Source organism: Odontesthes bonariensis, chromosome 3 (assembly GCF_027942865.1).
Source record: "Odontesthes bonariensis isolate fOdoBon6 chromosome 3, fOdoBon6.hap1, whole genome shotgun sequence".
NCBI classification, from domain to species: domain Eukaryota; kingdom Metazoa; phylum Chordata; class Actinopteri; order Atheriniformes; family Atherinopsidae; genus Odontesthes; species Odontesthes bonariensis.
The window spans coordinates 5,314,792-5,386,880 of record NC_134508.1 but is presented as its reverse complement, the minus strand read 5'-3'; the positions used below and the strand labels follow the sequence as shown (position 1 = coordinate 5,386,880).

Genomic DNA, 72,089 nt, shown 5'->3' with positions numbered 1-72,089 from the left:
GTAACTCAACCACTGTGCTTGCAATGTTATGCTGAAGGAAAAAGTATTGTCACCGAAACCATCATCCGGCTAAATTATTGAACAATCTGGTCTGTTCAGTCTGCAATGTGCCGCTATCGATTAACGTAATTACGTAGTACGTCAGTACGCAACGTGTCCCTGTTGTAGTGACTGGGAAGCCCCTAGCGCGGAGCTGCCAACGCCCGGTGTAGTGACTCAATAGAGAATACGGTATGGCAAATAATGTATTTTTTTGTGTAATTAGACCGTCAAATTTTCCATTTGGTTTGTTTTAAAGTTCAAACATGATATTTACGGTGTGCATTTTATGGCATTTGGGTTGTAATAGCTTATTTGGATATGATATTTATCATCAGCATCCGCTAAGGCTGGCTGTACCATTTAGCCCGCAAAGCAAATTGGTGAGGACAGTTAGCTAGCAAAGCAAGTAGGCAGGTTCTTCGTAACATTCAGACTTAACTGTGAGCACATCTCCTGCGATGTCTGGCGACTATATTCCATATCAAATTAATCCATTTCTTTAAAACTACGTATTTCTCTTCGAGTTGAAATTAAGCAAGGTAAATTGATACTTAACTAGTTATCTAGCTAACGGGTTAGCTGGTTTGTGGAGCAGATGAATACATAACAAATGCTAGTTTTAATTCCCTTTTTAAAATTAAAGCGGTGTCCTCGATTTTTAGTTACGGAGATGAAATGGCAAAGATAGCAAGAAGAAGCTAAAACAGTGACTTGGGTTGAAATAGTGGTATAATTGTGGTTTATCGTTTTTTATCAGCCGGCAGGAAATAGGCCAGATTGAGGCCGGGGATGTGGCCGACCCGAAGTACAACTGCTGAGGCTATTACCCTCCAGCCATCAGTCATTTCTATCGGTCGCTTCACTCTAATTGAGATGTAGAAATATTTGTTAGATATAAGTTATAATATAAGTAGCGAATCGTCAGGCCATACGTGAACTACAAAGTATTCAAGTTCTATGTGTCCAAGTTGATCTAAATATATATTTAGTTGGTCCATTTCAGTTGAAATCTACGTGTTTTCGAGTCAACGATTTGACTTCTTGTATATGTTACGTCGGGCAAAACATATAGAGAATGAATCAAATCAAATTAAATTTATTTATATAGCACATTTCATGTACAAACAATTCAAAGTGCTTTACATAAAATAAAAGCATTGCAGCAGGGAGTGGAAGAAGCATTAAATATACATAAAATAATCATTGTTTTTAGTTATGTTTAATTGTGTGATTAGTTGTGGGAGTTCAGCCAGATTTTCAGAAGTATTCATTGCGAGAGTAAACAATACATTTCCCATTAGCAGCATTACGTTGTGGGGAATCACTTCTAACTCGGTCTCAGCTTCTTTCACTATTAGTCCATTTAGCTGGCTTGCCCTTAAAGTGCCTGCTGCCCTACAAACACAAATGCGTGGATTAAGTCTCAAAGCGTTATTTCAGCTGCAGCCACCCTCTGTTTGCCCATTGCCGTCAGCTTACTGTGTTGTTTAGCATATATTTGGGGAAAAAAATGTCAAGATTTTCTTCACACAACGCTTCATTAAGTTGTAGGACCGTATAGTACTATATTCTTTATACACTTTAGCACAGATCTTACGGTGATCATCGTGCAGCAAATCTCACTCTTAACAGATAACTTCAGATTGGTCCTGTGAGCACATCCTAAAATGACATGTAAGGCCGCTGATTTAAATGGTGATGTCGATTTAGTTGGCCTGAATTCTGATTTGCGGGTTAGGACATCAGGGTATTGATCTGCTCATGGAAAATTGAGACTGCTGGATCATGCACTAGGCAGTGTCACCAGACCACATGGTGGTCCGCTTTAAAAAAAACAACAAAAACTTCCTATTTGTGACCCCCATTTATTTATTTAAACATATATTTATTAACAGTGAATAACATAGAACAAGAAGGTACATACAAGAAAAAAAAAGATAATAATAGCAATAATAATTATTAAAATAGAATTAATAAATAACTGGAAGAAGAAGGGGAAAAAAAGGGGTACGTTTTTAACCACAAAACAAAATATCATTGCTTGTGTAAGAATCATGGTGGTAGAGAGATAAATAAATGAAAAATGTGAATAAATTAAATGCGTATATCTACATATACACACACATACATTTTATGTAAAGGTCTAAATGTGCATGCTAAATCAAAATAGTATGAAAAGATGGATAAATCTTCAGTTCATGACCCCCCATTTATGAGAATTTCCAGGCTAAATCAGCCCCAATCTTAACAGGATGCAGTCTGTTGCATTGGAGTAAGACCGTATTCCTGATAGCTTCCTGCGGGGAGTTTCAGTAATCTGTAGGAGATGCTATCATATTGACCGACATCACAGTCTGTGATAGTTTTATAATCAGGCTCAAATCTTACTCTTTGTTTCAACTAAATATTCAGTTAAACTAAACGTAATGGTCTGTCTGAAAGGATATCAGCTTCTGAGCCCGTCTCTGTTTTGAGTGCTGTGCAGCTGGCCCTCCACCTGAGCTCCGTTCCCTTGTTAAACTGCCTGCAGTTTTGTCTCTGCTGCTCCTCTCTTTGACACCCCACCCCCACGTAGTGCTGCAGAGCTCTGCAGTGGCTTAGCGCTGACGTTTTGTAACTTGTGGAGGAGAAACGGGATAATATTTTTTGCTAACTTACTATACGATGCGGTCCCAGGAGTCGATCCGCTCGTTTCTGCTGTTGTTGGTTCTCGTCTAGAGTCCAGGTTTGTCCAGGCTGACGGAGACACTTGGGTAGATAGCAGACTTTTTGTCATCGTTATAGACTGTTACATCTATGCTTTGGCCTGTAAAGGTTTCTGCCGGGCATTCTTCTCCTTATTCTGGTAGCTGTGGGGTCAGTAAATGTCTGTTGCTGTTTAAATCTGGTTGAAAATTCTTCCATTAAGCTTTCTTGTTTGTTTTTGGTGCAGACACGTGATTTTATAGTTGTTTTTTTTTTTTTTTTTAATGGTGTGAGAGATAACGATGTAATCAGTTTGCTGAATTCGTCCACCCCTATTGTGCTCATCGATATTATGTGCTCATAAACTAAACGAAACAAAAAGACAGCAGACACGTCTGTGCTCCTGGCATCCTCGTTAGTGTTGCTGCTGTGATGTGGACATTTATTAAAAGAGGCGCAGAGCGTACAGGTCGTGGAAAAAGATCTACATAAGCAAACCGATGAGACAGTGCAGATCTAATCATTCGTTGTATTCAAGCGGTTTTGTATCTCATTTGTTACATTATTGTATTCCTTTATTTGCCCCCCCCCCCTCTGTGATTGGCTGTCCTGTCTGTATAATTGGCTTCAGCTATTGAATAACCCAGCTGACCAGTGATTTCTACTGGGTCTGAACAGTCTCTGAATTAGAAAACTTCATCTGGACAGTTCCACTTCACCCCAGTCAGAGGTCCAGTTATTTATTATCTGCCCATTAACATCTCTTTGTTAAGTAGATGTCGACATTTTTTACTCTGAACTGGATCTCCAGTTTTCCAGTTACACTGAAAATTGCTTCCAACAACTGTTCGTCATTGACATATAATGAAAATGCCATCTGGTGTTTAGTTTTAAAAGCTCACCTGAAAAGTTGGCTAATCCTCAACAAATGCTTTTTCTCCTCTTGTGTGTCTTGCTCGCACTTAATGTTTTATACGCACAATATATAAAATATTTAAAAACACACGTTTAGTAATCCACCAAGATTTAGTGCTGTAATCTATGGGGGGGGAATACCACGTATAATTTGTTATTAAAGCTGTAACTGGATTTGTTTCACCTGTATAATGAAAAGGCAAATGGATGAAGAGGTGAGTCTGAAGGTGAGCTTGATGTTGGAGCCACTTTGCTGAATGAACAGTATAATGACCCCATCTGCGTTTGTGTCGTCGCCGTGTGTTGGCGAACACAAATGCTGAAATCAAAATATATCTGCCAGAGAACACAAATCAGTTCATTTTTCTGTCTTTATTTGTTTTGTTTTTTTAGTTTCTTATTGAATCTAGTGCATTTCCGTGTGTTTTAACAAAGTCGTATTTGTTTGTTCCACCAATAACAAAAGGACGCGTTCCTAACTAATGTTTGCTTTCTGTTTTGTTTTCTGTTCCAGATCTTGAATGAATAGTGAAGACTATAAAACACAGCTATGCAGACCATCAAGTGTGTTGTGGTTGGGGACGGTGCTGTGGGTAAAACCTGCCTGCTCATCTCGTACACTACAAACAAGTTCCCCTCTGAATATGTCCCTACGGTACGTGAGTGACAGACAACATTCAGCCCATGTATATATGTTTTAGGCACAGGAAGAATCTTTTACAATCTTTACTCTGGCTTCCAGTCAGTCACAGAATAGATTTTAAAAGCCTGCTGATGGTTTACAAATCCCAGAACGGTTTAGGCCCAAAATACATCTATGATATGTATGTTCAGAGAATATAAAGCCAGCAGAGCTCTGAGATCCAAGGACTCAGGTCAGCTGGTCCAGTCCAGAGTCCAGACTAAACATGGAGAAGCAGCATTTAGCTGTTATGCTGCAAACAAGTGGATCAAACTGCCAGTGGAGATTAAACTTTCACAAAATGGAGACATTTTTAAATCCAGGTTAAAAACATTTCTGTTCTCATGTGTCTATGCATGAAATCTGCACGATATCTTTGAATTTATCTTTATATTCTTTAATGAATTTTTAATGCTTCTTCCACTCCTTGCTGCAATGCTTTTATTTGATGTAACTTTGAATTGTTTTGTACATGAAATGTGCTATACAAATAAATTTGATTTGATTTGATAAGCTCCCACTTGACAAAAGATGTCCCACTTTTGTAGGTCAGAAACTGTAATAAAGTAACTTTTAGTTTTTTTGTGTCATCTGATTCTGTGTCGGTCTGCTGTATGATTTACAAACACAGAGGATACAACAGAAGACTGTGTGGTAATGTCAGTCGGATTAGCTGGGTGTCTTTAAATCCAGTTCATCATCCAGAGTCCTGGAGCACTGTGGAACAGCAGCAGTGTGTTTTCTGCTCTGCTGCCGACCGTGTGATCAGATTAGATCAGTGTTTCCCAACCTTTTTTGGCCTGAGTACCCCCTCACACATACAACGCGTGCGATGATTCTCCAAAAGTAGAGCAACACAGTGATTATTACATGAAAATCATTTTATTTAATATCCTTAACTTGAACATAAAATTCTCAGGCTTTCTCTCTCTTTTCTTTAACCTCAGTTGAATTCAACATAAGAATAAAAAGCATTTTCTTGAAATATAAATAATTAACCAAAATAGTATAAATACTAAATCAAAGTAATCTTCCTTTATCTAACTTAAACAAGTAACATGTCTCTTTTTTTTAAGAATACATGAACATAACTCATTTCTCTCTCTTTTTAACCCTTTATAACACTTAGAACCTTTTTCAAACTTCATTTGCGAAATTGGCATACCCAACTTGAAAGTAGCAGAGATCCCACATGGTTGTAGATACATGCATGTACTTGGTACCATTGGAAAGGTAACACTTCCAGGTTTATGCCTGAAGTGTCAATTGCATTGTTTTCAGTTGCAAATACCATGGCGTCACGTACAGAGAAGATCACACTACTGTTAGTGCTGTGGAGAGTGTTGTTCTTCGTGGTTGGGCTCAAACGATAGCTGACGGTTTCAGCTTTCAAACGGTATGCGGCATTACAATTATATGTTTGTGTACATGTCGTATGACATCAATTTCGTTAAAAATTTGTAAACAAAATGGCGTCAGCGTCCCGTTCACGGGACAGTGTGTGTTAAGAATACATTAACAGGCCTAACTCATGTAACATTCATCACAAAACTGGAGTCTCCTTCAAAAACAGTCCTCCATAAAAGTGTGACGCCTTAATAAATTAATAAAAAAACTCCCCGTGCGCCACGTACCCCCTGCAGTACCTCCGCGCACCACTAGGGGTACGCGTACCCCCGGTTGGGAAACACTGGTTTAGATGATGTTGAATAAGGCTGATAAACGGTGGATATATGCTTTTTTAAATGCCGTATCTTTCCAAACCCTTTGGAATAAAGCGTGTGTATGCTTCATTGCTGTATGATGAGTAGCTAACCTGGCTTTGCTGTGGGTGTTTCAGGTGTTTGACAACTATGCTGTAACTGTAATGATCGGAGGTGAACCCTACACCTTGGGCTTGTTTGATACAGCAGGTATGTTTTTCCTTTGTCCCTGTGTTTAATGTTGATTTGCGACACTGGTGAACCTGTAAAGTGAAACAGTTATCATCCTCGGATGAAGCATGCTGCCTTTATGAGTTGTCTTATTCGAGATAAGGGTGAATATTGGGTTTGTGTAGGTGTTCCAAACTCAGCTTTTCCTTGTGGCTCTGTGTGATTCTGCTGTCCCGTGTATCAACCTGCTGTTTACTTGTGTGCGAGTTCAACATGTATTTCTTTGGTTCGCTCCAGGTCAGGAAGACTACGACAGGTTACGTCCTCTGAGTTATCCCCAGACAGATGTCTTCCTCGTCTGTTTTTCAGTCGTGTCCCCATCCTCCTTTGAAAACGTCAAAGAAAAGGTACGTTTCATCCCTTTTCTTTTTCGAATTGCTTTTATTCCCAAGCTCTATATTTGGATTCTTGTGTAAAGTTGTTAAAAACAGATAGAATTCCGTTTAACAGTGATATACATATAACTTTTTTCCTAGTTGATTTATCTCTAAATTGATCTGTCTTTATGCTTGGATACAAGTCCTACAGTTAGATACCCAATTAACCAAACCTGAACATGAAACTACAACTGCTCCGGTGGAGGTTGTGCTTCTCAAAAAGGGGAGAAACATTGGCTGTGTTCGAAACCGCATACTACATACTACATACTACATACTACATACTTGCAAACTGCATACTTCCATTCTGCATACGTCATACTGATCGATCAGACAGTATGCAGAGCGTTTACCCACAATGCATTTCGCTCCTGCCCGAGCCGAAATCAGCCGGCCTGAAGCTGATTTCGCTTAAGCTCTAAACTCTGTAAACTTTAGCAACATTTGAAACATTTTCAGGAGAGAAAGTAGTCGTTTAGATCCCCAACGTGTTGAAAACCTGACAAAATACCGGCTGTTTACAATTTTGTTCCCACGAATTCGGCGCTACTAAAGCTAGCCGCAGTGAGCAACGCACTTCCTGTTATTTTCACAAAATAAAATACCCGTTGCCTTTTATCATAGGGAAAGCCATTACGATACAATTGGTGCTTTTGTTTTGAAAACAGGAAGTGAACCTACCCTCGTTGTAGCTAGCTTGAAACTGCCGTTTTGACAGAAAATGACAGGAACAGTAGTAACCTCATGATGCATACCCAACATTTCGGAGAATCTAGTATGCGTTCGGGAACTTCTCGCTTACTCAAACTGGCATACTAACTCAAAAAGTTAGTATGAGTAGTAGGAGAAGTATGCGGTTTCGAACACAGCCATTGTGTCTCTTCTTATGAAACTCTTGTTTCATGTATGTCGATATTGTGTTTGTATTTCCAGTGGGTTCCAGAGATCACCCACCACTGTCCAAAGACGCCCTTCCTTCTAGTCGGGACCCAGATCGACTTGCGGGATGACCCTTCCACTATAGAGAAGCTGGCTAAGAACAAGCAAAAGCCCATCACCCCAGAGACGGCCGAGAAGCTAGCAAGAGACCTCAAGGCTGTGAAATACGTGGAGTGCTCAGCCCTCACACAGGTAACAGATGCATGTAAACACACAGGATTTACACCATCTCATACACACCATCTTGGACTTGTGTGATTGGAAACCTCAGTGGCAAGAACTAAGAAAGTGGAGGAAAGAGGAACAGGTCCACGTTTCCTCTGGCCTTTGCACGTCGCAGCTGATGCATGCAGGTTTTGTTCCCTTCAGAGTGCAAGCTTGTGAGCTTCTGTTTGGTGTTGCTGATTGTAAACGACATCATTTTCATTTGTTATCATGGTTGACGTGAGCAGTCTTCCTATAACTGTATCTTGGCTGTTTAACTGCTGACGTATTTAGCGTTTGAGCCATGAAATGACCCTCCATGGCCAGCACTGCCGGGATGTCTAGCCGCTGGTCGGTGGCGTGAATTTGTTAGTCAAAAAAAAAAAAATCATGCAGATGAACTTGACGTCCACAAAGTTCCCCCAGTTTTGAATGCTGCTGTATCCAGCAGGGCTTAAGAGCTTCAAGCTGAGTTGTAGAAATTTCCTGACTGGACTTTAAAGGGATAGTTCGCCTCTTTTGATATGAAGCTGTATGACATCCCATATCAGCAACATCATTTATGAACATGTTCTTACCCCCTGCTGCGTCCTGTGAGCCGAGTTCCAGCCTCGTTTTGGCGTTGATGAAGGTAGTCCGGCTAGTTGGCTGGGGTCACAAAAATAAAGCGTTTTGCTTCTCAAAACAATATGCGATCAACAGAGTAATACATTTGCATCACAAAATCGTTCATCCAGAAAAAGTCAGACCTCACAATCGCTTGGCCCTATTTTCTCTCCCTTCGTATCACTGCCTGCTGTGTAGACCGAGCAGTAAACACCGTAACAGGTGCGGCTATCAGCAGGTGGCTGAACGCATTAATATGAAGGTAGAGATGCAAATGTTGTACTCTTTTGAACGCATATTGTCAACACTACCTTCGTCAACACCAAAACGAGGCTGGAACTCTGCTCACAGGACGCAGCAGGGGGTAAGAAGATGTTCATAAATGATGTTGCTGATATGGGATGTCATACAGCTTCATGTCAAAAGAGGCGAACTATCCCTTTAAGGTAGGAGTCAGTTTATGTGTTCTTTCCCTCTTACTCATCAGAAACCCTGAGGGGGTTTCTCAGCATAGGGCCATTCACCCTCTCTGTAAATCTGTCTTCCACTCCCAGAGCCAAAGGTTTGCAGATATTTACAGTGCCAGAAAGGGCACAAACACCAAAAGTCTGCCCTCAGTGGCGACTTGATATTCGTGTTCCTCCGTTAGACCGCAGCTGAGGACGGGCTTCACCTCACAGTTCTGCATGAAAATGTCCTCGGTCCTCAGCATGAGAGCCCGTGGAAGCGGCGAGCCGAGTGAACGTGACTCGGTCTCACGTAGACGGAGAACAATAGTGTTGATGAAATTGAGATGTAGCCCCCCACCCACCCCCTCCCTGCTCTGCTCCTTCCTTCCTCCTCTCCCTGGCACAACACTTGCATAGCTGCAGATGTCATTTCCTGTTTCCTGTCGGGGGAACTCGACACGGTGTCCCAGCCTCACTTCCAGCACGCCGTTAAACAGCCGCCTGTTGTCGTTCCCGTGCAGCCCGCCTTGTTACCCCTGCATGTGACTCTTGCTGTGCACATTGCATCTTCACACAGTCCTGTAGCTCACATACCTTTTCTCTGTGTTTCCTCCATGTTCTGCCCTGATTTTCTTGCCCTGTTCCATCTCTCTTTCTCTCTCTCTCTCTCTCATTGCTAATCAAACTGCTGTTCTCTTCCCTCTTCTGTCGTTGTAGCGGGGGCTGAAGAATGTATTTGATGAAGCTATCCTAGCTGCCCTAGAGCCACCTGAGACGCAAAGAAAGAGGAAATGCTGTTTATTTTAATCACTGCTCTTCCTCATCGTTCTCATTTGACATTCCTTTACCCCGTCTCTCCTTGTTTTCCTCCGTATAACTCTTCATACTTGCCAATAATGACATCTCATCAGTTTAATCTCTTGCTGTATCGAGGTGCAGTTGTACTGAAACCTTCTGTGGCCTGATTAACTGACCGAAGGCCTTTCTGTACTTCCACCGGCTGCTTAGCGTTCTTTACATCTTAACCCCGTAACTGTCCGACTCCACCGCTTCCCTCTCAGTCTCGCAGCTTTGGCCCTTTGTTGTAAATGGATGCCATTGTGTGTGTGTGTGTGTGTGTGTGTGTGTGTGTGTGTTGTTTGAGTTGGTCGGTCTTGTTCTGACCGCTTACTTTGGGTGTTTGACAGATCTCAACACTAAACAGAGCTTCCATCTCTGGCACCGATGTATTTTTGTACTTCTACAGTTGATTTAACAGAAGTTGGAGTGTGACTGTGGTAACGTTCAGGACTCAGATCATATATATAAGAGGTGTTTGGCCTTCTGACAGACTAACCACCGGACAGTTTTCCTGTTTCCTGTCTTACTGATCTGCTTTAAACCCAAAGACACACTTGATGTCTGCTTTGATTTATTTGGCCATACTTTGGTCTATATGTGACATTAATGTGATATATGCATATTGTGCATATATTGAAATCCAGATAATAGTAATCAAACAATCTTTAATTGTATCAGGATCACTTGTGAATGAATTAATAAAGAACAAATGAACTTGCTCTCCTCTCTGGCTCCCTTCTTTTTCCAGCTTTTTGAGAGAAGAATGTTGAGTTAGACAACACAGGGCAGCTGTGGTTACTGAGCTCACGGCTCAGTGCCAGATAAAGAGAAGTGGGTCATTTTTTGTTGGGGGGGGGGGGGGGGTTCAGTGTCCTCTTTTTATTTGTAAAATTCACAACCATTGAAGTCGAACAGAAAAACAAGTCTGTGGTGCAGAGTCAGGGGTTGTGTTCCGTTTTTTCCTCCACTTACTTGTTTGACTTGCCTTTGATTTCAGCAGCACTCTAACACGCATGCTGTTTGTGTTTTTGATATTTTACCCTCACTGAGACATCCGCACGGTGTTCTGTTCGGCTTTTTTTTTTTTTTTTCCTATCGCAGTTCCTGAAAAAATGTCTTGCTGGTTTATAGTTTTGTGTCTGTTTCCATCCTCCCCAACAGCTACCGCATCCCCTTTAAACGAAGTCCGATGCAGTTTTTTTTTTCCGCCCTCTGTTAAAGGGATAGTTCGCCTCTTTTGACATGAAGCTGTATGACATCCCATATCAGCAATATCATTTATGAACATCTTCTTACCCCCTGCTGCGTCCTGTGAGCCGAGTTCCAGCCTCGTTTTGGTGTTGACGAAGGTAGTCCGGCTAGTTGGCTGGGGTTTAAAAAATAAAGCGTTTTGCTTCTCACAACAATATGCGTTCAAAAGAGTAATACATTTGCATCACAAAATCGTTCAACAGAAAAAGTCAGACCTCACATCGCTTGGCACTATTTTCTCTCCCTTCATATCACTGCGTTCAGCCACCTAGCGACAGCCGCACCTGTTACGGTGTTTGCTGCTCGGTCTACACAGCAGGCAGTGATACAAAGGTGGAGAAAATAGGGCCAAGCGATTGTGAGATCTGACCTTTTCTGGAGAACGATTTTGTGATGCAAATGTATTACTCTTTTGAACGCATATTGTTCTGAGAAGCAAGACGCTTTATTTTTTAAACCCCAGCCAACTAGCCGGACTACCTTCATCAACGCCAAAACTCAGCTGGAACTCTGCTCACAGGACACAGCAGGGGGTAAGAAGATGTTCATAAATGATGTTGCTGATATGGGATGTCATACAGCTTCATGTCAAAAGAGGCGAACTATCCCTTTAAGCTGCTGCGTTCTATTTGGTTTCACTTTAATTTGACCGGTATGTCTTTGCACTCTTCCCTCATTGTGTTTGTATGTTTGTGTTCACAGAAAGGCCTAAAGAATGTGTTTGATGAGGCGATATTGGCTGCATTGGAGCCCCCAGAGCCCAAGAAGAAACGCAAATGTGTGCTGCTATGAGGGGCTCCTACCTATTCAAAGCACACACACACACACACACACACACTCACTCTCACACACACACACACACACATCTTACGTACAACCATGCCCCCCCCCCCCAATCCTTGCTCTGCTAAGGCTGATTTACAACGTTGTCCTCCACAAGGACGACTAGACAGAAACCAGCCGACCAAGTTTCACATAATTCTCTGCAATAATAAGAAGCTCCGCCCCTCTGTCTGAGTTTGGGACAGAAGATGAACCTAACGTGGCCAACAGGCTGGTGTTGGCGCCGGGTACGGCGGCACGTCCATAAACCGACCTCGCACACCAGTAGAAATCATTCTGTCGAGCTTTGGATAGCTCAGTGTGACTAAAGTCAGTGCTGTGGCCTCATGAAGTGTTAGATGCTCAGCCGTTTAGTTGTTTTCAGCCAATCTTAAAGGGTTTGATGGATAAAAGCCCCGCCCCAGCCCCTTCCCAGCTGCCTAACCGGTGGCTGCTCATGCTGCTGTTCCTGTCGCCTCTGTTGACGAGCGCGTCCATCACCGACCACCTTTTCTTTGTTTTGTTTTTCCCCCCCTCAACACTACTCCTACACATGCTAACAGAGTAGTGTTGTTCTGTTTTGTTTTGCCAACACCCCGTCTCTCTTTTTTTTTTTTCCCCCCCCTCAAACACGAGAAATGTCTGCGATATTTATTCCATGTTCCAAATAGATGCGCTCATAACCACTAAGGACACTGAAGGACACTGTAGGTGTGGCAGTGTGGCCATTTGGGGAAGAAAAAAAACAAAAAAAAAAGAAGCTGTCTCAAGTAAGACACTGAAATTGGTCAATATCGCTTACTCCCCTCAATGCAGACTTCCACAGTGCAGAGTCGCAGTCCATTTGGAACGTGGTGATCACTTGAAGAGCTAAAGGCATCCAGTAGTAACGGGCTGCTAGTCGACCACAGGAATTGGCCTTTTTTTAGAAGCAGGGAACTTAAACAGTGTTAGCAGAACAAGTGGTGTGTTCTTCATGCGTTGTCAGGGACCAAGGGAGGGTAAAGCAGAATACTGTTGTAACATTTCCATCACCTCACACTTAGAGCGGGTACAGCAGAGACATCCCCCGTTGGAGGTCCATTTAATTTTTTTAGGCCAATTTGAAATGATTTTCCCACCAGATTTCTGTGATTTCAGCGCATCGTGTCCAGGCTGCACGTCGGAGCTGCCTGCTGTACCCTTTCAAACTGTCGGGTGGTGTGTGTAGCTGAGCCTCGGTCTCTGATTGAAATGATAGGTTTAACAAATGTAATTATAATGTAAGCTGGCACACAATGTCCACTTAGGCTCCAGGTGTTTTTACCAAAATCTTTTTTTTCTTCATTATTTCTGTTTGTGCTGTTCTTTTTTTATTTTTATTGTTATTATTATTAAATATATATATATATAAATATATAAAAAGGTTTCTTTCACTCCTTTTACATTTAGGGGTCGGAACTCATCTGAACTCTTACCTGCCAGTTTATACCGAGAAAACTCTGATTGGTTAGTTGAATAAAAACCTCCAAATGGCAGAGAGACTGTTTGGTTAGTGATGATTTGTAATTGGTTGTTTTTCTTTGCTGGTGGCTTAGAGTTGGGTTGACATCCAGTCCAAGTCAGTATGATTATTATTATTATTATTATAACCTGTTGTTATTTTGGTGCAGAAACCAAATGCTTTGTCTAAAGTCTTTGTTCTTTGTATATGCATTCTTTTCAAAAATATTAAACTTATACCTTAATTGCCTTTACCACTTTTCCTTGGCCGTTCATTTTCAGTCTACGGGACAGACGTATGATCTTTGGCTGAGTGGAACTGTTTCCTTTGACTTAATTCTTTCTTTTCTTGTTTGGCCTCAATGGATTAAAAACTCCCTCCATCCTGTGGAGGAAAAATAAAGAAATAAAAAGTCTCTTCCAGCACTAATAAGAAGAATCGGCACCAGATCTATTGGTGGACTTTGTTCCATGTGACTTTCATGTCACATGGACCTGTTATTTGTTTTTCTTTCATATGTAATGGAAGTTCAATTGACACAACAACAAATGGCAGCAAGCTGTCTTCAGGTGATGCTTGGGTCACTGGTGGCGTCATAGCTGGGTGAGCCTGTTGTTCTGTGTGCAGCCAGCAGGAGGAGCTGTCCACTCAGACATACATGAAGGTTTTAAATGTTCCCAAATGTGACGCCATTCACCTTCTGCTGTAGCATATTTTACACCTGTTCAAAGATTCTGATTTTTAGTGACTTCACTGACTTTGGAAAATCTAAACAAAGGTTATATTTGATACCATTGGGATCAACGCATGGTTACCATTGTGTTACGTTAACATTATGTTAGTTATTTTTCGGGAGCAAGAGTATAACCTCTGGATTTTCAGTAGCGGCTCAGTGAAGCACACACTGCAGAATGAAGTCTGGCGCCATCCCGCTAAAATGACTGCTTACCCCCTGATGGACATTTCTACGGAAGCCCAGAGCGGACGTGGTACGTTTAAACTTTTTTTTTGATGGTTTTCTCAAGATAACGAGTTAATTTACCGATGGTTTTCGAGGCCACTTTTTCTCCCCAGTCCGCCCCTGTTTATATGTGTTTATATGTATTTCTGGCAAAGGTGTACCCATTTTTACCCCCCTCTCAGTGAAAACTGATGTTATATCCTGCTGATATAGTCAACTTCATCAGTGACCAGGCCGTCTCCATGGTTACGGAATGATGCATGAGAAGTTCCGTTATCGTTATCTCGAGATGACGAGAAACGATAACGGCATGATTGGTGTGTGTTAAACCTGATTCCATTCTTCAAATGATTGTCACACCAGCAGGATTTGCTTTGTGCATTTTCACAATCAGTTTGTTACACAAACGCTCCACGTTCCATGTTTGATTCATAGGCTACTTTATTCAGTTTTCAATGAAAGGGGGGTAAAGATGGGTACATCTTTTGCCAGAAATACATATAAACACATATAAACAGGGGCGGACTGGGGAGAAAAAGTGGCCTCGAAAACCATCGGTAAATTAACTCGTTATCTCGAGAAAACCATAAAAAAAAAAGTTTATACGTACCACGTCCGCTCTGGGCTTCCGTACATTCCCCTGATGGTTTTTAATGTTTCGTTAATATACAACAAGTCACCGATGCCATCACAGACGCTGGACTTTGCACCTTTCTCTGCTAACAGCCTCTGTGTGTAGAACCTGACGTCAGTTTTTTTTATTTCCCAAAAGTAGCTCAAATTCTGAACTCATCTGACTTTTAGTCCACTGTCTTTCTGGGATTTTTTTATGTACGACTGATGTACGGCTTCCTGGTTGAGGTTACATTCCTGGATGAAGCCATGTTGAAGGTAACCCTGAGTCCATGTGGCTGTAGCCACGGTGACCTGGTTTCTCATGCTGGGCCAGTTGAAGGCTGATAAAGTTACATTTATCCAGCAGTGTGGTTTCTGTCCTTGGCCTTTGCATTTATATATATGTAAAAAATATATATATTTGTCTGTAAAAACAGCAGAAATGCGTTGTTATGCGCTTGTGTCTGTGAAATAAAGGTTTAAACTTTTTTTCTTTTTTTTTTTTTAACGACCGATTTAATTTTGTTTTGGTTTCAGAAAAATTTCTGGAAATGAGGTTTTTAGATGGCCTGTTCTGATAACTTTTTTTCAACAGTATGTCACAGATCTGCCTGCAGAATAGCCCAGCACAGTTGGATCCACTGTTCTCTATATGCAGCGAGTGATCTGTGGCACCCACGTGACGACTACATCTCCCCCACGTTTATCAAAGTTTCTCAGAAGTTGCATGTGGTTGTGCAGCTGATGCTCGATGCCGCAGCCAGAGGGATGCAGCTGGGAAAGGACACTTCGGCGGTTCTCACGTGATGCTGGGACCGTGTTGTGCACTTCACGCAGCTTCCACAGATGTTCCGAAATTCCTCAAATGACAGCGAATGAGGATATATGGAAGCCCGTTTCCGCCACTTAATAAAAATAAATTTAGAAATACTATCTCGTAATTTCAACTTAGTATCTCGTAATTTAAAAAAAAATTCTTCAAAAATAATTCCTTCGTTAATATTTGGTCACACAGAACTTTATTGTATTAATATTCACATCTTCAAATGTCTTTACCTCTACAAAATACTATGCCATACTACATTTTGTATCTCTTTCTCCCCCTGACCCGGTCTTTCTGCTTGAGCAGCACTGGTTGAAGCCTGAAAATATTGTAAACAAATTAATAACATAGCTAATTACACTGTTCAGCTGTTTCAGACTGTTACCTCTGGTTCAGGCTGGTCCTCATCCTCAACACGCACGTCTCTTTTTCAATCGCGGAAAATATTTTTTAATACTCATCTGGATTGAAGCAGCAAACATTCAGTGTAAGAGTTTTAAAAAACTACTTTATTTGATTCACAGCTGCTAGTGTTTTGACCTCGACAAACCCAACTACATTTTTTTTTTTTTTTTTTTTACGGCAAACTTGCGACTAGTTAACTTTATAAAGAAGGCGTAATGTAATCGCTTGTTTGCTATGGGTCGGGACGGGTCGGGACAACATTGTATTCAAAATATAAAATATTTTTATAGGACTTTTTAATGTGTGATTTTATAAAGGTGCACGTGATACCAACCTTTCGTGAATTTCGCCAGCCGTCTTCTCTGCACTAAGGCACAGCTTCCACGCTTCCAGGGATGATCTCGCTGATGGAGACACACGGGGTGTGCACGGAGGGGAGGGGCTGTGTGTGTGCGTGTGTGTGTAGGCTATGTGAGAGAGACAGAGGGAGAGCAGGGAAAGGAAATGCAGCTTAACGAGTACGATGCGTATTTTTTAAAAGGCGTTAAAAAAAATAATAATAACAAAATGCAATATGAGGCGGCCGATGTTGAATCTGTGGCGCACTGCCACGAATTAGTCTATGTGTGGGAAACACTGGTATCTCATAATTTCGACTTAGTATCTCATAATTATGCAATAGTTTCTCGTAATTTCGACCTAGTATCTCATAATTTTAACTTAGCATCTCATAATTATGAGACTAGTATCTTATAATTTCGACTTAGTATTTCTACATTTATTTTCATTAAGTGGCGGAAACGGGCTTCCATAGAGTGATGCCCCAGCTTTTCGCAGACGGCTGGAGGGATGTTGCGCTTCCACCCCCGCCCCCTTGGCTCCCTCATCCACCCCTGTGAGGCGTTCACGCATTCCCCGCGTTTCTGGAGTGCCGTCTGTCAGCGCCTTCTTCCGCAAAAGAGCCGCTGACAGCCATTAATTATCCCACAGACTGAACCCAGGGCATTCCTCTGCTGAAATATTGGGGCGTTTATACACACACACCCAGATGCTCCTCAGCCCTTTCCATCCGCACCCCGACGCAGAGAGACACCACCTGGCCTCCATTGGTCTCCATCACGTCTGACAAATGAGTCTAAATGTTTTGTCCTTTGCGATCCGTCCAATCACAGTCGAGCCTGAGACGAGCAGGCCGAGGTGAGAACGCGCGCTTCACCCTTATTTATAAGACGATTTTATGATGATCTGCACGGATACTGACTAGTGATGAAAAGCACGCTGAGGATTTTAACATGTTATCAGTGCTCAGCAGTAACTCATGGTTCAGACATCTCAGCTGTGCGCAATGTGAGGGCAGGGTCAGCTACGTGTGTGTGTGAGTGCGCACCCGTGGAAATAAATCTCCTCCGCTGGCTGAAGCCACAGGACACAGCCCGCTTAGCTGTGCCGGTTCTCAACCTTTTTTACAGTTTTTTGTTTTTCCAGCGTGCAAAGCTGCTGCCAACACACAGAACACAATGTGGTTTTCATGTGGATGTTGGCCGTGGTGTAGAGGAGCAGGTTGGGTCCGATCCGCCCGGTCTGACTGCGCTCCAGCAGGTGGGAGAGAGACGGGGGGGTGAGGGGGGCCATCTTTGTTTGTAGCTCTCAGCGCTTATAAATTCTGCTAGTGGAAGTGTCAGTATAATATGAGAGGGGTCTTGTCTGATCTCCGTCTAACTTTAAATCATAAAGTTAGAAGGAATGGACAAGACAGATGTTTTTGTTGTGTAAAAAGCTTATTGTTTGATGCGGAGCGAACTGGACCAAAGCCCAAATTGCTTCTCTGGCAGCGACTCTTGGCACTACCTGCATAAGGTATAAAAAAATTGAGCCTGCCTCAGTTTTGGGTAAAATGTTAGAGCAGGACATGATATTAAAGCATCTCTCTGAGATCCACTGCATTAGTCACTCTCTCTTTGCTTTGACCTCTGACTACTTTCGGTGCTTCCCAGAGTGGAGACAAGGTCTGCGGTCATCTGAAATGGAAAGTACGCCATATTTTAACTAATAGGTTTTATGGATTAGAAATAGAGCTGGGCAAGTTAACTCGTTATTACCGTGTTAACGTATTGATTATTTAACACCGATCAATATTTTATCGTGGATTAACGCATGTTATATATATTAAAGTATTTTTTGGGGCTTTTTTTATGCCTTTAATGTTAGGACAGTTCGAGAGAGACAGGAAGCAGGGGGCAGAGAGAGGGGAAAGACACGCAGCACAGGGCCGCTCGGTGCGGGAGTCGAACCGGGGCCAGCTGCAGCGAGGACTGTAGCCTCTGTACATGGGGCGGCTGCTCAACCCACTACGCCACCGACCACCCCAACGCATGTTATATTTAAATTGAATTTTTTCAAATTTTCTGGGGGGCTTTTTTTGCCTTTAATGGATAGGGAAGTTCAGAGAGACAGGAAGCAGGGGGCTGAGAGAGGGGGAACAACATGCAGCACAGGGCCGTCCGATGCGGGACTCGAACCGGGGCCAGCTGCAGCGAGGACCCACTACACCATAGACCACCCCTATTTTAGTATTTATTTTATTACTGTAAAAGTCTGTTGCTCAGAAGCTTTTATTTTGTAAAAATCTGTTGCTCACAGGCTTTTATTTTGTAAAAGTCTGTTGCTGTCTGCTGCGGAACAGGAAAAGAAAGTAATCGGTGGATCCATCAAACATGGAGAAGGGTACGGAACTTTTACTCGGCCATTTTCATTTTAAAGTTCTTCCAGACGGCGGAGTCAACAGAACCAAAGTCATCTGTAAACTCTGCCAAGTTGAATTGTCTTCTCAGCGTAGTAGTTCCAGTCTAAAATATCACTTAAAGGCAAAACACACAACTGATAGCAGCAAGTCATTCAAGGAAACAGACAGTGGAGCGAGGCTTCTACATAAAAACTACAGAAAGATGCTGATGTTAAAAGTGTGTTTGCACAACAAATGTTATGGCACTTTCATTCATATGGCAGCACATTTAAAATAAAGCTAAATGCTAAAAGCTATACGCTACTTTTGGATTAATTTTTGGATTCTGCGTACCAAATTAATTAATCGTGATTAATCAGGGAAATCATGTGATTAATTAGATTAAACATTTTAATCGCTGCCCAGTCCTTATTAGAACATACTAAAAAGTCATCTCGCTCTTACCATGAATACAATACAAATGTCCTTGATTAACTGATCATCAGTAAGTGTGAGCACGTCTATAAAAGCAGAAGTTTTGTCAGTTTGCTGCTCTGGAGCATTCAGGTGTGTTTCAACACAATGCCAAGGAGGAAAGACATCAGCAATGATCTTAGAGAAGCAGCTGTTGCTGCCCATCAGTCTGGGAAGAGTTTTAAGGCCGTTTCCAAACTATCTGGAGTCCATCATTCTACAGAGAGCAAGATTTTTCACAAGTGGAAAACATTCAAGACAGCTTTCAGTCTTCCCAGGAGCAGATTTTTCCAGCAAGGTCACCCCAAGGTCAGACTGTGCAATGCTCAGAGAAGCTGAAAATACCCAAGAGCCACATCTCAGACTCTACAGGCCTCAGTCAGCATGTTAAATGTCAAAGTCTCCTCCAATTCTTTCAAAAAAGAACATGGCAGCACAGCTTAGGTTTGTGAAGTTACATACTGAAAAACAACACAAGACTTCTGGAACAGCCGCTGGTTACGCTTCCCATTGACCTTGTTATATACAGATTCAAATTAACCTTCAATTAGTGCAGAGATACTCATTGCGCGGCTCCTCAAGCTCTAATTGGTGGCTCGCACTCACATAGTAGCTTATAACAATATGGTAACAATAACAATACATTTTTTTCAAATAACATACAGCGAATACTGCACAGTATTATGTAATTTTATTAAGTATTAATTAAGGCTTAATGGTGTTTCCTAAAGGGGGAACTGTTAAACCTGGCAACGCAGCCCGCTTAAACCACCTCACACTGACCGCAGTGCACGCTAGCTCCTTTAGCCAGCGCGAGATGCAGGCACAATGGATCGGTTTTTAATTAAAAAAGGGCAAAAAGCAGCACAAAAACCATGCTCATCCTGAATGTCTCACTATGATTACAACAACAAACTACAAATACACCAAACACCAAAACTAGGCTGGAACTCGGCTCACAGGACGCAGCAGGGGGTAAGAAAATGTTCATAAATGATGTTGCTGATATGGGATGTCATACAGCTTCATGTCAAAAGAGGCGAACTATTCCTTTAACTGACTGCTTTGAGTGAATTATTACAAAGAACATATTTTCTCTCTTTTAGTGACATACAACTTGTTTTTAGGTGCCATGGTTTTTCTGAGATTTCAGCTTCCACCTCAGTACGCAGAAGAGAACTCACGGGAATGCTGTTGTTGCAGACCTGCAAATGTGTGTTCAGGACTGTTAAATATATCTGTATCTCAGTCCGTGAGTGAGGGTTTGAAAGAATTTGTCAGAGTGTCTTTAGGTTTGCCTCCATATAAGGTGAATTGGCTTTTTGGAGCGCAGAGCATGAAACAGGGACTTAGAAACTACGTTTGTGGAAGAAAGTAGGTCCAATGAAAACTTCGACAGTACAGCACATTGTGCAAATTACTGAATGAAACTTTTTCAGAAAAAAACAGATTTGCTGTCAGGGTATTAAACTAAATTTCTGACACTGCAAGGAGCAGAAGAAATATTCCATTTATCTCCACTGTGCGTAGTTATGACAGGAAGCATTCAACTGGCAAACCTGAGGAGGCTGTGACAGCTTAGCAGCCAATATCTGAGGCTAACACTGGTCACTGCAAGGATTGTTTTGACACGGCAAGCTGCTGTTCGCTAAGTGATACATGTAACACACACACCATAACCTCTTTCACCTGCCTGAACAGAAAGCTGTCCAGGTGTTAAGGGAAAGTTCTGTCAGTACAGCTGAAATATGTACGAGTGCAGAGAGGTATGCTCGCAGTGATCCTCCATACCAGCATCAGAGATGAAGCCGTGGAAGCTACAGCCCCCATCAACACGCCGATCTTCCATCTGTGTTGGTGTGAATAAATGAGAGGTTTGCCCCTTTCTCCTCTCCAGAATGTTCCTCCTTCCCTCTCGCTGATCCATTCTTATCTGATCTGTCTATGCTTGGATAAACCTGGCCTGGAGGGTGTGCTTAGAATTCAATACACTAAATTTACACTAAAGGCAGACCAGCGTTGTGTTCAAATTGTCCTCATCTTCTCTATATAGTCCACTATGTGGTGGATCAGCTACACTGAAAGAGGCGTACGGAAGCTGATCAGTAGAGTTATCTATATAGTGAATACTTAATAATAATGGAGTTCATGACAATTTGAGAGCCCATTGTTCATTTATTCAAATTTTAATATAAATAACCATTTCTTTAAAGGGACATTATGTAAATTCTTCCTCCATCTAGTGGTGCAATTTTATTTTGCAAAGTCAAATGAATTTGTTCTCTAGCGCCTCGCGTTTTCAAATGTGCGTTGCAACTTCTTGAACTACGGCAGGCGGTATGTGTCAAGATTCAAGAAGCTATAGCTTCAGACTCAAGGTCCATACAAACAAAAAGACATCAAGACACACAGTACAAAGGATTACATAACACACACACAATAACACTATAAATACAGATGACAGATAACATAAGTTGACATAGCCTTTGGTGTGTAAACAATGCAATTAGTCATATTCCGGGAGTTACCGGAAGTGACGTTGACGCAGCGTTAGCGTTAGCAGCAGTGTGTAGTTGCTATCTGGAAAGTGTTCTTTTAAATAAACTCCCGGTAAACTTACAAACTTTCTAATGCCTCGTTTTGTGAGTTAAGAGCCTATGTGTACTACGGCAGAAGTTTGGTAACAATCAATGCATTATTAGTGGGATAATGCGAAGTAACGCGATTCAAAGTGCTTTTTGTCCCTCTCGGCACTTTGTTGGTTTTTCATAGAGCGGAAGGACATGGCAGCCTGCATAGAGCTTGCCCGCTCTATGTAGATACAGATAAGTTATTCTTCACTCAGGAGGATAAGGGAGATTTTTGACAGAGATCATTTTACACCAATGAGGACTAATTTATGAATGAATATGTTGATTTGAGCTAATAAATTACTTAATTTATTACATAGTGTCCCTTTAAAGTTTTTAACAATAGAAATCATCATAATTTTTAAGAGCAACGTCAATACTCTTGTTTATATGGGCAAACCATCCATGCTGGTAGATTTTTCTTTTTTTTCTTCTTTGAACCAGTGCAGCCTTTATGTGTTTGACTCACATAGTGTTTCCTTCATGCTAGAGGAGTACCCACTCCCAGGTAGTCAGCAGTTCTCCAATGCTAAAAAAACAAAGGGTGGGGATTTCCTCTGATAATTTCTAAGAACCACAAACAAGGTTCAGCAGTCTGAAAGCACTTATAGAAAAGCTGAATCTGTTGCAGAATATGTGATGGAGCCTCCATCAGTCTATCTCCGCCCACCCCCTCACGCGTCCGTGTGCGTAGCCAGCTGATTCTCCGCTGGAGGTGAGTTAAGGTTTTGTGATGATCCTGTTTGCCGTTAAGTTTTTCATTTGTCCATCTTTAAGTGTAATTTTATGGATGACATTACTATTTCTTGCTCGTATGGTAATACATAATTATAATATTTTGAAGTGTTTTTGTTACTACTTGGATAAGTTACATTGCAGTTGTGTTCTTTTATTTTTATCTAGTGCTAGGCAGTTAGCTAACAACTAGGCAGTTAGCGCTGTGTTGTTAGCTGTTAAAGACCTCTGTGCAGACTAGGTTCGTTTGCTGCTCGTTTATATGATATAAACTCTAAATTAATACCCGCCAAATGCGGGTGAAAGTTATTTTTGGCGTGTATTAAAAAAAACTCACTAGCCGGCTTGGCCGATGATAAATGAGGAACTTTACCATCTATTTCGCGGGACGCGCGAGCGCAGTTTCTATGGGAACGCATCCGCCGAGGCTGCCGTACTAGGGGAGTGGGTCACTCTTGGTTTGGAAATACGATAGACGCCGGTGTTCAGCCGATTTCTCCAACTTGTCGAGAATTACTACTTTGTGCATGCGCCAAGCCGATTGTCTAAGTTTCGTTTTCACGCCCATAATGTTTTGCTACCCTGCGTCTGATTATTTTCTTTTTTGGAAGACATGCAAAGTAATAAAACACTTAATCGTATTAACAAGCAGTTAGCTTTACATGCACAAATGGGGTGTCATTCACCCTTAGATTTTTGTATTTGGGACACTTCTGTCTTTATTTAGTTGACTCTGCTCCATCATTGTGAATGAATGCATTGAGAAGGGGGAGCATTATTTGACAGCGTGTTATTGGTTTTATGATTATTATTAATTAATTGAATTCCAATTGGCTTGAATTGGACTTTACAATCTAAGTGCCTTGAGATGACATTTGTTGTATTTGGCGCTATATAAATAAAAATGAATTGAATTGAATTGGTACAAATACAGACGCAAACACTAACAAAATGTGGCGATGGTTGGGACAGCCGGCCGTGAAGAGAAAAGATATGCCTGCCAAAGGAGGGGAGGAGGATGATATTTTGAATATATTGAATCTGGCATGGTGACACTTTGTGAGAAAAGGGAAAAAATGGAACTGATTTAGATGGATCCGAAGACAGTTCAGAGAGCTCGGACGATGTTTAAGCATTTCACAGTATCCATAATTCCATAATTAGTCTCTGCACATAGTTTTGTGTTTAATTTTGTGCATTATCTGCACTAAAACATGGTTAGAAAGTTGTTAAATATTTCCATTTTTGTAGATTCAGGGTTCACATGAATATAGATCAGTTTTAAAGTTATTTTTTTATGTACAAAGAATGTGACCCTGAATAGTCAATAATGTGTGAGGGTTGAGGAGTCATGAAATGTTAGAATAAGTTTTGTATGTACATAAGTTTAATTATTGTAATTATTTTAATTGGATATACATTCCCAATTTCACTGTAAAATGAATTTAAAGCTTTAGTTAATAAATTGATCAAATGAATTCAGTGGGTCTCATCTGTCTGTGGCTAGTGGATATAAATGATATCGCCCCATTTTCAAAACGCAATCAAAATACCCATTCACATGTCTTGTGGCATGCCTGAACTGTCCACAAAAAAAATACATTACACCCACTGGCCAGAACTAGCTTAGTTAGCTTAGCATAGCAACTGCCATTCACTTACATTGTAAGTGACGTACTTTCAACGTAGGCCCACTACCACAGTCTCACAGTGAGCCAAACATGTCTGTGCTATAAGAATCCTGTGTAGTTTTAATAAAAAATTTGTTTAATTGCAATTTGGTGTCCATTGAATGCTTAATAAGTATATATAAAAGTATTGTAAATGCATATACAATCGTAGTCACTTCATATCATATGTTAAATCATTGTTTTAATTTATGGCCTTGGTGCCGTGGCTTTTGGCCTTTGTGCCCTTAAAAAATTGACAACTCAAAAGGCCAAGTGGCCTTGCCCCTAAAATGACGAAATTCCAGGCCTGGACGGAGGGATAAGGGGAGTTCTCTGAAGGGCACGGGAGGCAGGACGTGATGCAAAATGTATGCAGTGGAAATTGTGTTTTGTTCACTGCATTTAGAAAATGGTAATCGAAGCTACCGCACGTATTTCAACACGTCCACAATAGCAGAGAGTAAGTGGTAAACATCAATCAGGAAAAAGAGCAACAAGCAGCAACACTTAGCAGCATGTACTTTTGCAATAAATGCTCTGGAAGAATAGGTGCAATGCAGACAAAGTCTTACTTTGTGATTTTCTGGGGATTTTACTGAGGAAAGTGAAAGTGGTTTAATGGATTTTAGATTAAAAAAAAGTCAAATAAATGCATTCATATAAGATTATAACAATAGCATGATCTTACATTTCTGTGACATAATTTTCTAAGTTAACCTAGCCTTTTTAAATCATTCCCCTGGGCCTTCTATGCCTCTACTAGACAGGACAGTGTAGAGAGACAGGAAGCAGGGGGCAGAGAGAGAGGGGGAACAACACGCAGCAAAGGGCCAGACCGGGGCCTCTTGCACATGGGGCGCCCGCTGTACCCACCACGCCACAGACCACCCCTTCATTTCATAATCTTGACAATAAATTGTAACATGACTCTAAATATTGAGTAAGTTTTGACTCATTTTAGAGCTTTGTGGACTCTCTGACTGAAATAAAATTCAAGATCTGTTGCATGGTGAAAACTAGACCTAATTTATCGACTTTAGTTCAGTTTGGAGGTGTCGCATCTCTTCTACTACTGGAAATAACAATGAAGTCAGAGAAATCTAATATTTCAAGACACCAGTCAAGTAGAAATTCCACAGTGATATCAAAGGCAATTTGATAAAGTCCCGGTAAGAAAGGATTGGAGTTTTAATGAAAATGTCTCATAGTGAACAGATCTGACCTCAGAGAGACAGAGGAGTCTAACGTAAGTTTGCTGAGCTGTTTATGAAATATGGCAACGCTGTTGAGAAAGCAACACTCCAATATATTTTTCGTATTTTTATCTGTGAGAGTGGATTTTTACAAACATTTTATCAATGAAAAGTATGAAGAACTTCCAGCTAAGCCTTGCGAATCCATCCAATCTCCAAACTGGCAGCAAAACCTCCAAACTTCCCATCACCTCCATCCTGAATGAAGTGCTGCATCCCGCATAAGATAAACAGTGACAACATCATCTGAACCTCGTCCACATTAAACCTTGGCTGTGTTCGAAACCGCATACTACATACTACATACTACATACTACATACTACATACTACATACTTCCATACTGCATACTGCATACTTCCATACTGCATACTACATACTTCCATACTGCATACTCATCGATCAGACAGTATGCAGAGCGTTTACCCACAATGCATTTCGCTCCTGCCCGAGCCAAAATCAGCCGGCCTGAAGCTGATTAAACTTAAGCTCTAAACTCTGTAAACTTTAGCAACATTTCATACATTTGCATCACAAAATCGTTCACCAAAAAAAGTCTAACCTCACAATCGCTTGGCGCTATTTTCTCTCTACCTTCGTATCACTGCCTGCTGTGTAAACCGCGCAGACCGAAGTGCAGCAAACACCGTAACAGGTGCGGCTGTCGGCAGGCGGCAGCAGGCAGTGATACGAAGGGAGAGAAAATAGGGCCAAGCGATTGTGAGGTCTGACTTTTTTTGGTGAACGATTTTGTGATGCAAATCTATTACTCTTTTGAACGCATATTGTTTTGAGAAGCAAGACGCTTTATTTTTTTAGCCCCAGCCAACTAGCCGGACTACCTTCATCAACACCAAAACGAGGCTGGAACTCTGCTCACAGGACGCAGCAGGGGGTAAGAAGATGTTCAGAAATGATGTTGCTGATATGGGATGTCATACAGCTCATGTCAAAAGAGGCGAACTATCCCTTTAAGGCAAGGGGCGTAATGATTTGCCAGAGTTCAGGTAAACCAGTCGCAGGTAGAGTGCCACCAATATGGCTTTCCTGCCCTAATGGTTTAACTCAAATATTAAAGCAGCACAATATGGCTTTTGTGATATTATGTGATTTGAATTATTCCAAAAGATGATGCAAAACTACCCCAACAATAATTAGTTTTTTAATATGCAACAAGACCTCCTCCCTGCACCCCCGTACATTCTGCTTTTCCTCCTGTAAAGAAAACTCCAGAAGGGAGCCCACTATGTAAATGTTGTCCTGCAAAAGCTTGTGTACCTGGCAATTTGTTCTAATGATGCAGACTTTCTTAGAAAATTCTGAGTGGCCCAGTGAGCTGATTCTCCTTTGGCTAAAACTTCAGAACTGATCTGTAGTTTGTACAGTGGAGAAAGGGAAGGACAAATGTAATTTATGTGGACAAAGACTTGTTGTCCAGTGTGATATTACAGCATAAGGCAAGGAAAGGCAGAACAATTCGAATATATGTGCCATTGTATGTGCATGGTCATTACACAATGCAGTGGTAGGCATGTTCGAAGTAGGCTGAGACGCCCCAAAACCTGTTTGTGCGTTCACACGGATACACTGAGGATGGAGTTATAAAAAGAAATCATCACTTTGGAAAACGTTTTCCAAAAATCTCAGCTTTTCAAATAAAAATGGCCATTTGCACGTGGATGAGTGGTGCGAACGCAGATGCTTTGTCAAAATGTCTGTTAGTGTGAAGATTTATTTCCCAGCTCTTTTTCTTTCTATGTCCTATTTTTGAATAAAGTAGTTTAGCTGTCTTACTTACTCAATCAGGCTGGTGCTGTTGCTGTGTGTCACACAGTTTGCTGGTTAAATAGGAAAACCAAACCTGTCCATAAAGTTTTGCCAGTGCAAGGTGGTCATCATCCACCTCTCCTCTGGGCTTATGGTTTGTGTTACACCTCATTGCTACATAAAAGGTTCGGAATTCTGCCTGTAACTAGGATTATGCTCTGTTGTGTTTAGTCTATGGAAATGCATTCTTTTTCTTTTTTTTTCTTTGGATAGATGAACTTTACTTCAGCAATGCGAGAGGCTAATGTCTGTAGTATTCCTATTCAGTTTAGAATATGTGCAAAGAATTACTGTTACAGAGCAACACGTAATAATAGTATGATAATAATAATGACAATAATACTAATAATGATAATAATATTAACAATAATAATGATAATGATACAAGAGAAGCGGTAAGTTAGAAGAGGTTGATCTAACTGGTAGTACATTTTCAGTTAAAGACTTTGTAGAGACATATGAACCATTATGCATGCAGTCTACAGATTCCATTATTTCAATACTAATGCTGGCTGGCAATGTGTTGAAAATGTAGCGATCAGTTTGACCGCAACGCTCGTAGTTTGTCAGCCTGTTCTGTTCTTCGTTGATCCAACTTCTGGCACACTGTGTGGTCTCTCGCCGAACTCCACTTGGAAAGTTGAAATATTCCAATGTACTCCAGGCAAATTCTGGAGGGGAACAACAGAAGGCAGTTTGGCACATCTGTCAGAGCCAACAGGGACTCTGAGTGGACAGAAGGGATTTCAGGATGAGTCCCATGCAAACCCATGTATGTGGACACACGGTGTCACCATTCACCTCAGCAATTTCTGAATTAGTCACCATTAATTATCCTCACCCGCTTACCTAGTCTTTTTGATCTGACATTTCCTTATGTGTCACAAAACATTTTTTACTTCCTATTTGTTGGGTTCAGATGCTGCTAATCTGTGTTTGGCTGTGCTTTTTTATTTGTTGTGACATTTATCTCAAAAGTTACAGGTCTGGAGGTTAATAATTCTTGGTCACTAAATATTTAGTAATGCATGGGATTAAAGGTGAAGGTTCCAAAACGTAACTGAAGGTCCATGTTTATCCACTATTTGATTGAATTGATTTGCCCTTATGGGAATTTAGGATATTGAAATATCAATAATAATATAATAAGTATCCATAGCCTCGTCATGTGTGTCTCTTTGCCAACTAGTCTGAATCTAATGCCCTTTCTGTATGTGTTGCACAACATGGCAAAAAAAAAAAAGAGTAAAGACACCAGAGGGAAGAAGAGAGGGAAGATAAGGGGAGGAGGGCTGGAGGAGAAAGAATTGCAACTGTCATCACAAACAAGAACCATCTGTCTCATTTGTGTAACTTGTTTTCTTTTAATATGAGAAGTATGCTGAAGAGATCTGGGAGTTTGAGAGAGGGCTGGGAGGGCTGGGCCTTGGGCTAAAGCCAGCCTTCTACTGGGTTTTCTTAGCAAGTGGCATTAATATCCAGCTATCTTACGCCTTTAACCCTTCAGACTCACATATAAACACTGACGGAAACCTTCTAACCAAAGCTATGCACACTTACATAAGGTGGAATTTACGTGCATATCTGAATCAGAAACTATAAGGGAAACGCATGCATCGGGGTGACATCACAGTATTTTTGACACATTACATCTCAGAACTTTTGGAGGCATTCACTGTATTCCATATCTTGATGCTGTCTCATGATAAGCTTTATGTGTTTGGGAGACAGCCACCTCCATGATCACCGCTTACATTGCTGTTATTACATGTCACGTTGATCTAATGAGTGAATTCATCTGGAAAATTGGTCTCTAATTTTGAGGCCCAGGATGCCTGTCCAACACTCTAAAACTACGCAGGCTCCCATAGTTTTGCATTATCCTGAGTTGTTCAGAGAACAACTGTTATAGCTGCAGGGTGCTAAAGCAAAGCCAGAAATCCAACACGTTCATCTAATTTAAGATCCCATTCGTTCAACCTTGGGACAGAACTTTACTCAGAGAATTCTTTTTTTTTTTTTTTAATTGTCAATTGAAATGTCAACATTTGATCAACATCTAAATGTGGTACAGCGTCTTTTAAAATAACTGTTAAACGATTGATTTTCTGTCTATAAGGCGTATTTTTTTTATGTTTACTATGTTTGCTTGTAGTAATTATGTGGGGGTTCCTTTCTGTCCTTGATGTGTTTTTCATTTGCGGTGTAGATGTATTTTCACAGCTACTGTGAAAATACACCTTTATGATGTATTGTAATAAAGGGACAAAGCTGCTATCTCACTCTACGATAAAAAAAAAATCCCTGGACCCACCTGCTAGCTTGCCACCCACCCAAATGAAGCAGCAGAAGCATCACATGTACGAAAGTCAGTCTTGGGCACAGTTAGCCCCAGCAGAGACTCGTACAAAGGGCCATCACCGACAAGACAACAAGGTTTATGTGCAAAAATCTGTGGTCCATCCGTGTTGTTTTAGAAGACGGGTTTCAAGAACTTATCATGGAACTGGAGCTGCAATATATTAATGTCCGGTGTAGTGAGAAGCTGACAGAAAACCAGACACGGACCACTGATTGTGTGAGGTTAAGAGCATTGTGTGTGTGTGTGGAGGGGTTGACATTAGCATACATTCAAAAGTTGCATGTTTGTTTTAAATTCGTTTGAAAAAATGAATTCAACTGCCCTTAAAGACTTAAAAAAAGAAGAAGAAACTCCATGAAATGAAGCTAGCCTTTTCCTGTACCTTTGCATTGTTGCATCTTGATTGCTAACTGAGCTAGGCTAGGCTAAACTCAATGTTAAACATAACAAGTAACTGTAGGTGTATGTATTAAACAAGGGAGAATACACCCCCCCCCCCCCCCCCCAATTATCAGCTGTGATTAGTTCAAAGCCAAACATGTTTGTCTTAGCACTGATAAACCTAGTTTTTTTTTTGCATCTTGACTTTGACAGACATTAATACACCCACAGACACTGTGAAAACATACTGTCGGTCTTGTGTCTTGGCAGGAAACCACAAGAAGCATTAGAGTTTTCTGACTGGCTGTCTGGCAGACTGAGTGCACACACAAACGCACAAGCCAGCAGACATTCCCAATCAATGTGGCCACCACCAGCAGCCACATCATCTAGGTCATCACAGTGGCTTAATGAAGGACAGATCCCTGCTATCGTGGACCAAGAGTGGTTAGAGTTGCACAGGGGGTCTGCGGAGGGGGGACTGACTGGAATCAGTGCAAGTCAAAGATATTGGAGTAGAAAGAGCTAGAAGGCCAGTGTGGGAAGGTTTTGCGGGGGGGGTTGAGGGGGCAGTTTGATATTAATAGACACAGAAGGAGGAAAAAAGTTTGTGCCATGTGGTCTGCATTTCGCTGTAATCCCTGTTAGCCCGGTGTTCCTGCGCCTGCTCCATCTTCAGCCCAAACCCAATCGGACGATCTTTGAAACCCAAGCGGCCACTTTAGTTCTTCCCACAGCCAGACAACCAGGTTCTCAATGTAGGGGGAAATACACCCATTTATCTTCTGTGATATACTGTATGCGCAGATAAATGGCACGTAAATTATGTTTATAGGTGTCAAGGGTGCAGGAATGGACCTCAGGGTGTATTACACCGCATACACACACACACAAACACACACAAAATGCTGCACAGCACAAACTGTGGCCACATAATAATGCAGCCGAAGACACGGGAAATGGATGATTTTATTGAAATATGTGAATGTCTGTCAGCAGGGCTGTGCGTGTGTGTGTGCATGTCAGGTTTTGGTGGTGAAATAGGACCTGTACTCTTTGACTTGCCATCTTTTTCAGTCCTCTCATGTTCCCTTTTTTTTTCTTTTTGGTAGTTGTTATTCTTTCTCTTTCACTCTCTCTCTCTCTCTCTCTCACACACACACACACCATATAGTTTCTTACAAAATAAGTGACAACACTTCTTTTTGACATTTTTGACACAGCATATATTCAGTATTAACATACATTCATAGGCATTATAGTCTTCTTCAGTGTACAAGTACAGATCTACAGTATGTTTCTAGAATGATAGCGTGTATTACAGGAAAGCTTGGTTTTATGGTGGTACGACGCAACAAGTCCTGACAGTGGCATTGGAAGCTTTATGTCTGCGGTGTGTGTGTGTGTGTGTGTGTGTGTGTGTGTGTGTGTGTGAGAGAGAGCGATATGAATGGGGAACACTGGTTATGTGGTTGGGCGTTTGTTGCTGTGGGGCGAGGGCTCTATGTGCGCTTGGAGGGAAAGTGCTTGAGTCATCTTGCATGACGAACATGCTCGGCGACCTTCTGGGAGACCCCTTTGTGTGTGAATGCGTGTTTACATTGTATGAGTTTGCATGTCACCGTGTGTCTATTTTTGTTTTTATTAAGCAAACTAACATTTGGCAGATGGCGACTACAATCAACATCAATCCAAAAGAGCACACAATTTTTCGCAGTAATAACGTTCTGAAAAATAATAAATCGTATTATCATTATGATCTGGTAACTGTGTTTACAGGAGGTTTCCGATTTTCTGTTGAACATAGCAGCTGTGGCTGAATACATGTGTTTACTGGGTATTTATTTGTGTGTTGTTCGCCTGATGTCCATCACCTGTCAGCGATATGGGCCCACAGAGAAGACAAGAAGGAGCTGACAGTGGCTTTTACCTGTCCATCATCATCCTACCTTTGAGAGGAAGAAAGTGAGCGTGTATGAGGGGAGCGGCGTCAGCGCATTGCAGGGGGCAAAGTAAAGGATTCAGGGTTTAGCTGAACCTCAGCGCCGCCCTGCCATGGTCTGTCCATCAAGGACAGAGGGCGAATAACCCTTCCTCCTCACCCCAACCCCACCGACATCTGCCAAGCCATAGGTCCAGTTTAGTCCATTATTATCTCCACTTGTGTAACCCATCCTTTTATGATCCTCCCAGGCAATCTTCTCAATCTCAACAAATAAGTTAAACATTTTAAAAATAAGAAGCATCAATGACAAACCAAACATTAGCATGAGGCCGACAGGAAGTGGAGGATGTTCTCTGCTTGAGAAGAAACAAACAGCCTGTAGCTTTTCTCCGATGCTACTAATCTACTGAGATTCGTTGCGCTGGCATGAAATGAATAGGATGGATTTTGACCTCTCAGTTACTCGGCCTGTTTTGGTTGACCTGTAGCAGTAGGGTGGGGGTGGTTTTAAGTGGAAGAAGAGGGAGCTTCACAAGTCCTCCTTGTTTTCTCTCGTCTTTAATTGTAGGAGGAGTCCGGGGCTTTCTTTTGTCCTTCAGAAGTGCCCTCAGTGTCCCCACCTGCATCATCGGCAGGTGTGAATCTCCACCATTTTGCGGCACTGTTTGCATTTCACGTAACAGCACCAGTGGAACTTACAGCTACACCTGTCCACCACCTCCACTTCCTGCGTCTGGAAGCCACGGCCGCAGCACATCAGTTCACAGCCATCAATGGCCTTTGAGGTTCTGTTACACTGGCGACCCACCGTGCCCAGCATACCCGGCGTGCGTGGATCATAGTCACAGAAGTCCGGACTCGGGTCCAGGTAGACGAGATCTTCATCCGTGTGAGGTTTGAACTGGGAATTTCGAGGCACCAGAACTTTGGTTGAGCCCACTTTGCGTTGCTCCACCTCAGTGGCACCGTCAAACTTCTCCTTGATGACGTTGCCCACTTTGCGGAATGGCGGCATGGCTTTCCAGCAGGTTTTCACCTCACAGGATCCTGACACGCCGTGACATTTGCATTCCACGCGCATGTGGGACAGGATGGCCTGCAGAGAACATTATGTAAGCTGATGGAAATTTAGAGACAGGGATTACATAAAAAACAAAACTGGTCACTAACTGATGTATCTAAAACTGTGCTGACGCATACCAACTAAAACCAAAGCCTCGTTTCCACTATGCAGGACGGTACGGGTCGGGTCACTTTGGGGTCAGCTTGCGTTCCCACTGTACAAAGGGGACCCAAAGGGCTGGGCGGAGTGCGTGCCGAAGCGTAAATAACAAATAACAAATAACATCCATAATTTCGGACCACCTCCAAGCTTCTTCAGCTTAATGCAACACCGGCTCGCGGTCCGGTTGAAACCACCTCTGCCATTTTTGAGGCAATCAGCTGGAAAACTTTTTGGTTTGGCACAGCGCCATCGAGCTCCCGCTGCACAGCCTCCTCACCAACACCGGAGAGCAGAGCCTGGAACCGGTCCTGTGTGCTCGGTACCCCAAGCAGAAGGGTTACAAAAATGCTAACGGTACGGATCGGTACGCTTTCGTGGTAGTGGAAACACTGAAATAAGCGAACCGTTCCGACCCGACCCGTACCGGACTGCATAGTGGAAACACGCCATAAATGTCTGGAGAAGAAGTTTGGTCCTAAATCACAAAAATCTGAGTTTGGATCTTAATTTTGACTGAAATTCTGTGAAACATAACATACTGAAGTGGTTGAAGATTTTACTTGTGACTTTGAAAGTAGCCACAGTCGAAGCCGTCAATTGCCTTGAAAGGCCTAATTCACATTAACATAAAATCACCATTAACATAAACAAATAATTTTCAGTCGGTTATTTGGCTTAAATCTGACAGATGGCTTGATTTGGATTTTCCCTTGAATGTTTCGACTCGAATTCAAATGACTTTAACCCCAGAACACTAATGTCGGGGGAACGCTATTATAGTAATGTATATGACATGTTCCCAGCTGCATGATTATTATCTTTTTTATGAATTCTCTAATTTTTCACTCATTTTAGAGCCTTTTTATAGGGGCCCCTCATGGTACCTTTTTTTTTGTTTTATGAGGCATTGAATAGTACTTCAGTTTGTGTATTGTTGTGTTTTAATATATTTTGATGAAAATTTTATTGGGCTGTATATTATATCGGGTAAAATACGCCCAATGTTTGTGATGGTGTTACAAAAATGTCCCACAGTGTTCTAGGGTTAAACCTAATTTTGACGTATTTTATGACCAAAAGACCCAACTGGATTTTCTAACTTGGTTCAGAATGGAAACTTGTTTTGAACTTTTCTGGAATGATTTCAAAGTGGATTTGTCTTGATACGCTTGAGGCTGGTCTCGGACATTTCTCGAATGATCTGACACTTTGCTCAGATTATTTTTCCTACGTAAGTAGGGTTATGATTTGGACTATGTCGGGTTATCTAGGATGACTTGAGGCCTGACTTGGATTGGTCTCAAATGACCTAGAATTGACTGTATCAGATAGCTCTGACTGTATAGAACTCTACAAATAGTAAAACTCACATTTTACGTCTTTCCCTTGAGTTGGACACTTGATAGACTTTTCTCATGTAACTTCAGACTTGACCTGGACTTGCCTCAAATTAAGTAAAACCTAACTGTCTCAAATAACCTGAAATTTGATGATAATCTACATCAGGGATGGGCAACTGGCGGCCCGGGGGCCGCACACGGCCCTTGTCCTCACTCAGTACGGCCCGCAAATAGATCAATAATAATTTAATAATTAAAAAAAAAAAAGAAAAATGTAATTATACTGTTGACCAATAGAGGGCGCGCCATACGCAAACAATAGCGGGGCCCGGGCCGCTTTCCGCAACAGCGAATAGGAAAGTCAAGAGCCATGGCCACTAGCAGTGGCAAAAAGAGAAAACTTGACCGAGAAAATCGCATTTTTCAGCCAAAATGGGAAGAAGAGTACCTCTTCAGCGAATTCAAAGGAAAACCAATGAAAAACAGATATAAATTCATATAAAATGTGTTCTTATTTAGAATCATTTGTAGCTTCTTCCATATCCAATCATTCGAAGTGCGTGGTCATGTGGCCCTCCAATGGTAGTGCTGAAAAAATGTTGGCCCTCTTTATCATGGAAGTTGCCCATCCCTGATCCTCTTCACAATGTGTTGGTCAGCCACAGAAGCACCTTCAGCCAGAGACTGATTGCACCACGCTGCACCACAGAGGGCCACAGGAAGTCATTCCTGCCTGTGGCCATCAAACTGTACAATTCCAGTGTCTGACATCACTTCACCATGTGCAATAACCCGGTCATGTGCAATAACAATAATAATTAGCTACTGAGTAGCATTGTAAATTCTGTTTACTGTTTATTGTATTTTTGTACATATTGAGATTTTTTATTTATTATTTTTTCCCTATGTTATTCTTATTCATCTTTTCTTTTTTTTCTGTAATGAGAGCACTGCAACAAAGGAATTTCCCGCAAGGGATTAATAAAGTAATTCTGATTCTGATTCTGAGTTACCTTCCTTCCAGCCTCATTGTTGTGCAGGTTCATGAGAGCCCGACTAGAGGACTGGCCTTTACTCCTCTCCCTCACATCCACAAAGGACTGAGAGAAGGCCACTCCATACGCAATGTTATCACTGCAGCCTGACCACTGGAACCCTAGGAGATATCAAGATAGTGGTTGACAGAAAGTGGTTGACTGAATTGATTTCAAATTTCACAAGAGTATTATTTTTTTGCAATGAAATGTTCTACTTTGGTTGGCCTCTCTGTTTCTTTTCCATGTGTGTAAGTTTGTGTGAAAGAGAGAGGGAAACCTACCCTCCGGGCTGACTCCATGTACATTGTGGTCGCAGCCACATTTTTCCAGCTCTCCACTGCTGCAGGCCCTTGTGACCGCAAATGCCACACTGGCTGCTGAGATGGCATACACAAAGGCCGCCTCACGGGTGCCTAACGCACGTACACAAACACAGACATACACAGTCATATTGCTTTATTGTGTCAATGAAAGAGCTTCTCAGTCTGTATTGTAAGTAAGAAAAGAAGAAAGAAAAATTTTAGGCCGAAGAAAGGTGGTCAGACCTTAGAATGGAGGAGCCAATACAAATGGAAACAAGCTCAAAACCGTCACAGTAAATCAGAAGTGATATCAAAGTTATTTAGGTCTCAGTACTGTTTATCCATGAAGGTAGAAACACTGAGAACTTCACCTCTCTAAGCATTATGAAGCATTTCTGTGTAATCTTACCCTGTGTGACCACTTTGCCGAACACAGGCATGGTCTCCAGAGTGGAGCAGTTCCATCGACGATTTCGAAACTGGAACTGACACTCGTCTATGGCCAGCTGAGCTCCGCGACGCACCGCATCCATCACCTCTACGCTGCGCTTACAGATCTGCACCTGAAACATACACGCAGGTGCTGTCATCTCCAAATACACTGGAGAAAATGACCCTCCAAAAATAAGTAAAAAAACAACAAATACGAGACGTTTTTGCTTGAAATAAGCAAAAACAATCTGCCAATGGAACTAGTGAAAATCGGCTTGTCAAGATTTCTTGAAATAAAATGTGATATTTAGGACTTTTGAGTTAAAAGTGATCTTGAAATTAGCTTAAAAATCTCTTCAAATGAAATAAAAAGCTCGTTTCATGTGAAATATGACTCAAAAGGCAAAAGGCATAGGGAACAGCCAGCCTGGCTTTGTTGAGCATGAATGTTGACCAGTAAGACACAACATTCACATAATTAAGTTGGATTAGGAGAAAGGTACACGAAGACACAGTCAGCTGCAGGAACTGGCACAATTCCCAAAAGGCCTTTCCGTCAAGGTTTCTAAGTTTGATGCTATTGTACCACTGCAAAGACCAAAACTACATTTTATTAAGAAATACTTCCAGCATGTACATTTTTTTTAAACCTTTCTGTATAAATACAAACTGAATAAATAATGTTTGGAGTGGTAAATGAAATTTAGAGGAGTTGTTATGGAGGAGTTTAAACTTTTAAACTTCATCTCAGTGTGTAGCAAATTGTAATTACTACGTCAGTACTCTCATTAGTTTGAGTTGTGTACCTGTCTCTGGATGAGGCCTCGTAACCTTTCGCATGTCTCCTCATCCCTGATGCTCCCCACCGACGACAGCTTGGCGAGGTACCTGACAGAAGAACAGAACAAGATTTCTTTAGTATGTCATCCATGAAAAAACACCGAGTGGAAGAAACGCCAACGGCTCAATTTGATTATTAAGAAGTAATAAGTAGTATGAATGACAATTACTTCCTTGTAATATCACCAATTAGGCTACACCCCCTTTTCCTTGTTAGTCAGTCTTCTTAAAATCTAAAATGCTTGAATTTTAGTCATCATTAATTCCTCTAGTCAGTTGATGTGTGAAGGTTAGCTCCTGTGATGTTGTGGGAATGCTTTGGACAGAGGTCTGGCTGTGATGACAGTATGAGGAGGTAAAGTGGCTTATCACTCAAGCCACCTCCGGGCCAGACAGGTCAGGGAGATATACTGCATACACACACACACACACACACACACACACACACACACACACACACACACAAAGAATCTAGGATGTGTGAGAAAATGGCATCAGTCAGAATACCCTGACCCTGGCACTTCCACCTCAGTCTCGTATCTCAAGTCCCAGCTGCGCCTTACAGAAATAGGCTTTCTCATAACCCTCTGATCGTGTGGTGTCTTTAAGGCTCGCCCTCCTAAGACAGCATTTAAACGCATGTTGAGTCTAAAAGTGATAGTTTTTCTCAAGCAGAGTTATGATCATTCCAAATTTGCATTGCAGTTTTGACTGAGGCAGTCATTTTTCTCGAGGAAAAATATCTCCGTCTCCAAACAACCCTCTTCAAAAGAGTTGGTTTAAGCGAATGTGAAAAATTCTAATATAACGGTTCACTTTCTTTTCGAGAGAGGGTATCCTCAAATCTGGATGTGTAACATAGTTTGTCTTAGCCTAGCTTAAACACCAGAGGCATAGGGAACAGCCAGTCTGGCTTTGTTGAGCATGAATGTTGACCAGTAAGACAAAACATTCACATAATTAAGTTGGATTAGGAGAAAGGTACACGAAGACACAGTCAGCTGCAGGAACTGGCACAATTCCCAAAAAGGCCTTTCCGTCAAGGTTTCTAAGTTTGATGCTATTGTACCACTGCAAAGACCAAAACTACATTTTATTAAGAAATACTTCCAGCATGTACATATTTTTTAAAATCTTTCTGTATAAATACAAACTGAATAAACAATGTTTGGTGTGGTAAATGAAATTTAGAGGAGTTGTTATGGAGGAGTTTAAACTTTTGACTGAGCCAAAGCTAGCTCTTTTCACCCTTGCTTTCTAGTCATCACGCTAAGCTTGGCTAGCTGTGGTTTGGCCACAGCTCAAAATACACAATCGTGTTTATCTCCACAGTGCAAATAAGTCTCAATATGTTGAACTTTCAGAGACATTTAGGGACAAATTTAATGAATATGTTATAACCTGAACTGTTTCACTATGAAGAAAATACATTCACAGCATATTGCAAATCCTCGAATCTTAGTTTTAGACTTTTGTTCTTTTCAAGTAGACGTGTATTGACTTAAAGTTTGTCAAGCTTCTCTGGGTTATGAATTCCTCTAACCGTACGTACCACTGTAAAGCCCTGTTTGTCCATCTCAGTCAAGCCATGGAACACAGCCAGACTGCAGAGAGCTCTGCTGTCAGACTACTGGCAAAGCTTTAACACAAACCAAAGTTTTTCTACTTCTATTTATTCTGTGATGACAGAATAAGTGTTTTAAAAGGGTTCGTGACATTGTGGTTATTTATAGATTAGGATTTAAGTACTAAAGTTTGGTATAATGTTTGATACAATTCCTCACTGTGGTGTTATCATTAGGATATCCTCCTTCTGAAGGTCAAACAGCTCCTCCTCTACTTTCACCCTCTCATTGCCCCCTCTCAACAATTCAGATAATCTTTCCCTTTCTTTCTTTGCCTCTTTGATGGACTTCTTTTTCTCTTCCCATCCAGACAAAGTCACTATTAAACACTCATCGCTGTGATAACCCTGCTCTCTGCCACTCTCCCACATCTCAGCCACATCCTTTCACATCTTACAGTACTTACAGCTGACTTTCTCTGGAAGTTTGAACACCACCGTTACCATAACGATCCCCCTTCATGGATCTGGAATGTGTTTGTGTTATTAACACCCAGTATATTCTGCCAAATTGCACTGATAATCAACGCCCCTAAATTTCAACGGCAAGTTTCAAGTGAATCAATTTGGTAAAATTTGAATGTTTTGTTACTATGGCTAAGATTACTGAACAAGTCAACAGATAAAACAGCAGACAAGCTTGCGTATTAGTGAAGTAATACATTTACATTGACAGTTTATGTTGGATGTGATCATTGTCCTCACATTTGTGTCGAACCATTTCTAACACCTCAACACATTTCACAATGATTGCATCATTCCTATGATGCTGCTATTGTCTCCAAAAGTACAAATGAAACAGCCCTATAGACAGTATTATACAACTTCCACCATGTTTTACTCAAAGTACACTGGAAAAAGTGACTTTTTGGTGAAGTAAACTCTATTAGAGTAACTGTCATAATTACTACCTCGTATTTTTAAGATTCAGTAAGAACTAGAGCTTCTTAAGTAAAATTAAACATTTTATTAACGTAATACATGAATTATGGGGGAAGAGTAAGTTTTACTTAGGTTTCCTCATACAATTTAAATGTTTAATAGTTGTATGTACGTAAACCTAGAAATACTACATAAACTTTACTCTGAAAGTGTATCGTTAAAATCTACTAAGTTACTTCATAACAGCAAATACTACAGATATATAAAATTTACTTAAAAGTTTGAGTAAAATGATGTTCTGCCTATGAAAAACAAGTAGGCTTTACTTCATTTGTTTAAATAAATATAACTTAAAACTTAGATGTAATTAAGTAAATGTTACTTAATATCTTCAAAACTGTTATGTTTTATGGTCAGTAAAATTTACTTGATACTGGCAAGTGAGTGTTACTTGATAATGCAGCATTAAATATTACTTAAATATTACTTCAATCATTTTAGTGCAAATACTTATAAAGAAAAAACTATATTTTCTTTGCCCACAAAAATATTCAGTCCATTCTCAAAAAGCTCTGCTCTGGCTTTCTTTTTTCGAAAAAGCATTACCTCTGTAAAAAAAACAGTTTCCTAAGTTAGTTTTTGCAAAACATTATTGCTGTGACCATGGTTGGGCTGTACTGGGTTCCATGTACAGCTTGTAGTCTTAAAACTACCACTTCAGATTTCTCCAAGTCAGCCCAGAGCACTTTACACTGGAAAAAATCAAAGTCTTACCAAGTATATTTGTCTCATTTCTAGTCAAAATATCTCAGTACACTTAATATCAGACACAACTGCCTAACAAGCACTATTTCAGCCAGATATAGGGACTTGTTTGAAGACAATACATCTGGAATATCTTGTTAAATGAAAAAGTCTGAAAACAAATTGTTTTGAGTCGCATATCATATGAAACAAGCTTTTTTTGACATTTGAAGAGGTTTTTAAGCTAATTTCAAGATCACTTTTAACTCAAAAGTCCTAAATATCACATCTTATTTCAAGAAATCTTGACAAGCCGATTTTCACCAGTTCCATTGGCAGATTTTTTTTGCTTATTTCAAGCAAAAACGTCTTGTATTTGTTGTTTTTTTACTTATTTTTGGAGGGGCATTTTTTCCAGTGTAAATGTTTTTGCACCAGTCAGCATGATCCTTTGCAAACTTGTATTGTTGAGTTCCATTTTAAAACCATGTTGTGGAAGCATCTTAAATAGTGTTATGACTGTAAAACTTCTTGATAGCACGAGAAACGATTGAAACAACTTTTTAAGCAGTTATTGGTGATTGCCTTTTGACTTTAAGTCTCAAATATTGGAATGAATCCATGGTAGATCTCTGGGAAATCTACCTAAACCAAATCCACATCTTTTCAAAAAGTGCAGTCAGACATTTAACATGGAACAGCTCGACCTGCTCTAAAGTACGCCGAAAAGCACCTGCTGTGAAAAATAGCAGTAAGCAAAACTAATCAAAATTTGAAAAGATTTAATATATTTGATGACACAGCAACTCTCTCTTTCCTCAGGGTATGTGTTGGAACAACAACTTTATTATAATTGTTATTGTTTCTGGACTTATTATTATTATTCTTATATAATCAGACAAATAACTGCATGCATATTCAAGAACAAAATCATATTGGACTGTGCCATTATTCATTTTGTCAAAAACAAAGAAAAAATCTTGTAGCAGTGTGTTAAAAAACATTTGACTTAAGAGTACTTTGGTATCCAGAGGAGTTCATGGTGGACTCAATGACTGCAGGGTGCCCAGGTCCTGTGGCTGCAGAACTAGCCCAGATCATCAGCCCTCCACCACCGTGCTTGACAGCTGGTGTGAGGTGTTTGTGCTGATATGCTGTGTTTGGTTTCCTCCAAACGTGCTGCTGTGCATTATGAGCAAACATCTCCACTTTGCTCTCATCTGTTCCAGAAGTCTTGTGGTTTTTTCAGATGCAGCTTTGCAAACCTGAGCTGTGCTGCCGTGTTCCTTTTAGAGAGAAGAGGCTTTCTCCTGCAGCCCTTCCAAACAAGCCATACTTGTTCCGACTTTTTCTAACTGTGCTGTCATAAACGTTGGCATTTAACTGAGGCCTTTAGAGTTTGAGATGTTGCTCATGTTTTTTTTTTACAGAATCTGCTCTTGGGATAAACTTTAATAATGACACAGTGTGATATTTAATGTGTTCTTGTTCATCTGAGGTTGTGTTTACCTGTTTTTTATCCAGTAAGGAGAAGATTTATTTTCATTTGGTCATACATTATAAATGAATGGGACTGAAAGTGTGAGTGTACTTTCTTCTTTACGTGACTGTGCAGCTGCTGAAGGTATCATCTCATCATCATGACTTGGATTAATACTCTTTTTGTGACCAGTTTAAGGAAAAATACATGTAACGAGTAATTGTGAGAAATTTCAATCCTCAGGGTTGATTACAAACTTAACTTAAAGGGATAATCCGGAGTAAAACGCACTTTAGATCAATTTACGGGATGTTGGGAGAACATACGTTGAGTTGACATCAAAATCATGTCATTCGGATGTGTTTTGAGAATTTCCATTTGACCGTTTTTAGCCAAAAGTCGTTAGCCTGGAAGTGACCGGGGCATATCATTTCGCCGGTACAAAACGCTATTTTTATACCTCTTCTACAGCTCCAAACAACATAACACTTACTTGGTAGTGAGTAGAGGGTCCCTAAAGCCAAACCGAAGTGTCCCGAGGTCTTCATGTGGTCGGATATAGAGTCCAGAATGAATTTAATCAAGCCAGTACCTTTCCGGAAATGTTGCTGCTGCAGCTGCCGCTAAGACCGTGGTGAAGTTGGTTTGATATTGGATTGAAAAAAAAGACACCTTATTTCCTTATTGTGAATATCTGTCGAATATCCAATATCAAACCAACTTCACCATGGTCTTAAGTGGCAGCTGCAGCAACAACATTTCCGGAAAGGTACTGGCTTGATTATATCTCTTGATTATAGAGCTGTAGAAGAGGTATAAAAATAGCGTTTTGTAGCGGTGACATGATTTGCCCCGGTCACTTCCAGGCTAACGACTTTTGGCTAAAAACGGTCAAATCGAAATTCTCAAAACACATCCGAATGACATGATTTTGATGTCAACTCAACGTATGTACTCCCAACATCCCGTAAATTGATCTAAAGTGCATTTTACTCCGGATTATCCCTTTTAACATGCAGCCAATCAACTTAAACAATATGGAAATTAGATAAACACTGCGCTCATGAAAGTGCTTTCTGTTGTCTTCTGTGAATTTTGTTGCAGAAAACGTAAACTGTTTAGGGTAAGTATTGACCCCTGCCGCCTGTCCTTCAGCTGTCTGTGAGGTTATTTCTCTCCCACTCCAGTGTGGATCCAATCCAGATCAACTCTTGCCGGCTCTCATTTGCTCCACTGCAGTTGCAAGGCTTTCATCAAAGCCATGTGCGGCGTTTGATCCCTCTTTGTTCTTTAGCGCAGCCTTGGGCAAGTGCGCTACGTTTGGGTCAAGCCATCCAGCTGGGAGACCATCAGACAGCGATTTAAAAAAAAAAAAACCCAAAGAGAAAACACAAGACGGCAAAAATCTGCTCCTCTGATGGGCAGCACCACACACGCAAGGACACAAACAGCTGGATGCCAGCCCACTGGCCTGACATTCACCCTGGAAACATTTAATAAACATCGGATAAGCAGTTTTCCAGGTAATTTTCTGGAGATGTGTGCCTGTGTGCATGTGTGAATGGATGCATGGGAAAAGTTCAGTGCTGGCCTTGGGCAAGTGTCTCACTTTATCTTTTCATTCTGTTGTGTATACCCTTCGTTTCCCAGAGATGAGGTTAACAAAACACCTCTACAGATGAGTCAACCCATAGAAAGACACACACACACACACACACACACAATGGCGCCACATCTTATCCTCACTCCCCTCTCCCTCGTTCTATCTATCTGGCCTCTGGTGGTTGCGTGCTCAAATCCTAGGGGCCTAAGCCCAATGGAGCCAGTGGTGTTGTGAAGGCTGTGACGAATAATGCAACACAAACACACAGCAGCCTGCGAATGCACCGCAAAAACCAGGTGGAATGCCTCATACCTCATCCGGCCCCCCCCCCCCTGCCACCACAGTCTGATGGGAGGCTCAACACTATAGATAATTCTAATCAGAATACACACTGATGATGACACAGGTTGTCTATATATGGTTAATACCATGCAAAGATCAGCGCATACTCTAAAAAAAGATGTTATTGGAATAAATAGACAGTATTCTTGCTTACAAAAATTATGGAATGCATGTACATCACAGTCATAAAAGTTTTTTAATAGAAGTACACTGCAAAAAGTGAAATCTAAGTAAGAAGAAATATCTCAGATCAAAGGGATATATGCTTATTTTTTGTCCGATAAGATAGTTCTTCTTAGTAAGCAGTTTTTATGTTAGACTGTTTCACTTGTTTTAAGTGTTTCTGTCCTTAATTATCTAAATAAGATATTCCAGCTTGTTACTGAGATTTTAGGACCTGCTTTGAGTAAGTACATGCTTGAAGCTAGAATATCAACAGTTTCCAAGCTGGTTTCAAGAAACATAAGGCCTAGTGCATACCACTATGTCAAGATAATGGCTCTGGCATTTACTTAATTCAAGAATATTTTTCAATATATTGAGAAAATAGGCCACGTGTATTTAATTAGAATCAAGAAAAATGTACTTGTTATTAGTTAAAACACACTAATGCTAAGGTATTTGTGGGTTAATTGAGATTAGATATTTTTACTTGTTTTGAAAAATCTTGACAAGCCACATTTTCTTGTTCCATTGGCAGATAATTTTCTTTTTTTAAGCAAAATATACCTAATTTTTGTACTTTTTTTCTTGTTTTTGAAAGCTGGCTTTTTGCAGTGTACATTTTCATCACTTGTATATTCTTGTTTACGGTGATGTAATGACTTAATCATGAAATGCCATCTCATTGTTAAGACTTTTAATATCGACTTTTGGAAAGTGTAAAATGACTATATTTCTGAATGAGCTGGACTGAGACGTTGGCTGTGTTTTCGCGTTCCTTATTGGTTGGTTACTTTCATTTCACTTGGCTCAATACGTAAAAATGTTCACGACAGGGCTACTTTACAACCTGCCACATTTTCCATACTATAAACAAAGTAATATATAGAGACTGGAATGGATTTTATTATTAGCTTGAAGAATAATGTCATCATTATTTCAGCTAGGATGTGTCAATTAAATCAATACATTTGCCATAAAATATGGTGAAAGAGGACCAGATCCTGACATGAGTGGTCAGGTGTTTCTAGGTGAGTGAGTTCATGGCCTAACATGCAACATGAAGCCTGGTGTTTATGCAATGAATAAGATCTGCGTGCATACGAATCCTTGATTGCATATTATTATGTTCATGTCATGAAATGAAGTCTTCTGACACGGGTTCATAGTTTAGCATTTTGATCAACAAGGTGAGCACTGCAGAGACTTTCCTGTCCTTGGATCATGTGGGACCCCGGTTTGTCCTTTTTACTGGCCTGAATCCATAATCTACCATCTTTTTTCGGTGTTTGGTTCAGTTCACTGCCTTGTCATCTCTGCTGGGAGCTTGGCTCTGCCAAACAAACCTTGTTAAGTATCGTTTTCTGCCCCCTTGTTGATGATGTTGCAGAGAAAGATTAAGTGGATCAAGTAAAACAAAATGATGGAAATTGATCTCAATCAGACGGCGTCATGTTCTTCAGTTTCACTGGAAATGACTCTATAATCAGAAATCAAATCAGAAGGTAGCATCTGTTTTCAACACACGAGTTAAACATGAGCCCTATTTACACCGGTCAAAAACTCACTTAGACATCTGGCTTTTGAGCGTAATCCCAGAGCATTCAATTGGTTCTCAATCCAATTAAACACTTAACTGACAGCAGCAACTCACCGACAAAAAGCTTGCTGTGAACAGTAAGACAGCGGGCAGCTCACTCTCACTTCCATGTGCGCCGACTACTACTGTCCAATCAAAAGTGACCACTGTTCGAGAGTGCAACACCATTCCCTCAAGTTGTCGAGGCTTAAATGAGTTTCCTCTGGAAAGTAGTTTGAGTTACTGAGTCCAGTTCTGTTTATTGTAGCTGTAGCTGACTGAGGTGCATGAGGTAAACATGGTATTCCTGGCAGTGGGAAAGATTGAATCTGTCCCTTTAGATGGTATTTCAGTATTTAAAAAAAGCCATATACAAGATATTTTTGGTATAAAAACATTACTCTGAACCTAAATATTTTCGTACTTTTACCCAAGGCATTGGATTATTGCAATGCAGCAGCATATCTTAAAGTTTTGCCAAGTAGATTTGGTTCCAAACCAAGAAGATGTTCAACTTAAACCATCCATCCATCCATCCATTTTCTTTACCCGTTTAATCCGTCGGTCGGGTCGCAGGGGAGCTGGAGCCTATCCCAGCGGTCATCGTGCGAGAGGCGGGGTACACTCTGTACAGGCCAACAGTCCATCGCAGGGCCACACAGAGACAAACGAGGCGAACAACTACTCACACTCACTCCTAGGGACAATTTAGAGACACCAATTAACCTAACATGCATGTTTTTGGACAGTGGGAGGAAGCCGGAGTACCCGGAGAGAACCCACGCAGACTCCGTACAGAAAGGTCCCAGCTGGGAGTCGAACCTGGAACTCTCTTGCTATGAGGCGACAGTGCTAACCACCACACCACCAACCTAAACCTTGCAAAAATAAACAAATAAATAAATAAATAAATTTAAATAAATAAATAAAAAATAATAAGAAAAATATTTTTAAACTTTGTCAATTTTATACAAATATTTAGGTTGTTTGTTCATACTTACAGGATGACCCATAATGTAATTCTTAAAAGAACCCCCTTTATAAGTAGAAGGAGGGAAATATGGCCCATGTCGCCATGTTGGAACTGACATTCAACATCAAGTCTTTGAATTAAGAAGCCACTGAATCCTCTAAAGGAGGACGGAGGCGGGTTAATGACGCAGTTACAGGTAGAGCTTTGACTCATCCATCTTTGTGTGACGTGACATCGAGTCCAACATATGAGAGCTGTGACAACACTTTACCAAAACGCTTTTTTTGTGGCTTAATCGTGGCTACAGCTCAAATGCATTCTTTTTACAACACTACCAGCAGAATGCTGTTGTGTTATAAACTCAACAGCTTTGTCACTTCCTAGTTAAAGCAACAACATCACGGGTAGGGCTTGAAAACAAAGCAGTCTTTTTACACAACCATCACCCTCGTGGACACCATTTTTGACTCTTCACATGCAGTTGCTCTCGCCACCTCTAGAGGTTGCATATTCTTCATTACTAATTATTACAGGTTGTTTCTGCCTGCATGTATGAATGAGAGTGGGTTAATGAATGGGTGAATTTGCACTTTCAACCACTTTGAGGGGTCAGCAGGACTTTAAATGTGACTATTTACCGCAGAGATACTCATTGCGCGGCTCCTCAAGCTCTAATTGGCGGCTCGCACTTGCATAGTAGCTTATAACAATATGGTAACAATAACAATATTATTTTTCAAATAACATACAGCGAATACTGCACAGTTTTAAGTATTTTTATTAAGTTTGCGTTTTTGTAGTATTAAGTATTTTTATTAAGTATTAATTAAGGCTTAAAGCTATGGTAGGTAATCCTAGAGAGCTAGCAAGAGAGCTAGCAAGATTCGAAAGTGTCCCCTCCTCTAAGCTCCACCCCCCCCTCCCCATTCCGTCAGTGCGTCATCCAAAGCCGGTAGAACCGCATGCGCACACGGAGCAGGGAGCCGGCAGAGGGGGGCGTAGGCAGAAAGCAGAGGCATCTGATTGGTTTTTGTAGGCGCTCCAATCCGAGATCAGCGTCCCGCTGATCTCGGATTGGTCAGCTTTTTCTCAGTCCTGCAGCTGCCACAGAGGTCTGATTATTTTCGTCCCTTTTTCTAAATACATCTTGTATAGATTTCTCTCTGGACAGACGGACCATTTCACCCAGTATTACAAAATGTGTTTCTGAACAGGATTACCAACCATGCCTTTAATGGTGTTTCCTAAAGGGGGCTCTGTTAAACCTGGTAACGCAGCCCGCTTAAACCACCTCACACTGACCGCAGTGTACGCTAGCTCCTTTAGCCAGCGCGAGATGCAGGCACAATGGATCGGTTTTTAATTTAAAAAAAGACAAAAACCAGCACAAAAACCATGCTCATCCTGAATGTCTCACTATGATTACAACAACAAACTACAAATACAACATGAAGAAAGTCAAGGACATGCACGCCAGCTTCTGCTCATCCTAGTATTAAGGTAAATGTGGTGTTAATTGAAAATGAATTGGCTGTGTTGTTCCTTTTTTTGTGGGATGTTTTATATGTAGAAATGCATATTTGCAAAAGGGGACTTTAGTATGTTGTCGTAAAAGTGGCTCTTCCCTTGATTTTGCTCTGCCAATGTGGCTCTTGTGAAAAAAATAGTGAGAATCACTGATATACCATTTACTATGTTTTAGCAGGTTCAGTTCCAGATCACTTGAAATTGTACTTTTTAATAATTTTAAAGGGGTAAAAATACAGTTTGAAAAAATTCCATGTATACACTCAGTCACCTGAAATGAGGCCTAAAAGGAGGACAAATCAGAGAGAGAAAAGAGAGGTGGTGTATTAGGCAGCAGACGCACACCATACAGGATCATGCCTGCTTGATAATGCTGTGCTTCTGTAAATCTTTTCACACAAAACAACAAAAACAGTCCCAAACTGCAACACACCCTGTGTCTCCATCAGTTCTGATTCGCACTCATGAGAAAACATCCACGTTTGCTTTTCCAGCACAGAGCAAACAGCGGAGGTACACAGCAACAGATAAATATAGCATGGATGGCAAACGGAAGGAGGAGAGACTCCAAGAAAGGGTTCTTTTCTGCTGAGGCACAGTGTGCAGATCTTCAAACAGCCAAAGCAACACCGTCACAAGTGAGGGTTTCGATTTTCACCCACTGAAATATTTCATGAAAGCCTTTTTCACGAGGCACTGCTGGCAGACTGCAGATTTTAAGTGTCAAGTGTGACAAATGACCTGAGCTAACCCTCACTGTCGCCTCAACAGTGGACGCACACAGTGTATGCAGAACAGACAGTGACCTGTAGAGGGCACTATTCACTCAATTTGCATTTATGCAACTTTCTACATTCAGAGATGGCAAATAACTGCTGATCCTGGTTTTACGAATGACTTTATAATCAAATGGCTCCAAGCAGCCAGTGTCCTGCCTACCTGTCTGTTCAAAGTGGTGTAAAAGCTTGAAATTTGAGAATAGCTTTGTGATGTTTTGATGTAAAGTGTAAGTGAAATTCTTTTTTTTTTTAAATGATAAATATTTGCTGATCTAGTTATCTTTTTCAAAGATTTTTACTCCAGATTTTGACTGCAGATCAAGACCAGTTTTAAAAAACTTTTGACCTAATTCTTTCAAGCCTGCCTCAAGGAATCTGTGTCTTTAATTCTCCTGGCATTACCTTATATATACGTATATGTATATACGCATTACGTGTAATCTACTCGTCCCCAAATGACCTTCACATGACAGATTCTTCTCTTTTTCTTTTTAACCAAAAGCAAAAAGACGTGTTGCTTTAAATTGTGACAACAATGGTGAGGACAACAAAAACTATTTATATTCTAAATTGATTAACAATGTGTTTTTTCAAGTTAAACAACCACAAAAAAAAAAAAAACAGTCGCACCTATTTGGATATCAACTCAGTGCAGTGTCAGAGCAGTTCTTCCAAATGTAGCATTGAGCACCTTCATGTACCACAGAACCAGCTGCAAACAGGGACAGAGCCACAGATTTCTCACACAAAAAAAATAAAAAATACACAAAGCTGCACAAAGAAAGCATGCAGGATAAAAGCAACACAGCTGTTGCAGTCAAATCCGAGAAGAAAATGGAATAAAGCTGCAGGACACATGTATTATAAGTTACCAAGGTTTATTAACCATAGCATACTGTATATGCTATACCTTTTAACCTTCTAAGACCCATACTTTAATTTGGTATGCATTTATAATTTCTCTTGGCTATTTGTGATAAGTATAGCCTGATAAGTGTAAAACCTACGCATAGCCTTTAGTAGTTTTTGAGAAAAAAAAAATGTCTTTGTGTGAGGATGCAGGATTAAAGCTGAAGTTTCCTCTCTGACCTTAAATCCTGCTTTGTAGCGCAGTGCTGTGCTCTCTCTGTCATTGTTGTGACTGCGGAGCATCTGTAAGATCAAAAGTTTCTCCTCCCACTGCACTCCTTAAATCTTGGAGGGCTGCAGTCCTCAGACGGGGAGGCTGAATGGATGAGACACTTTTGCGCTGATGATGAATGAGCGGAGAAGATAAGCCAACACACAGTCTGTGGATGACCACATGTCGTTCAGTGGAGCGACAAATCACTGTTGATTGAGTGGAACTGTATCGAGAAGAATGTAAACAACTACTACAAGCTGTGCAGTCTTTTTTTCTTTTTTCCCCCCAAATTTTGCTGATTTGTGCATTACAGGGCTGCACAGTGGTGTGGCGGTTAGCACCGTCACCTCACAGCAAGAAGGTTCCAGGTTCAACTCCCAGCTGGGGCCTTTCTGTATGGAGTTTGCATGTTCTCCCCGTGTATGTGTGGGTTCTCTCTGGGTACTCCGGCTTCCTCCCACTGTCCAAAAACATGCATGTTAGGTTAATTGGTGTCTCTAAAATTGTCCCAAGAAGTGAGTGTGCATGGTTGTATTTCTCGTTTGTCTCTGTGTGGCCCTGTGATGGACTGGCGACCTGTCCAGCGTGTTTCCTGCCTCTTGCCCAATGAGAGCTGGGATAGGATCCCCGCGACCCTAAATTGGATGAAGCGGGTATAGAAAATGGATAGATGTGCATTACATTATATCTCTTTGTGATGCTAAGTGATGCATGATCCACCACTGCTGCACGCCATGCTTAAATTTAGGCAAATACAACCCAAGATAAACAACCAGTCATAATTTGTTACATCACTCTATATTGATTTAACATCAATGATGCCTAAATGCACAAGCAATGTGTCAAAAAGGTTAAGTAGCATCCAGGTGCTGCTGATCAAATAGACTTGATTAACTGATCATCAGTAAGTGTGAGCACGTCTATAAAAGCAGAAGTTTTGTCAGTTTGCTGCTCTGGAGCATTCAGGTGTGTGTTAACACAATGCCAAGGAGGAAAGACATCAGCAGTGATTAACATTAACATTAACATTAACATTAACGCACTCTTCTTACAAATACTTTGTACATATTTTTTATTTTTTTTACATTTATTACTTTATTCTATTATTATTATATTTTTTGTTCTTATGGCACCAAACAGACCAGGCCAAATTCCTCGTGATGTAAAAATTACTTTTCTGATTCTGATTCTGATTCTGATCTTAGAGAAGCAACTGTTGCTGCCCATCAATCTGGGAAGGTATGGAAGGAACAAGTATGGCTTGTTTGGAAGGGCTGCAGGAGAAAGCCTCTTCTCTCTAAATAGAACATGGCAGCACAGCTTAGGTTTGCAAAGTTACATCTGAACAAACAACAAGACTTCTGGAACAGATGAGACCAAAGTGGAGATGTTTGCTCATAATGCACAGCAGCACGTTTGGAGGAAACCAAACACAGCATATCAGCACAAACACCTCACACCAGCTGTCAAGCACGGTGGTGGAGGGCTGATGATCTGGGCTGGTTCTGCAGCTACAGGACCTGGGCACCTCGCAGCCATTGAGTCCACCATGAACTCCTCTGTGTACCAAAGTGTTCTAGAGTCAGATGTGAGGCCGTCTGTCTGACAGATAAAGCTGGGCTGAAACTGGCTCATCAACAGGACAAAGATCCCAAACACAGCAGCAGATCTACAGCAGAATGTCTGAGAAAGAAAAGAATCAAGGTGTTGCAACGGTCCAGTCAGAGTCCAGACCTCAATCTGACTGAAATGCTGTGAGAGCTGTGCATAAAGGAATGCTGCAAACCTCAATGAAGCAACATTGTAAAGAAGAGTGGACCAAAATACCTCCACAAAGATGTGAGAGACTGATAACATCATAGAGAAAATTACAACTTCAGGTTATTGCTGCTAAAGGTGCTTCTACAAACTACTGAATCAGAAGGTTACTTAGCTGTTCACAGACTGCTTCTGCATTTTCTCTTTGTTTTAGTTCAATAAATAATGACAATTGTATAGTTAAATACAATATAAGGTTGTATTCAACCAATTTTATGACCTGGTAAGGACCAAATTATTTTTTTTTATTAGTTTTGTTACATAAAACATTATTTACATCATGTGAGCACTGGCTGTGGTTTGATGCCATCATCCTTTTATACTGTGTTTTATTTGCAGCCTAAACTTGATTAACTGATTTATTTTTTTTAAAAAGCCTTAAAAACTATGTGTTGAAATGTTAAAAGCACAACAGTCGAGAATGACATTTTCTCAGATGAAATACCAAAAACACTCACTCAACAGTAAATGAATAAAACTCCTGACAGAAACAAAAGATCCAGAGGAAGAAAGGAAGCACCGCTGACATACAGTAGCTGCTTTAAGAGCTTATGGGTCGTAACACAGGGTGGACGTGTGGCTTATTGTGTTACTGAAGAAGGTGGGTCAAATTTTGAGTCATAATACTCAAAATGTCCTTGTGAGTCAAAAATAAACGCGGCAGGGAGGCAGCGCGTTCAGCATACGGAGGAAAGATAAGAGGCAGGGAAGGATGTGAAGTAAACAAACTGAGAAGTAAGAAGTGAAGGCAAAGAAGTGGAAGTGAAGCAGGGAGATGGTGAAAAAAAGCGGGTAAAGTGTTGGAAGGGGGAGAGAAGAAACAATCTGATGAGTTCAATTAACATGGTTTCTGCACAGCCCTCTGTGCAGCTGCGTGTGTGTGTTTTATGTGTCCATGCGTGTGTCTGGGTGTATTTATATGCTGCTGGCTCCACTAGAGCTCATTTCCCCCTAAAAATAACATGCACTGCCAACACCACAACCCTCACACACTCATACTTACACACAAAAACACACTTTCACACACATTTGGGGAAAGAGGCAGTAAAAGCCATGAAATTAACCTCCTGCCTGGTGTGAGTGCCGTGGCCCCAAACGGCTAAGAGCCAACCAGTAGCTATGTGTGTGTGTGTGTGTGTGTGTGCCTGTATAATGCTCAGATCTGTGGCACCTGGTAAACAATAGCTGTGAACAGCTGATTATTTCTAAATGCAGGACTTGGCCGAAGATTCCTGTGCTTCGTGTATCTGTGGCCATTTCTGTGATAAGGTAAAGTCAGCTTTTTAGCTGGAACAACTGTTACAAAATGTGTCATCATCATAGTGGTTTGATGACTTTTGTGCGGTGGGGCTCGGTCACATAAAGATGATAAGCATGCATGATCATTTCCGCGTGTGAACTAACAAGTCTCTATATGTCTGTAAAGCATATTCAGTTCAAAGGAATGCAGCGTTAATGTCAAGTTTCTTTTGAAAATTCTCGGAAAAAGCAGAATCGTTTGTGCTGTGAAATAAGAATGCACGATGTTCTAGATGGTAAACCGGAAAAATCTTGTCATTTTAGCTCTTTAAAGTAGAGTGTTTAGCCACGCTAGCAGTTGTTATTACCACAGTGTTCTGTGCTACATGCTAAAAGGTTGTTTCTTTATAAAAAAAACAACCCATAAATCTCACTTGAGGATGATGGGAGTGTCCTCGGTTTCTTGTGGGGTTTTGTGGCCACCAGTTTAGCTCAGCTGGTAGAGGTGATGTGGTGCTGGAACAGATACACCAGTCAAGATCACAAATGTCAACCTCATGATCTTGGCATCACCGCCCAAAAGCACATATGCTAATTCATTCAGCTCCCATTCATCTCAAGGACTTAATCAACAGGTGTAGGCCAAATAGCTCTGGACACAACTGCATGGGTCTCCAGCCAATCAGAGCGATGAATAGGTGGCGTAGTGCTGAGAGACCGAAAATCTATGACAGCATCACACCAGGAAAGTTCTGTTCTGACAATATTTACTATTTATGAGAAAGAGAAAACCCGAGCATACAGATTAATGTTCAGCTACCTTGTGGTACTGAGAAAAAAAACAAAGGAATCACCACAGGTCAGGGGGATTCATCCTCAGCAGACAGAGTAGCCAAACTCATTAAAAGTATGGCTGGACTACGATTCCAGAATATAAATTCATCTGACGAAACAAGGACACAAAAATCTAGGAAATAAAGATAGATAAACCCGATGACAATATACCATTTCTAGTTTTCTATTGATATCACAACCATATAGTTATTGCGATATTTTCGGACATTCACAATGCTAAACGTGTAATGAAAATCAGATATCAAGACAGCATGATTTTAGTAATAATACCACAAATATAAAAAATGTTTCATCTTTGGCAGAACCAGCCGTGTGCCTTTGGTCAGTGTTTTGCTACATGACCCGCTTCCCCTGGAAGTTCAGTTCAGAGAAGTTCTGACTTTTCCTGCTCTGGTATGTTATTTCATTTAATACAACACCAAAAGAATGTTTCGTCCATATTTTTGCATTCGTAATGAGTTTCTGCACAGCATTGAGGCACACTCATGGTTGTTTTTTTTTCACACTCAGCTTGGAGAGATAAGAGGATAAGCCTGCTCGTAAAATTGGAATCATTCATGAGCAGCAGGCAGGTTTGGACATGAACCATTTACTGGTCCTGCTTACTGTTTACACAGTTAGTGTGTGTGTGTGTGTGTGTGTGTGTGTTTTATAATACATGTATGAAGAACTTTCTGTTCATGAAAAAGAATGCTACAATATATCTACAGCAAAGTTTCACTTAGTTATCACCACATAACAACGTCAGAGACGTTTTACACTATTTAAACGCTTTAAGTTTTTTATTTAGAAAATGAAATCATATACGTATGAATTAATTTACTCTGATGGAAAAACAAAACAAAACATTTAGCTACAGACCAAACTCAAACATTCACTGATGTCTTAACTATCCTAAATGTATGTTATGCTCCCAAGTATGCCCATTCAATTATATGTGACACTTTGAGGCACTATTAGGGATGCATTAGGTCTCAAAGCAATGGGAAATCACAAATGAGCATACTTTGAGTGTCATGGCAGCATTAAATGTAAATGCTTCTTACACTCCCTGCTGCAATGCTTTTATTTTATGTAAAGCACTTTAAATTGTTTTGTACATGAAATGTGCTATATAAATAAATTTGATTTGATTTTGATTTGATTTTGATTTGATATTACATCCCAACATAACCAACATGCTCTTGTAGCACTGACCACACAAATTTTGGTCCCTGTTACATTGACTCAGTATATGCTTGATGCTAGAAGTGAAATTTCCTCTTTTTCTTTGTGTGATGTGAGCAAACTAAAGAAATTTGCACTGAACTGCCTTGCACTACAGTTATATCTAATCCTTAACCTGCCTACTCTGATATTGCACTATTGCACAATTCTCACCCTCTTCAACTGTATCAATGGTATTATTGCATTTTGCTTGTACCTGTGGAGGTGTCCATGGTACACTGACAGGGACAACAAGAAGGCGGACATTCCCAGCCGCACACCCCTCTGGACAATTGCACTCCCACCCATAGTGTCTATTTATTGCAAATGTACACACTGTATTTATTATTCTCATACACAGCCCTATTTACCACCCATACCCAATTCCATTCTTACTGTTCTGTATTTCTAATTTTTATTCTTTTATGTTATTGTTGAGTGTTGTACTTTGCGAGTGAAGTTTTACCGGAGTCAAATTCCTTGTTTGTTTAGTCAAACCTGGCCAATAAAGCTGATTCTAATTCTGATTTGAGGGGGTGCTATAGCAATGTTAGGATTATTTATGGTATATTTTAGCTCCTACCTGGTGTCATCAATAAATTTAATTTTTTTAGAGCTCGTATACACCAAACCAACACGAAAGAACCAGCAGGTCTGCATATTATTTAGGTCATTTTAAACCTTTATAACAAAAATAACAATTCCAGACCTGTTGAATTTACCCACTTGTAACCTAACACAAGCCGTGATGTGAATTCTGAAACCTCAAAGGTTCTGTTAAAAAAAAAGTTCTGTGTACTCCTCTGTAGATTTGCCAGATCTATCTTTCACATCTAAGCAGGCCCGGTGTTTCCTTGTCAGCTGTCCTGGCAGTAACCTGGTCATCCTGATCGAATCCTCGCAGCTCCGATGGTGCCACGATAAACGTACACGTGGTGGTGACAGGAGGGCTCGAAATAACATGCTACAGCTTCGGCACATTCATGTATGTATATGTGTGTGTGTGTGAGAGAGAGAGAGAGAGGCAGAGAGGCAGAGAGGCAGAGAGTGTGTATGTGTGAGGAAAGTGTGTGGCGCCAGCATGTACCACAATGCCAAGGTCTCTGCTTTCTCTGATTACCCATCAGCTGCCATCTGTGTGGCACTTCACCATGATTATCCAGAACATACGCGTACATGTTCACACATAAACAAACAGAAAATCAAAGGTGGCATCTGCAGTACACACTAAAGAAGTATCAGTGACATGTTTGATGTATTTTCAGCAGCTAGACTCGGAAAATCATAAATATTCTGAGCGAATCATAGTATGTGACGTCACGTAATGTGATACTCCAACTGTATTAATTTCTGTATCTATAGCCTGCTTTGCTTTGCTTTCTTGCATCATGTTGACAGAAGCATGTGGCATCTAAAGTTAAACCTACTGTTTCCCACAAGTGTTTCAAAAGCAAACACTCAACTTTATGAGGTTTTGAAGAGGACATGCTTCCTTGATCCAGTAAATAAAGATTATAATCCTTTCACCTGTTGAGATTCATAACAGATTAGCTAAACAGTGGTGACAATAATTATTAGCCCTTAGGTCAGCGTTTCAGGTGATTTACATCACAAGCAACTTCAGAAAACATTTTAAAGAGGGTGTTGTTTAAAAACATAAAAAATCTAAAACATGTCCCTGATAACAAAACATTACAGAAAAGCTGAACTAGTTTGCACCTAGCTTTTTAGCATTTAACTGTAACGTCTCCTGCTAGCATGCAAATGGGGAGATTCAAAGCTGAAAAGTATCTCCAATTCAGAATGAGCTAAATCCTCCTGGAAATATCATCAAAAATAACAGCATATAGCTATGGAGTGAGAATCCTGCCAAAAAACAAAAAACAATTCTACAACTGTGAAAAACTATCACATAACTTTTGGCATAATCTTACTGCTGTCACGTGACTTTAGGCACGATCTTACCACTGTCACGAGACTTTTGGCAGTAACATTCCGCTTTGCTGATTCGTAATCATAGGCAAACTGATCCGTGCACAAATGCCTGTAATTTGCAGTCCACAACAACAGGTGGTGCAGTTGATTAAATATAAGGCCGCCAGGAGATCGTAAATCGGGGCCGATCACAGGGTTTCAGACTTGATCGAAATCGCACGTTTCATCCCAATCAGGGATCGGATCTGTAGCCTATAGGTATAACTATTCTCATTCTTTTTTCTTATGAGAACTATAATATTTCAAAACAAATGGGAAAAAATAACAGCTTAGTATTTACCGTTATGTGGTGGTACAGAGTCAGACTGTCTCAACTATAGACATAATATACGTAGACGCCTCAGACTGACGCTGCCTATTGGAGCTGACATATCAGCACGGCCGCCATTTTGCTGCCGTAAAGCGAAGCAGAACACGGCAGCAGCTTGATGCTGGGGGCCGAATGTCCGCGGTGTGGAGGTATTTTAAAGTGGAGGACAAAAACGTTGCGATTGCAAACTGTGAGATATGCAAACTTGGGATTTCAAGAGGTGGCGAGGACATCGCTAACATCCTTGATGAGAACAGGAACAGGCTCAAACCTGACAAGGTAGAGATGTTGGTTTTCATCAAGAAAAGTGCAGTTCCTGAAAGCACATTACTGGCCTTACTTTATAACACTGTGGCACTTTTATTTGCTTATTTGTTGACATGCCTGCAGGTATTTCAAGTTGAGCTGCAGCTCGTTTTTTATATTAAACATTGTTGCACTCAACTACAATGTGAAGAATTTGTTTATTACTTCATTACTTTTTTTGTTCAAGCTACCTCACAGAAGTGCTCTGTTTATAAGTGTTAAATGATAAAATAAGTGAATAAAATAAAAAAATCAGAGACATCCTGGATCTGTTTCTTCGCCGTTCTTCATTTTTTTAAATGTACTATAGAAGTATCGGACCAGGACTCGGTATCGGCAGATACTCAAAATGAAATGACTCAAAAAAACCTGATCGGGACATCCCTATCTGACATAGACTGAAAAGCAGCCCAGTAAGTCTATATGTTAACCCTCAGTTGTCTTCAAGACATTTTCACTCCATACTGTCACCCACCAGACAAGCAACATCACTCTAGTAATATGTAAGGTGGCCCTGAAGTGTAAAACACAACGGCAAATCAGAAATGACAACGACATTTACCAAAGCGGAAAAGGTAGGTACCCTCGGTACATTTGAACCATGTCCTTCCAATTCAAAGGACAGACCACCACCAGTCCAATCAGCTACGATTCATGACACCGAGGGTACCTACCTTTTCCAGTTGTCGTTTCTGTCTTGCCGTTGTGTTTTTTTATTTGCTGTTGTAATTTGCACTTCAGGGCCACCGTAGATATGTTACCATGTCACAATTTACTTCCAATAATTATGACACTACCACGTTTTGAACAAATAGACAAATACAAGTATTGTGTGTTTTGGAATGGGACTGTTCTGATTAAAAATACCTAAAGCATCATTGGGCAAAATCAATATCTGCATAAGTTAAAAAGAATGGCCATGCTGTGATTTTGGTTGTATTTACGTGCACAGGAGTCACTCAGACAGAAAGTTAGAAACAACATAGAGTATCTCTTATTTTTTTCTGTGACCTAGTGCACTGCTCTCAAAGGAACAAACCATAAAGACAGCACTGCGTACTTCCAAACAGCTGCTGCTGCTGCCTTTCTAAGCCCCAGACTATGAAGAGGGGAAGCAGAGTAGAGGTGCTCCTGTCATGGAGTAGTACTGGCAACTGTTGGTTAGAAGAGTTACTAATGTGTAATTATGTGCTCGTTTGGAAGAAAAAAAAGAAAGTCACTTAAAGAGAAAAAAAAGGCTAAATCTAGACGCAAAAGTCACTAATTTGGCAGTGATTTGTGTTACCTTGACCTGAGTCAGCCTTGTTGAGTCACAATCTTTCCACAAACGCCCAGAATAAACAAACCTGACACTGGTTCCAGAGCCGGCCTTTTATGTTTTTCATGTCTTTGGTGGCCACTGCAGTTTCACCGGGACACTTGGTATAGTTATATAGGGGGGTATTCAGTTGGTTTCAAACCGCACCTGCCACTGGCTATAACTTAAAGGTGGGGTAGGGGTTCTTTTTCTGGAGCATTATTTTACATATTGCTTGAAATACTCTTCACACCCCCATTGCAACCAATTAATTAAAAGTTTTGACACAAATATGAAAAGTTTTAGTGGCCTCTAGAACGTATAATCTAGGAAAAACAGTATCCAATCATACTGAACGGACCGTTAACGATGATTGGATTCTGATGCCGTCTATCAAACTGCAATCTGCTCCTCCCTCCCCCTCCTCCCCCCTGTGCGCGTACCCTGCTCCGTGAACGAATTACGCGTCCAGAAGCTTGGCAGGAAGCTAAACTAGAGCCAGCTTGGCTAGCACCTAGCATTATTAAACGTATAGTTAGCATATACTAAATACTAAATACGGCAACGATCGATGCTTGCTGTCAGAACAGTGCTCGTGCACCTTCGTGCTCGTGAACAAGCATTGCGCGTTCATGTACTCTAGAGGTGTGGCTTCGGGGGAAAAGTCTGAAGAAAGGGGTTGGGACTTTTAACCTGTATATTTTCAAAATGCAGCTTCGCTGGACTCAAAATCCAGGATCTCCTACCCCACCTTTAACCCTACAAACTGCTTCTTTAACGTGTTAACTCTCACAGTTGAGGTTATCATTCCAGTAGTTCATAATGAGCTTACTTCGGGCTGATGGCGATGTTAAAGTTGTATAGGTATCTCGAATATTTGATGGTCCTTGATGAAAAGGTTGTAAACCAAATATTCACCCTTAAGACATCTATAATGTGATCTCCTTGCAATCATCTAATCCATCCTTGAGGGACATCTCCCTCAAACAATAAATGCCAATAACCAGGTGGTGCCATTGGAGAAGTTGTCCCCAAAGCCATTAAGACTCATCCTCTGGGTATCAAAGATTCCTGTATCAAATTATAAGGCAATCTGTCTAATTTCAATCAAGATATGTCTTGTAAATATCAACCTCATAGTTGTGCTTGAGAAAAATATCAATGGAAACTACAATCTTTGATAATCTTTGAGGAATGTCCAACAAAACAAATATTTCAAAAATTTCTGCGCCAAAATGGTCAGAATAATGGATCTAATCTCAATTTTCTACAATGCAGTATTATTCAGTATAGTCTCACTTTATCGCACACAACTGGCCACCCTAGATCAACAGATATGTATTGTTAGTCACAAGAGATTAAAACTGAGGGAAATTGAACTGTAACAGAACTTGAGATAGCTTCTGTTTTACTGGTGGAGCAGATGTGTACGTCTACACTACACTTTATTTGCCCTACAGCCATTGGTTTGCTCAGCACATTGGTTTAGAGAGAAATATCTTAACAGCTACTGGATAAATAGTTATTGAAATTTGTACTGACATTTATGGTTCCCAGAGGATACATTTTACAAGCTGTAGTGATCCCCAAGTAATCCAACATCCACATAAGATGGACATTTGGTTTTAAATTTCACGACAATCCATCTTATGGCTGTCGAAGCATTTCGCCATGGACATATTATCATGTTAGGATTGATTTTAATCACCTTGATGATCTTGCACTAACAACACCATCAGGCCATATTACGATTTTTTTTTCCGAGGATTTTTGCCTTTTTGGACAAAGGTCCTTGCATTTACTCTGGTTTATGACCATACATCTGAAAAACTGGGAACAACAAAATCACAACTTCGTGCTTAGCACGAATTAGTGAATCTGAACATATTAGATGGTGACAATGCCAGTCAAATCTTTGCATGTTAGCATTACCACTGTTAGCATGCTATATAGAACAAACTGCCAGTGGAGATTAAACTTTCACCAAATGGAGACATTTTTAAATCCAGGTTAAAAACATTTCTGTTCTCATGTGTCTATGCATGAAATCTGCACGATATCTTTGAACTTATCTGGACTGTTGCTTGTTTTTAAATTAATTTTTAATTATTTTATTTGTTTCTCTTTATATTCTTTTATGTATTTTTAATGCTTCTTCCACTCCCTGCTGCAATGCTTTCATTTTATGTAAAGCACTTTGTATTGTTTTGTACATGTTCTATATAAATAAATTTTATTTGATTTGATATAGTTGATATTTTATGTTATATGCCTGAGCAACTATAACATCAGCATTTTTCTTTTTAGACTGAGAGCATATGTGATAAAAGAGAGCAGCAGAATGGCATGCAGCAAAGGGACTCAACTGCAGTTCAGCCCGTACCTGTGGCTTTTATCAGGCTAGTTTGACTTTGTATTTACACCTGCTGAGATCTAATCACAAAGTGATCCTGACCCACTCTGGATGTAGAGTGGCAGACACACACAGTCACAGAGACACACTCAGAGAACCCAGAGCAACATGCACCAGCACCCTGAGTCAGTGCTGGATACAAGGAAGAAGACGGGTAGGAGCGGGAGAAGGGTGATTGCATACAAACTAATTCAATGCACCTAAATTCCCAAAAAAAGCGTGTAAAATGCAAATAAAAAAACAATGCAATGATTTTCAAATTTCATGAGCCAATATTATATTCCCAATAGAAGACAGAAAACATATCAACTGTTGAGAAAGAGACTTCAAGGTGTTTCCTGAAAAACACGAGCAGATACCGAATTTGATAGCAGCAACACAGGGGCGTAATTACCACTGTGACACAACAAACTGTGTTCACAGACAATGATTTTTATGGGAGTGTGTTTGAGGCTATGCTGAAATTTAAGATCTTCAGAATCATGTCTTTTTTAACGCAATACTCAAAGATTATGTTCTTTGAAAATTTAATTTCTTGCGCGTTCCTTGCGCACAGACATGTCTCCAGATTCTCTGTACCTTTTGACCATTTTATGTACTGGAATATTCAACGTCCATGCAATTTTACATTGAGGAACGTTACTCTGAAGATGCTTTGGAATTCGTTGACAGTTTTTGCAAATAGCTGATATTCTTCCCATCTTTACTTCTGAGAGACTCAGCCTCTTGAAGGTGCTCTTTTTATACCAATAATGCTGCTGATCTGTTACAAATAAACCTAATACGTTTCAACATGCACCTCCTCCTGCACCTGGGATAAGCTCTGAAAAGGACAAACTGAATATGGAAAATGAATTTAGTACTTACATTCCACCCCTATCCCAACTTTTTTGGGGGATGAGTTGCTGCTATCAAATTCAAGACGAGCTAATATTTTTCATGAAATAGTGAAGTGTTTCGTTTTTTCTTTTATAAATAAAATATTGTTTCATGTGATTTCCAAATCATTGCATTCTGTTTTTATTTACATTTTATACAGTGGCCTTACTTTTTTGGAACAGAGGTTGTTGTATTCACATCCCTGTTTACCACAGTGGACTCTCAACATGATTCAGGAGCCACAAAAACTTGGGAAACTGAGCCCATCATCACTGGAAATCTTTTGCTGGTACAGGTGAAGTAAGCAAACAATCCGGTACAGCCTGCAGTTCTATGAGGTGCATGTACATCAGATTCAGATAACTTTGGGACACCCTACAGGTGATATATATATATTAAAAAAAAAACACGATATAGCATTCGCTCAAATCACGATAAACGTTTGAGATTGCTGTTGTTTTCTGTGGTAAAGAAAAAAATCCCTCTTCTAATGACCTCCTCTTCTGAGTTACCTTTAGCTTAACTTGCCTGTCAGGAAGATTTCTGATTCTCCAAACTTTGATAGATTTGTTATATAACAAGAAAATATAATGGGAAAAGCGGCCTAGGTGTTTTCCTTTGTGTTTTGTTTAAAGCGTACATTTTTATCTGCACCTTTCTAATAATCAATAAGACTGGGGCTTCTTTTTTGGGGGCTAATTATTTGAATGAAATCACGAGTCAAGGATCTTATATACTGTGTTAAACCTATTTTGAAACCCATCTGAAGTTGAGATCAAAACACTTCTGAAGCCGAGACTGGCTATATGCAAATGACACATTTATATAGAGTAAGTTCATTTTTTTCAGAGAGCAGCACATGTCTAAGTACACTGCAGTACACTCCCAGCACTCCCTGGTGTAGAGACAAGGCTAAAAGACAAAACAATAGAGGAGTACGTTGCTTTAACAACATATAACAGAGACAGAAAAAGATGTGTTTGGTTCCTCACTTCTGAAATCCTACTCCTGAACCATTCCCAACCAGCTGCTGCTGAGTGAGATGTCATATTCTACAGCAGAATTAACTTGTTGAACCTCTTATTAACACCATTTTAACTGCTGCCCATCTTTTGACCCTTGCTGGAGCGCTGAGGACTCCCACACACATTTGTCTCAACAGTGTAATCCCGCAGAGAGGACTGGCAGCTCCGCAGCCTGCCCGTACATGCCCGCTGTGTGCTGCTGTCACCACACCGTCTGCCCCAAACAGCACAATTACCCTGCACTCAGAGGCAGGGTTCAAAGCAGGCTGCGCTGTTTGGCACAGCTTTAATTGGACTTACTCTGATGAATCTGTCAACACCAGCACTACCCCGACGTAAACACGGAGGGGCTGCTCCAAATCTCACAAGGTCTCAAATTAGGAGGGAAAGGGACATATGAGAACAGGCTGAGTTAACACTGCGGTGGACGTGATTTGTCTCTCAGTGGCAGTTCTGCTTCTTCATACCGCCCGAGCTTTACTTCTGCGGAGGAGCAGCGGCAGAGAAAGTCCTCCCTGAACGACGGGCGCTGCTTGTAAAATTTCGCTGCAGGTAACAGGGATGAATGGCAGCAGAAAATGGAGCGGAGCCTGCGGAGGAATGCAGAAAGCCAGCTAACTACCTCCCACAGGCTGCTGGGAGAGCAGGCACGCACATGCGGCCCCCAGGAGGAGGTGGCACCGCGCGGCTCAGCTGCAGCGTCAGGTGGTGTGTGTGCTCCTCTGCAGGGACTGCTACCAAAAAACCACACCTGACACCACTTTTAAATTCTGTTTAAAAAAAAAACAACCTTTTTAAGTGTTTGTGTGAGTATTATTTCCTGATGTAATCATGAATAAAATCTCGTTTTTAAGGTGCAAAGAGCAATTTAATTTTAGACCAGAGGTGTGGTGACAGAAACTGACATGTGCTTTGTTTCCTTGTTGTACTTTTTTTTTCTCCTTTTGTAAGAGTGGGGGTGCACCGGTGTTGGTGAGTTATTAAGTCTGAGACAGAGGAGGGGTGAAAGTGTGCGCGCGTTAACAATTAACCTGGGCCGGAGGTAAAGAGAGCAGAAGATGTAGAGATGAGAGGGTAAAAGAGAAGGATAACAGGTGATTTAGAGGTGCGGAGGTGTTGTGGTCTGCTCGGTGAAAGGAGGAACAGAAGGTCCAAACTTACAGCCAGTTGCTCGCGTTGGCCGAGAGGAGCGCGCAGCAGAGCATCAGGACGCACCGCAGAACATATTCCTCGCTCATCTCGAGAAGCAGGGGTCGTGGGGGTCTGCGAGAGCTAAAATAATCCCGACGTGGACAGGGGGTAGCGGGTGGAAAAAAATCAAAAGGGTGCAGGGTCCAGATGATGTTAATCCATCGCCCCGCATCCAGCGGCTCATCCACCGGAGGAGACGCGCAGCTTCACGGTCAGTCCGCCCGGCTGTCCCGTCCCTCCCTCTGCCACAGCGCGCTCAGAGGGGACGGGCAGAGGGGGAAAAGAGGGATGATAAAAAAAAAACAACAGTCACAACTATAGATCGGGCCTTCAGCTCTTATTTGTTTTCCTTTTCGGTTGCGCGTGAGAGAGAGAGCGCGTGGATTAGCAGAGAATGAAAACAGACAAAATGAACGAGCTTTTCTTGAAGTTCTTCCTCCTTCTCAGCTTTACTTTCAGGCTTATCACCCACAGCCGGGTCTTAGATCAGCGGGGCTCTCCTGTCAGCGCGCCGCGGACTCTGCCACTCTCCCCGACACATGCACACACACTATGGGCGTAAATACGCACGGGACCTCCTCTCACACCGCCGTCTCTCAGTGCTTCTGGAAGAGGAGACACTGTGTGTGCTGACTTTAGTGAAGGGGCGGTGCGACGACATAGAGGTATGGCAGAGGGATGGGAGTTTTTTTTTTTTGCTCGAGGGGGTTTAGTGCGCTGCTGCTGAGGTACTGTGTTTGTGTGTGTGTGTGTGTGTGTGTGTAGACGGGACTGTGTGTTTTAGAGGTCTCCTGGGAGGATGCAATAGCACAGCCATTCACTAATGCCCTCCCCTGCCAGGCTCCACTCCTATCCAACACACGCACACAAACACGCACGTTAACCTGCACACTTCTTGGCAACGCGTGCTCTCTGCCTGTCACACACTCAACCAAATATTCTGCGGTCAACAGGCTATTTAAAGCTTGGCTGCAAAATGTCTGCGTTTGAAACCAGAAAATTTCAATAATATGACACATGTCAGCTCCATACTGCTGATTGATGAAAAACTTGAAGGAGGCTAGTGAGAGGACTCAGTCTTACGACCACTGTGTGATTCACCTGACTCTGAGGATGAAGAAGACCAAGAAAAAAGAGGACCACTGGGGAATGGAAGAGGCTTTTGAAAATGATAGCAAAAAAAAAACATTTAAAGGGAAAGAAGACAGCTCTGATTTATTTATTGTGCATGAATCAGCACTGCCAGAGTCCACTTTAAAACGACCACAGAACTTTATTTATAACAACCGTAAGAGTCCCAAAGTTTCCAAATATAACAGGCTGAATTATGGGGAACATGTGTATAAAAAGATGCACAAATACCTGGAATATTTCACTTTAAAAACTGCCGCCATAGATAGATAGACAGACAGACACAATTCAACATAACAGCAGGCTACAAGTATGATGAAATAATAGAAAAATAGTACCAAAGATAATGAAAATGAGTTAATTTGATTACATCAGCATCAAATTAAAAGAGTAAAAGGACAGTTCAAAAAGAGGAGGACATGTTCAGAAGGTTGTACGATTTTACTGTAAAAATTCAGATCCTTAAAGTCTGAGTATCTACAGGTGAGAAGTACAATTGCAACTAAAAGTAATATGAACCACAATAAAATGTTTGAAGGAGGCTACATAAAGGGCTTTAAAGTAAAATGTCACTGCATACAAGACACCACATGCAGTGTAGTCAGATGAGTTTTCTTTAGCTCATTATTTTGTACCCCATCTAGCCAGTATACACTTATGACGTTGGCATTTTTTTTTTTTTTGCTATGGCCTGCATATAGATTCTAATATTAATACTAAGAACAGAACAGAACTAGCTCAGCAGGTCAAAGTCATAAGCCAGTTTCAGGTGTGTTGTCTGTAGGCTAATCAGACAGCTGGTATTAATCAATGCAGCAGACTTTGTTGACTCTGTCATTTTAAGCTAGCTTTGGTGTAATGTCAGTAGCTGTATAAGCTAGCAGTGGAAGTCAACTAGTTTTCTTTTGTTGTCGACGTTTGACCTTTCCCCATCCTCTTTAAAAAAAAAAAACTCAACACAACTAACTACGGTACATAAAAGCGGTGGCCAGAAGATAACACAATATGATGTCATAAGCAAATATATTCCAAATTACTGTGAATCCTCTTAAACAATATCTAATAATATAACAAGTAGTGTAATAATATTCACTACTCATATTAAAGTTGCCAAATGTTGGTGTAGTTTAGTCTGACCATAAGTTAACACATAAGGGAACTAACAAAACAAACTGGTATGCAATGATAATTTCTGAAGAATTGTGTGCCTAAAAATTCAAAAGACATTTCAATATTTACTTTTGACAGAATACGACAGCCGTGACGACTGGTTTGGATATTTCACTTAGCTCAAAGATTAAAGAAAGACAAACCTAAACCTGCTTTTACAAATAGAAAGGAAACTTGTACATACATTGAACATGCGTGTTAACATGTGACAGCTCAGCTTGTTTCAGTCACTACGCACAAATATCAAAAGAAGCAGTGAATACTTTCAGACAGGAGGCCTCAGCAAAAGCCTTTCACACATGGGTTCAGGCTTAAGCTTGTGTTTGTGTGGATGCTTGTGAGGGTGCTGCTGGTGGTAGTGGTAGAGATTTCTATTGTATGTGTGTGTGTGTGTGTGTGTGTGTGTGTGTGGTTGCGTGGAGTCGTGCTGCACACACAAATACGCACACATTGTTCCACTGAGTGAGACCAATTATTAGATATTAGGAAAATTAGACCAACATAAATATGTACTGATCAATGTGTGCAGTCATTGTTGCAGCAGTCTGCAGGTTCTGGGCCTGGTGATTCCCTCCAAACACGTCAGCGTCTCTGAACCCGTTCTGCTGAACACTTACACACACACACTGCGCTGGCAGGGAGCTTAGAAGAGTGTTTCTGGCTCTGTAAGGGCCTAAGCTTCACACTTATGTGGGTGATGCACCTGAATGCGTCCAGCTTGTCCTCCGAGAGGTCACCTGCACCAGCTCTGCTGCTGATTGGCCAACAGAGGGGGGAAGTGAGTAAAGGAGCTGAAAAAGACTGATTCATTCATTCAAATATGCCTGGACATCTTAAGTATGGTCACAAAGGCTAAAAAAAACGTTGTTTTTAAAAAAAAAAAAAAATCAAACATGCATAGTATTTGCATCCACCAAACAGTATCATTGTGCAATTTGATGAAAGTAATCAAACTTCTGCATTTATCTTTTTTGACAAAGTTCAGTAAAAGACTAAATATATGACTTACATGATCAAATATATAAGTATATAAGAACATGGTCAAATACAATATGATAGTGACGTCGCCAAAGCCAAACTATTTTAAGAAAATATGCAGTTTTTTCCATGATTTAAGATACCTCAGATTGTGCTTATCTTAAGGTTGATGTTGAAAGACATCCACAGAATAAATATTGACAGGCTTGTGTCATAAATACATGCCCCCCATATTAAAAGCTCCCAAACCAGATGCAAAAATATATATATAGGGCTCTTTAATCAGAAACGAGAAACAACACAGATGCTATAAATGACTTGTAATATCGTATCCAAACTAAATGGATTTTCAACAGATACAACATGCACTTCAGAGGTGTGAACCTACTGGTCTCACATTTTGATTAGATTAAGATTACTGTAGTGACGATATGATGCATCAAACAAATGCATCTCAATGTCTTTCATCCCCAAATGATTACATAACCACACATTGCCACAATAATAAATACAAGTAGTCAGATCAATCTGAAAGCCCTGTTCATGCGGTTCTTCAAACTAGGTGCGTTTTTATCACTTTGTATTCTGCTACCGCTACAACAATAGTAATGTTAGTATGATGTTAGAGCTACCGTTACTGCTTCTCTCTTCTTTGTTGTTTTCTGGTAGTTGAACAGACCAGACTATTGTAGCTGCAGTTTTATTGTTCAGCCAAGACCAGAAAATCACCAATTAACAATAGTATCCTGTTATTTTGTGTAGGCTGCAAAGTCTTGATCATGTTCTATCACTGCATTGAAGCAAAATCCATTAAATTGAAATTAATTAGATAACGCTTTCTTTATACTAATTGAAAAACACTTTGTCTCTGCATAAGGAATCCTCCTGTAACAGTGCAGCAGAACTGAAAGACGCCTCTGGCTAAACACATTTCATTGGCTGTGTTCGAAACCGCATACTTCTCCTACTACTCCTACTACTCATACTAACTTTTTTGAGTTAGTAAGCGAGTTTGAGTAAGCAAGAAGTTCCCGGATGCATACTAGATTCGCCGAAATGTTGGGTATGCATCATGAGGTTACTACTCATACTCAAACTACCCAAGATGCAACGTAACGTGACGTCGCCGATCGTCATTTCCTGTCAAAACGGCAGTTTCAAGCTAGCTACAACGAGGGTAGGTTCACTTCCTGTTTTCAAAACAAAAGCACCAATTGTATCGTAATGGCTTTCCCTGTGATAAAAGGCAACGGGTATTTTATTTTGTGAAAATAACCCGAAGTGCGTTGCTCACTGCGGCTAGCTTTAGTAGCGCCCGAATTCGTGGGAACAAAATTGTAAACAGCCGGTATTTTGTCAGGTTTTCAACACGTTGGGGATCTAAACGACTACTTTCTCGCCTGAAAATGTTTCAAATATTGCTAAAGTTTACAGAGTTTAGAGCTTAAGAGAAATCAGCTTCAGGCCGGCTGATTTCGGAACGGGCAGGAGCGAAATGCATTGTGGGTAAACGCTCTGCATACTGTCTGATCGATCAGTATGCAGAATGCAGTATGTAGTATGTAGTATGCGGTTTCTAACACATTTCATTGTCTATGACTAAGTTATGTATAGGATGCGCAGCAGTGTCCATTATACTGAGCAGCTTTTGAAACATTCTTGATGAAGATTGCGCTCCCCACCACAGACTTATAGAAGATCTGTCAACATCTTGTGACAAACACAGAAAGGCATGAGCTTCTCAAGAAGCACAGTCTGCTTTGTCCCTTCTTGTAGATGTAGCATTTCTAGTTCAGTATGTTGTCCAGGTAAACTCACAGGTGTTTGTGGTCCTCCACCACCTCCATCTCTTCTCCCATTAAAGACACAATGTTTGGCTTATTCCTTATCCTCCTAAAATCGATAACAATCTACTTTGACTTGTTTACATAAAAGATCGTTCCCATACCATGCCACAAATCGGCCAACCGTCTCCCAGTATTTAGCTTCTTGTCCACCACTGATATCTGAGTATTTCTGGAGATGACAGGATTCTGACTTGTGCTGGAAGTCTGACGTGTATAGCATGAAGAGAAATGGAGAGAATACAGTTTGATGTGGCCCTGTTGACCACCTTCTCAGACAAACACACTGGAAAAAATCTAAATCTTACCAAGTATATTTGTCTCATTGAGTATCTCATTACACTTGATATAAGACACAACTGCCTAACAAGTACTATTTCAGCCAGATATAGGGACTTGTTTTAATGCAATACATCTGGAATATCTTCTTAAGTGAAAAAGTCTTGAAAACATCTTGTTTTGAGTCATATTTCACATGAAACAAGCTTTTTTTTTTTCATTTGAAGAGGTTTTTAAGCTAATTTCAAGATCACTTTTAACTCAAAAGTCCTAAATATCACATCTTATTTCAAGAAATCTGGACAAGCCGATTTTCACTAGTTCCATTGGCAGATTTTTTTTGCTTATTTCAAGCAAAAACGTCTCGTATTTGTTGTTTTTTTTACTTATTTTTGGAGGGGCATTTTTTTCCAGTGCAATCCTTCAGTCTCAAACTGTGGTCTATTTGTGAGGTAGCCAATAATCCAGGCACTTGTGGAGGGATGTTCTTGTATTTTCTGGAGCTTTTTACATAAAAGTGCAGGCTGAATTGTGTTCAGCACAAAGCACCGGAGGAATCAAAGAACACGATCCTCACAGTGCTGTCTGCTTTGTCCGGATGAGAGGTGGTTGAAGCAAATAGATGAAAGGTATTCACTTACTTCTTGAGGTAAGCTAATAACGGTCCTTCCTGGACTTCCATTATGCGGGGTGTTAGGGCATTATGTAAGACAATACACATTCTTAAAAAAGAAAGGACTTGACAGCTGCCTTGCCCAAGTACCTGAAAAAAATCTCATTAACTTGTTATCGGATGGATGAGATTTTTTAGGTACCAGAAGTTCCACAGCAGTGAAACTTTATTCTGACTCAGTCCCAGGTTGAACAGGTGCTATGGAATCCCACATAGCTGTTCAGCACAGTCCTCCTCCACCATGTGGACTTGTAGCCTGGTTCCAATTCAGGATTTCCAGCTGCTTCTTCACCTGAGTGCTGGAGACAGACAGGCTGGAGAGAGGAGGCAGAGGGGGTCTCAGTGTGTCCTGATGTGGGGGGAGATGTTGGCGAGGCTGTGTTAAGATGCGTGACTAAGTTGCAAGATGACACTATATAGGTGTGACTGGGAAGCAGTGGGTGTTCTCAACTGAACCTATTTAAAAAAAAAACAAGTTCAGCTGATCTCCTTGTTCTTAAAGCTTGCAAACTTTTTCATCCTTGACCACAAATCTCCTGAAGTTAGCTTTATATATTTTTTACATCTTCTTTTTTGAACTCTGTACATTCCTCAGTAACTCTCTGTCTTCCTCCCTGAAGACCCTCGTCTTCATGTCTTCTTCAGCAGCTTTTTCAGGTCGATGGTGATACAGGGCTTATTATTGAGGACCCGTCACACTGTCCTTGTTGGGATGATAATCTCCTCACAGAAGTTTATGCAAGCCTGTCACATGCTTAGACATGCCACTGATTTAAAGGGATAGTTCGCCTCTTTTGACGTGAAGCTGTATGTCATCCCATATTAGCAATCTAATTTATTAAAGATTGTGAGGTCTGACTTTTTCCTGGAGAACGATTTTGTGATGCAAATGTATTACTCTTTTGAACGCATATTGTTTTGAGAAGCAAGACGCTTTATTTTTAAAGCCCCAGCCAACTAACCGGACTACCTTCATCAACACCAAAACGAGGCTGGAACTCTGCTCACAGGACGCAGCAGGGGGTAAGAAAATGTTCATAAATGATATTGCTAATATGGGATGTCATACAGCTTCATGTCAAAAGAGGCGAACTATCCCTTTAATCTCTGTGTTCATTCTGGCCTTTAAGGACCTGTGAATAAAATGGATGGAAACTCACAGCTAACAGTTCAATGCCATGTTCACAGATGCCCTCCTTCACAGGGACATGCCCAGGATTACACCATCCTTTGTTAAAGGAAAACTCCGGGGCATTTGAAGCACATTTCCATTGCTAGAGGTTGTCAAATACTGATAGTAGGGCACAGAGAGGTGCAAATCTGCGCTCCCTGTGTGGAGATCGCGCTGTTCGCACAGCCTGTCATGCGAGGCTAATACGTGGTGGCTAAGGGGCAAGCACTAACCCTTCCACGTAAAACAACAACTTGCACACTGCAGAAACGTCACACCACTTT

General features: G+C 40.8%; 2 protein-coding genes across 3 annotated transcripts; one reads left to right on the top strand and one right to left on the bottom strand.

The window, feature by feature from the left end:
- Positions 1-153: 153 nt before the first annotated feature.
- Positions 154-13,482, top strand: cdc42 (cell division cycle 42). 2 transcript variants are annotated; one of them, XM_075460125.1, is made up of 6 exons: positions 154-231; positions 4,157-4,297; positions 6,165-6,237; positions 6,496-6,605; positions 7,569-7,766; positions 11,627-13,482. In XM_075460125.1, the coding sequence occupies exons 2-6, from the start codon at positions 4,193-4,195 to the stop codon at positions 11,714-11,716; spliced, it is 576 nt and encodes a 191-aa protein (XP_075316240.1). In that variant the 5' UTR covers positions 154-231; positions 4,157-4,192; the 3' UTR covers positions 11,717-13,482. The 2 variants fall into 2 exon arrangements, with proteins under 2 accessions (XP_075316240.1, XP_075316241.1); XM_075460126.1 differs by lacking the exon at positions 11,627-13,482 and adding an exon at positions 9,551-10,500.
- Positions 13,483-31,047: 17,565 nt separating this feature from the next.
- Positions 31,048-65,180, bottom strand: wnt4 (wingless-type MMTV integration site family, member 4). The gene is made up of 6 exons (XM_075460123.1): positions 64,530-65,180; positions 37,174-37,255; positions 36,345-36,498; positions 35,915-36,046; positions 35,610-35,752; positions 31,048-33,127 (listed from the first exon to the last, which is right to left on the bottom strand). Exons 1-6 carry the CDS (start codon positions 64,604-64,606, stop codon positions 32,657-32,659), a joined length of 1,059 nt encoding a protein of 352 aa, XP_075316238.1. The 5' UTR covers positions 64,607-65,180; the 3' UTR covers positions 31,048-32,656.
- Positions 65,181-72,089: the final 6,909 nt, after the last annotated feature.

Coding starts and splice junctions, on each gene's coding strand:
- cdc42 (XM_075460125.1), top strand. CDS start 4,193: ATGCAGACCATCAAGTGTGTTGTGGTTGGGGACGGTGCTGTGGGTAAA. Junction 6,238..6,495: donor GGGCTTGTTTGATACAGCAG/GTATGTTTTTCC, acceptor GGTTCGCTCCAG/GTCAGGAAGACTACGACAGG. Junction 7,767..11,626: donor AGTGCTCAGCCCTCACACAG/GTAACAGATGCA, acceptor TTGTGTTCACAG/AAAGGCCTAAAGAATGTGTT.
- wnt4 (XM_075460123.1), bottom strand. CDS start 64,606: ATGAGCGAGGAATATGTTCTGCGGTGCGTCCTGATGCTCTGCTGCGCG. Junction 35,753..35,914: donor ACATGGAGTCAGCCCGGAGG/GTAGGTTTCCCT, acceptor GATATCTCCTAG/GGTTCCAGTGGTCAGGCTGC. Junction 33,128..35,609: donor ACAATGAGGCTGGAAGGAAG/GTAACTCAGAAT, acceptor TGTTCTCTGCAG/GCCATCCTGTCCCACATGCG.